Below are 72089 nucleotides of genomic sequence, written 5' to 3' on the forward strand. Positions count from 1 at the left end.
AGCCGTCATATCGCTCAGGAAGAGATGAACGTACTTTGGTGCGAAAAGTGCAAATGAATCCCAGAACAACAGCAAAGGACCTTGTGGAAATGATGGAGGAAGCAGGTACAAAAGTATCTATATCCACAGTAAAACAAGTCCGATAATCGACATAACCTGAAAGGCCACTCAGCAAGTTATAAGCCACTGCTCCAAAACCGACATAAAAAAGCTAGACTACGGTTTGCAACTGCACATGGGGACAAAGATCATACTTTTTGGAGAAGTACCCTCTGGTATGATGATACAAAAATATAACTTTTAGGCCATAATGACCATCATTATGTTTGGAGAAAAAAGGAGGAGGCTTGAAAGCCGAAGAACACCATCCCAACCATGATGCACGGGGGTGTCAGCATCATGTTGTGAGAATGCTTTGCTGCAGGAGGGACTGGTGCACTTCACAAAATAGATGGCATCATGAAGGAGAAAAATGATGTGGATATATTGACGCAACATCTCAAGACATCAGTCAGGAAGTTAAAGCTTGGTCACAAATGGGTCTTCCAAATGGTCAATGACCCCAAGCATACTTCCAAAGTTGTGCCAAAATGGCTTAAGGACAACAAAGTCAAGGCATTGGAGTGGCCATCACAAAGCCCTGACCTCAATCCTATAGAAAATGTGTGGGCAGAACTGAAAAAGCGTGTGCGAGCAAGGAGGCCTACAAACCGGACTCAGTTACACCAGCTCTGTCAGAAGGAATGGGCCAAAATTCACCCAACTTATTGTGGGAAGCTTGTAGAAAGCTACCTGAAACGTTTGACCCAAGTTAAACAATTTAAAGGCAATGCTACCAAATTCTAATTGAGTGTATGTAAACTTCTGATCCACTGGGAATGTGATGAAAGAAATAAAAGCTGAAATAAATAATTCTCTCTACTATTATTCTGACATTTCACATTTCACATTTCACTAACTGACCTAAGACAGGGAATTTTTACTGGGATTAAATGTCAGGAATTGTGACAAACTGAGTTTAAATGGAGTTGGCTAAGGTGTATGTAAACTTCCGACTTCAACTATATATATATAGTCTGAGCAACACATGACATCACACAAACCCTTGAAAGAGTAGGTGTGTCCAAACTTTTGACTGGTACTGTTATATAGTGACCAACTAAGAGAAAATGCATGTGGTGAACATACAAAGGGATTTGAAAGTAAGGCGAAGTGCAGGGAGGCACTTTCTGAAAGATGGGGATAGTCTGGTTGTTGAAAGGTGTTCCCTTTTCTGTCCAATGATGTACAATTGTGGGTACCCTTTTTTACTCATGAGTGCCCCTAGAGCAAAATTATGCAAAGTGCACTTTTAAAAAGCCTCATTATCTCAATTAACATAATTCATAATAAACTAGACCCTAAGATGTCCTGGGTTGAACCCTAGTCCATAAATGTGTATTCCTTAGCATAGTAAATCGTCTATCCCACTCAGACCGAAGGTAGACGGGATATTTCAGGATCTGTTTGGAGAGTATGAAAGGCATTTTTTAATATTAACAATAGATGTCAACCAGCATCACTAAGGTCTCAAAGCAAATGAAGTAAGAGATTACTTGCAGCTGCTTTTAATTTGATTTGTTATATATTTTTAGACCATTGACTGTGCCCTCCAGTTTGATCTGTGTGGGGCTTTAGAGTATCTAAATACCTAAGTCAGGAACTGTAGCCCTCATGTTATCGTTCCCTTCCGCATTCTCAGTCTCATGAAGCCCACTGAATGCCTGTAATGAAGGATAAGACTTCAGATAGCATGTTTCAGGAGGATGTGTCACACTAGGGCTCACTACTGAACTAGCCTGTTCGGCTTGTGAACAACATTTTATGTTACAGCTTTGGTGTTTGTGAGTTTAAAAAAAAAGTATTGTTGACAACACGACCAACATCAAGAGGTGTCTGTGTAGTAGACCGACAACTCCAGACTATGATCTCTCTATCTCTGATTCAGTCCTAAGTGTGATATTTTTGGGACCGAATTGGTGATATTACAGGAGGAGTGGATGTGGATCGGCGTTTGGTTTAAATCACAAGTGTAACTCAGCCCTCTCGTCAACACCATCCTTCATATTGGCCAACACTGTTATTATTGTTCATCACGTGCAACTTTGCCAGGGTAGAGCTAGAAGGTCAGTCTTTTCAATTACAGATTGCGTTGCTGATATCCGGTATCAGATTTTTGATCATGACATCATTTGGGTCTGTGGGTAGAGTTAACCTCATGAAGGCCACACACAGACATAAAAAATGAATAGTGTTACTATCACTGTCAGATGGAAAGAGGATGGATCGATGTGGTCACTCACATGATTATCCATCAGACATAGCCTAGTGCTCCCCTTTCAGTGGGTGATTGTATTTCAGGCACCATCTTTTCTAGATAAGTCATTTTGTGAATGTAATCTTTAGATTTGATTTTGTCAGTCACAGATGGTTGTAATTCTTAAAAATAGCATAATCTTCTCATGGGACAAGCACATCCTTCTTTCCCAACAGTTGTTTTTCAATATATTATTATATTTATAACTATGTTATCGTGTTAGGAGACCTTTTTTCATGTGAACATAGGCCTAGTTTTGATTATTCAAGGCAAGCTACATCATTTTTCTCACAGAGAAGTTGAGAGAGTGTATAAGCCTATTAGGCTTATGGTGTTACAGTAAAATGTAGAAATACAGTATATTAGTTGAGTTTCCTTGTATTTAAAAAAAATATATATAAATGTGACTGCTGAAGTTATTTAGCCTAAACTAAAATGGTGATGTTCAAGTTTTCTAGAATTTGAACAAGTCAACGAAGACCCATCTTTACTAGCAACCTGCTACCCATAAACCTGTATTGCTCTCTGTTCAATATGATCTGCGGCATATCAGAAACGTTGATGTTGTACCTTACTTGTGTTCTTAGAATAGGCTAATACAATATGTTCTATCCAATGTAAATGCCATTGGTGACTAGCGGTCTTATACCATAATGCCAAAAACACTCTATTGGCAGATGTAATGTTGAAAGCATTTCTATTGTGAATGAGCAGACTATTTTAGCATTGTATATCATCTGTAAGAAAGACTTTAATGTGTTCCTCCCTTGTTTTTCTCCTTCAAAATGCATTTCCACTAAAACCTCTTTCTACTCCAACATTCAATACTTTTTCTTTTTGCTATGCTTTTCTCTCTCTTTTTCTGTCTCCCCTCCTTCTCTCTGTCCTTCTTTTCTTTCTTTCTCTTTGGCTTCCTTTCATTCCTATTTTCTTTCATTGTTTTTCTTTTTCCCCTCGCCTTGGGACCCCATTTTTTCTCTTCCTCTATTCAGGTTTTCTTTATTCTCTTTTCTGAATAGTTGTGGTACTTTGAGGGGAAGGAGAGGGAGAGGGGAGGGAGGTTAGTTTCAGTCAAAGCTGCAGCACAAAACTTCCTCCCACACCACATGCAGTGTCTCTTGGAATGAGTTTGTCACTGACTAGCAGGCAGCACACTCCCCCTCTTATGTATACCACCATGACTGACAGACCTCCAGTATGGTTCCATGGCACTTATCCCTACACAGTTTCAGCTATTTGTATATACGAAATGTATTGGTGAGTGTTCTCTCCAGCATCAACATAGCATGTTGCAAAGAGCCATTGTGTTCCATTCCCTGGCCCTGGCTGAATGGTGTGTTGGGTTCAGTGTCACCTGGTGACCTTGATGGGGTGGTGTGTTAAACTGACACAGCTATGTGTGAATGTTTTTATCTCGCAACAGAGCAATGGACAGGGAGGGAGGCATTTGTGCTACACAAGAACATCTTCATCACTGCAGAGAGATGACAGGCTACATACAGGAGGCGCTGCCATGTAGAGTAGCATGACTTACTCTCAGGCCTCAGTCTCAATGGGGATATACTCAGATAAGCACATTGGGCTGCACTACTACATAAATGTGTTCCTTAAAGGAGGTCAGGTGGATCGAGCAACCTCAGTCAATGATTATTACTCAGAATAAATCATTTCAAAACAACCAGTTAATCACAGGATATCTGGATAGAAATCATTGTTTTTTTATGATAAAATAGTAGTCTAAGCACCTGTGGTCACTATCTTAGTCACGCATTCTTTCTTGGACAATAATTGAAAGCATTAAAAAACCTAATGGCAATGGAAAGTGGGTTGGATAAATTGGAAATGATTACAAATGCAGAATTGACAGGGAAACCGATAAAACTTTCTCTCCATAAGTAAGAACCAAAAGCATGGATGATGGAATGGCAGGCTTGAAGGGGAGAAAAAGGTGAAAGACAGATGAAAGTGAAAAGAGATAAAAGTCGGAGAGAGGAGGGTGTGGGATAAAGCAGGAGGAAGGGAGGCAGAGATGAAAGCAAAATGAGAAAGATAAGAACAGAGTGAGAGAGACAGAGAGGGAAACGGAGGAAGAGATAGATAGTGTACAGAGCAGAGAGAGGGGTAACCATGGAAACAGGAGGAAGGTACAAAGAAGAGATAGACAAAGGGTTTTGAATTAAAAGAATGAAACTTGGATGAAGGAAAAGTAATTCGGACTGAAATTTGTTTCCAGGGGGTGAAGGAATAATACAAAACAGTAAGTAAACAATAGAGGGACAACAACAGCTCTGTCCTGCTGTCTGTTTATGAGTCCATGTGAATGAGGTGGGCTCTGCCCAAAACTAGGCACTCCAGAGACCTCTAGTGTTAATAGGTTTCACTGGCTCATTGTGGGCCTCACCTTGAGTAAATCTGGAGACATTTGAGTAGTGTAGGACACTGGCATCATGCTACCTCTGTGAATGGTGTGCAAAGTGTCAGGGCCTGTCCACACATAATGACTGGATGGAACTTGATGAGCCTTTACCTCGGTTGAGCGAAACCTTTACATGTGCTGCATGGCGTAAAGCATCTTGGGGCTCAAAGTCCTTGGGATGAGATATCTGGGTAGATCTATCACAAAACTCATCTTAAAATGAAGAGGTAGGCTATATTTGATAGGAAAATATGTCTCTTTCCTCCATGGTGCCACTTTGTGTTTAGTGACTGATTCAATTAATTTGAGGTCTGTGATATATACTGTACTGTGTTCTTCTACTCTGTCATAGATACATACAGAGAATATCTATATATTCATATTTGTATATCTATATAGAGTTACAGGCAAACATAGGCTTTTTATTCTGTGGTTTTTGAGTCTCTTGTGGCTCTCTTTCTTTCTCCCTTCCCCCTCTCTGTTTTTCTCTTCTCTCTGTCTTTCTCTCTCGTCCTCTGTCTCTGCTTCTCTCTCACTCACTCCCCCTCCCTCCCCCCTCTCTCTCTCTTGATCTCTCTCTCTCCTCACTCACTCTCCACTCCTGCTCTCTCTCGCTCTCCCATGCCCCCCTCTTTTCTCTCACTCTCTTATGCTCTCTCTCTTTCACTCTCCTTTTTCTCTCTTCCCTTCCATAGCTCTCTGTCTCACTCCCTCGCCCCCTCTCTGCTCCTTTTATATCCTCCTTGCTGAATGCTCTTCTCCTCTCCTCCCTCAACTCTGTCTTTTCTCTTTTATATTCAGTCTTTTTTCTCCAGCTCTCCCACACTCCTTTCTCCAATGTTGTCTCCTAGCAGAGCTATTTCATTCCTAATATTCTGTCTTTCCATTCAGTAGCCCTGTGCAGAATGAGGGGAGTAATCTTTTATTTAGGATTTTGTCTGCCCATCTCTGCATCCTGTCTCTGTGTCTGTGAAAATGATTTGTGAGAAGAATCTAACAGTAGCAACGGTTATCAAAATTAAGGTTTTAAAAACAATTCTAATAGATGCAACAGTTGGGCAATAGAAGAAGATACTCCAAACTTTTAGAATTTAAAAAATCCATCAGGTATTGACACATGAAACATTTTACTGGCACAGACAAATATGAATGGAATTCAGGGAAATTCAGGTATTCAATTTATTGTCAAAGTTATTTTTTTATGCGCTCATCTATGCATTTTCTAATGGTATCAGGTATTTTTTATATTTTGTGTTCAAATAAAGGAAATGATATGTGCCTAATTTGTATAAAGACACTGGTGTATTTGTATATATGAACATAAATGGGTGGAACAGGGCTACAACCAGCACAACGTCCTATCTACCCTACCTGCACTCACCTGAGTTGTCTAGACTGACTCATTAATTACCTTCTCTTTCTTGTGATGTAAGTGTCGAGATGATATGTTAAATCCCAGACAAAGCTTTAGCGTTGAAGTGTCGAGACGATATGTTAAATCCCAGACAAAGCTTTAGCGTTGAAGTGTCGAGATGATATGTTAAATCCCAGACAAAGCTTTAGCTTTCTTATAGATGCAACGGAAAGACAATGTATTCCATTGAGCCCATTTCAGACATTACTGTGGTGTGTTTGACAGGTCATTACAAACATTTCTGCAGTCGTAAAGTTAACTGGAAAAAACGACCGGCACAAGCAAGAGTATGAAAGGGTCGCAGGAGTAAAATGAAAGCTATCAATCCAGCAAGAATTTGAGTGACAAGTGGATTTTGTGGCCCTCAAACACAGGAAATAGATGACTGAAAAAGCCAGATCCTCAGGTGGGCGGGGCATGCTAGTTACTTAAAGTGGGGGGAAAAGTACTTCAGAAACCTGTATTGTTCAATTAGTAATGCTGCAGATGTGTGTTTGTTTGCTTCAGTAAGTGTTGTCTGTAAAAGTCATTTACAAGCCAACTTAGCAGAGAGCTGGACAGATGCAGGCAGGGTGGGGCAGCTTTTATACCCATTGCAATATTCCATCTGCGACACTCACATTCAAATTGAGCAATTGTCTGTGCTTATGAAAAAGCCTGCTGTTTTTGGGGGAGAAGCTTAATTACACTTGCTAATCATGCTTGAGGCACATTATTATATCAATGTGCCATGCAGAGGCTGGTGAGGCTGGTGAGGCTTTGACTCTGGGCCTGGCTGCCTCCTGATACAGGTCTGAGATGGGAGGTCAGATAGGCTACTAGGCCACAAACAACATCAACCCACAGGACTGATCACAAGCCCAGGTTCAAAACCAGAGAGGGAAGTGATTTCTTTGTAAGTTTCTTTTCACATCGTTGTTTCCCAGGGTGTAGAGAATGTGAGGGGGTTAACTGGAAAGACACTGGTCAGAGACACTCTTTCTCTACCCCACTTGAAATGTGAATATACATTAAGTGTACAAAACATGCTGCTCGTTCCATGACAGACTGACCAGGTGAATCCAGAGGAAAGTTATGATCCCTTATTGGTGTCACTTAAATCCACTTCAATCAGTGTAGATGAAGGGGAGGAGACAGGTTAAAGAAGGATTTTCAAGCCTTGAGACAATTGAGACATGGATTGTGTATGTGTGCCGTTCAGAGGGTGAATGGGCAAGACATGCGATTTAAGTGCCTTTGAATGGTGTATGGTAGTAGGTGCCAGGCCCACCGGTTTGAGTGTGTCAAGAACTACAACACTGCTGGGTTTTTCACGCTCAACAGTTTCCCGTGTGCATCAATAATGGTTCACCACCCAAAGGACATCCAGCCAACTTGACACAACTGTGGGAAGCCAACATGGACCAGCATCCCTGTGGATGCTTTCGACACCTTGTGGAGTCCATGCCTTGACGAATTGAGGCTGTTATGAGGGCAAAAGGGGGTGCAACTCAATATTATGACGTTCCTAATGTTTTGTACACTCAGTGTATGTCTTGAAGTCTTTAGCTGTTTTTTTGCAGATGGTTACTAGTAGGTCTAATGGAGGTGCAGACTCAATGTCCAAAGCTTAGCGTTACCCTGAGCTACCATAAGATCTGATGCCATTCTCCCCACTCTGTCACTATGATGAATGAAGATGTCTCTGAAGCACTGGCTATGTGAGCTCAATACACAAGGGTGTCAGGGGAACATATGGAGAAGGAGGGTGGGTGTGTGTGTGTGTTTGTTTGTGTGTTTTAACAAAGACACACAGTAAGATATTTTGTACGTACAATCAATACGTGTCCCACAGCATAATTCCATGTCACTATTAGTAGAAGTCCCTCTTCACAGGGTAAGGCTGACCTCTGGCAGCTGAGTGTCTCTCTCTCTCTCTCTCTCTCTGAGGAAATGTTATCAAATCTGACTCACTGAGATATGATGCTGTTGGATATATTATGGTTCCTCTCTTCCAGATCATAGCATGTAAAGAACCAGTCTGTGAGGAAATGTAAAGAGAAACTTATTACAGTAACTCACACAGACACCCATTTCATAAGTGTGTTGTTTTAGAGCTCCAGGGCGGTGGAGGGAACTGAAAGTGTGTGTTGGTGTCAGTGTGTGCCTGTTCCACTTCCCAGGCATACACATACACACACAGTGGAAACACTATTAGTAGCTACACTAGTGAGAGCTGGGCCACGGCTCACTTCCCTCTGTTTCTCTCAGTACGGATGCATGTGGAAACCTGTGGAAACACACAGAGCGGTGACATGAGTAGGCTCTCATTATTCATTGTATGTTTCTCTCTCTCTCTCTGTCATATTAGTGCTGGTTTCCAGCAGCAGCCCCAGATGTATAGGCAGATGGGCAACTGGACAGGTTCTGTGTTGTGAAGATGTGGGCCTGGAACGAAGCCAGTGTGTTCCTTCCCCAAACTTTTGTTGTCTCAGTATTTTTCATTTTCCCCAAAGGCTCGTTCTGTGTTGTTTAATGTACGTGGCCCTTGTTGTTCCCTCCATGTGGTTTCTTTGTCTTTCAGCCTCTTATCTCTTTGTTTCTTCCCTTGCTCTCCTTCTATTTTCTTTCCCATTCTCTCGACTTCCTGCTATCTCTCCCCCTCACACACACCCTCACTCAATCTCTCTCTCCCTCGCTCTCACTCCCTATCTTCTTCTCCCCTCGTCTCTCTATCTCTCTCTCATTCTCACAGCATTCCCAACTGCTGATGATTGTTCAAGGTTTTCAAGGTTTGCCCATTCCTGTTATTTAGGGGAGAATATTATGCTCTATACAATTAGGATTGGCATGTGTTCATATAGTGTGTGTGTGTGTGTGTGTGTGTGTGTGTGTGTGTGTGTGTGTGTGTGTGTGTGTGTGTGTAACAAAGACACACAGTAAGATACAGTATGTTGTATGTACAGTCAGTACATGTCCTGCAGCATAATTCCATGTCACTGCTAGTAGATGTCCGTCCTCACGAGGTAAAGTTGACCCCTGGTAGCTGAGTCTCTCACTGAGGGAATGTTATCAAATCAGACTATCACTGATCTATCACTAGTGTGTGTTGTGACAGTAGTACTCTGTCAGGGATATTGATCTGTTGTTTCTGACTTAAAGAGAAGCATGGTCATATAAGCGTACCTGGCTCATTACTAAGATCATCCGGAGTCGGACCACTGACTACCTAAGCACACACTGACTACCTAAGCTCAGCCCGCAGGTACTTTGCCGCACTGTTTCTGAATACAGCCTGAAATAAATCTGGAAGTTCAATAGTTAATGTCTTCCCTTGCTGTTTTTCCTTTTCCTCTCTCGCTCCCTCCCTCTCTCTCCCTATCTTCTTTCCTTTCTCTTCATTCCCCTCGCTCTCACCCCCTCGCTCTCCTTCATTCTGCACTCCCCCTCTCTCTCTCTCTCCCCCCCCCCCCTCTCTCTCTCTCTTGCTGATGGACTCTTCTTTTTATTTTCACACTCCACCATCCCCCCTTTTTCTTATTTTTCTCTTCTTCTTTCCTCTAGCCCTCCCTCCCCCTTCTCTTTCTTTCACTGCATTTTCTTTCAGCCCTCCCTCTCTCTATCTCTCTTCCCCATCCCCACCCCCTCTCGAACAATCCCCCTCCCTCCTCTATTTTCTTTTCTCTTTCATTCTTTCTTTCTCTTTCTTTTACCACATCCTTTCTTATGCTTTGCTCTCCCTCCCCCAGTCTCTCCTATCCCTTCTTCCTCCTTTTTTGCTGCATTCTGTTCTTCCCTCCCCCTCCCCCATCTCTCTTTCCTCTCTCTCTTTTTCTTTCTGTCTCTCTAACCCCCCTTCCTCCCTCCTCTCTGTCTCACTCCCTCTCCCTCTTTCTTCCTTATTCTCTCTCCACCATGTCTGTCTCACTCCCTCCCTCTCTTTCCTGACTGCTTTTCTCTCCTTTCTCCTCTTTCGTTTTTGTCACTCATTTTTCTACTGAATGTCAGACATGGTACACTTAAATCTGTCTCACTTTTAATACATTTAATTTAAGAAATAAAGCCAACAAGCTACATGTTCTCTAGAAAGTAAATATTTTTGCATATCTCAGTCACTATTTTTGTGACAGTTAGCCACTGACAGACACACCTACACCCATACTGTGTCTGTGTGTGTGTGTCTGTGCGCGCGCACACACAGAGGAGCAACTGATTAGATGTTATAATTGTTTGTGTGTCGGAGTATGCTTGCAAAAGGAAATGCAAAGTATGAGTGTGATAAGAGAAGCTAGGGTTTCTGTGTGCCTTAAAGACAAATGTGTGTTGAAGGGTCATGCTGAATTGTGTGTGGTGAGAAAGAGAGAGAAAATGTGTGTGCTGTATGTATGTGTGTTTGTTGGTGTGTGTGTGTGTGCTGTATGCATGTATGTATGTATGTATGTGTGTGTGTGTGTGTGTGTGAGTGAGTGAGTGAGTGAGTGAGTGAGTGAGTGAGTGAGGGGGAAAGAGAGAGAATGAAAAAGGAGAGGGGGAGAAAGAAAGAGAAGTGAGATGTAGGAAGGAAGGAGTAGGGAGGGAGAGAGAGAAAGAAAGAAATGGGGTGATTGTGTGTGTGTGTGTGTGTGTGTGTGTGTGTGTGTGTGTGTGTGTGTGTGTGTGTGTGTGTGTGTGTGTGTGTGTGTGTGTGTGTGTGTGTGTGTGTGTGTGTGTGTGTGTGTGTGTGTGTGTGTGTGTGTGTGTGTGTGTGTGTGTGTGTGTGTGTGTGTGTGTGTGTGTGTGTGGAGGGGGCAGGGGAGGGGGCAGGGGAGGCGGGGCCGGCACAGTCAGTTCTGATAACAGCAACAGTAGGAGGAGGATGAGTCGTGGGACCGCCCCACTCTCCCACAGATATAAATAGGAGCTGGATTTTTTTACTCCACTCAGTTCTCCTGAAGGATGAGATCCCTGAAACACCTCAAACATCACACCAGGAACAATGTGGTGAGTTGTTAGCCTATCCTCTGAGACCGTGATTACAATACTAGTTCAGATAGTGGGGTTGTTTTAAAGGTGGTTACACTGTGTATGTCTAAGTCAAAGGAGATTACTTTTCTACATAGAGTACTGCAGCAATAACATATTTTACAGATAAGACTAGACTACTAACTATTCTCTGTCTCTCACACATTTGCTAGGCTATTGTTAATAATTTGGTTCTCATTGTTTGACATTTTGTCTTGAACCTTACATACAACTTAAAATGAATAACTATGGATTCTTGCAATTACTATCTTGCCTTTCTGTTTCTCTGTTATTTGTCTTTCATTTCTCCTGCCTTTCATTTTGTCGTGTTTTTCTCCTTCCTTCCCCCTCTCTACCTCCCCTCCTTTCTCTCTTTCTCTCACTCACTCACTCTGTCTCTATCTGTCTCTTTCACTCCCCCCACACCCCTCCCTCTCCTTTTCCTTTCTCTCCCTCTTCCCTTCTCTCTCACATGCTCACTCAATCTCTCCCTTCACCTCCCTCCTCTTCCCTCCCTCCCTTCTCTTTCTTTATCTTTCAGCCCCTCCATCTCATTTCTCTCCCTCCCTCCCACCACTCCTCCCCCGCCCACATCTCCCTCTCTCTTCCTCCCTCTCCTTCTTTCTCTCTCACACACAGACACAGAAACACAAACACACACATAGAGAGAGAGATAGATACACACCTCACTCACTCTGTTCCTCTCTCACAAACACACAGTTTGTCCTTGTCTGACTACTTTAAAAGCAGTAATTATAAATGACGTGGTTATCAGGGCATCCAGGTCTACTCAACTCTTTCCTTCTCTCTGTCTCTGTGTTTCTCTGTTTCTCTGTCTCTCTCTCTCTCTGTCTCTCTCTCTCTCTCTCTCTCTCTCTCTCCTTTTTCCCATCTCTCCATCCTCTGTCTCTTTCTTCAGTATTGTATTATGAAAAGTAGCAGCTCATGATGTGTGGTATTGTATGACCTAGACTAAGGTGTAGGCCTATAAAGAGACAGGTTTTTCTCATTCATTTTTCCCTTCACTTCACCAGGTTTGTAGGAAACAACTGAAAGTATCGGGGTGTCTAGTGACTTGTCATGTATCATAGAGCTGAGGCTTGGTCATGCCAGCATTCAGCTTTCTTGTAGTTCCACTCTGTTTTACCTTTTCAAACATCTAGAGGGCAAACGCAATCATTTGTAGCATGTCATGCTGCATTTCAGTTTACACCACAACATTACTCTTATGTATAAGTCTTGAATCTCGAAAGATTTGAGAGTTCTCCTCTCAATCATATTTCTATCATGGTTATAACTGAGTCTGTCAGGTGTGCAAGGCAGACAGCTAGGCTTGCTCCTCATGAATGGGACTGGTAGATAGCCCCAACCTTCAACCCAGTGATGATGAATCCAGCATGTTCAGCCTGGCCAGGGCCACTCTGGACTCCACAGGAAGCTCTGTGGACATGCCACGGAAGTCCACTTCCTGGTTGGACCTGCATCCCATTTCTGTTCCTTATTATTTTAAAGGATGTCAAGGAAGGAAGCGGGGCTCAGGCACAGATCGGCCTTATCTCCTCCATCTAATGTGCTCTACTGGATTCAGAGCAAAGAAGCCCGGTGTTGTCAGAATGCGGCTGACTGTCTCTAGCAGGCTAACACTGTCTGAAAAACATTCTTGTAACAGTGGAGTTGTAGGGAAGGAGTGTTGCATAACAAACAAATGTCAGACCACTTCAGGGATCTTAAGGGCTATCCTTAATCATTATTCCCACCACACACACCTACCATTGATTTCTTAGGAATCCATATCACTTAGAGAGATCTGTTGGTCAGTCCTTGTAGTTAAGCAATATGTGTAAGCAACGTGTCTTATGTTATAAAGCAATCTCACAATGCTGAATACATGTCCTTGTGTGATGTGGGCTGCTGCTGTGTGCTGACCTGATCAGTGCTGTGTGTGTGTTCTGTCAGGAGGAGGAGAGTGGCCGTCTGGTGCGGTGCTACCCCAAGGTGATGGAAGGCCAGGTGGATGCAGGAACACAGACAGATCCCGTGGTGGTGCTCTCTCTAGCCCAGGCTGCTGTCCTAGGCCTCATCTCCCAGAATGAGATCTTTGGAGCCACCATCGCTCCCAATGGCTTCTACATGGGCGAGCCCAGGGAGTATGGCAGGACCCCTCCTCCTCCAGAGGGCATGGAGTATGAGTACGCTGACCAGCTGATTGGGGCCAACGGGGACTACCTGGTTGAGCCTGTAGGGGAGTCGGAGCCCCACAGGAATGAGAGGAGGCGCCCCGGGCCCAGAGGGAGAACCAGGGGGCCCAGGAATGAAGGAGGAGCGCCAGGGGAGCATCACAAAGTCCCCAGCGTACAGACTCAGGTCAAAGGGGAGAGGGGAGAGTCTGAATCCCCTCCGTCCTGCATCCATATGGCAAAGAGCCCTAGCAGCCCAGGCAAGATGGAGGAGCCAGCCACTCACAGAGGGCCGCTGAAGGAGGAGCAGAGCTGTGGTAACTGTGCTGTGTGTGTGAGAGAGACGTCCAGTCAGACCAAGACAGACACTCGGCCAGAGGAGAGGAGAGGGAGAGGAGGAGAGGGGCAAGAAGAGGAGTTAGCTGAGGAGGACGGAGTGTTGAACCTCAAGACTGGAGGAGATAGGGGAGACAGTCCCAATCCCATCATGAACCACTACTTTGAGTCCAGCGAGGTGGCCTATGAGTCTGCTGACGTGGCCGTGGGGGACTATGACGAGAGCAGCCAGGGCATGCTGTGGGCTGCAGACGCCGAGGGGATAGCCAGGCGCATGCAGATCGACCGGCTGGACATCAACGTCCAGATAGATGAGTCCTACTGCGTGGATGTGGGAGAGGGCCTGAAGAGATGGAAGTGCCGCATGTGTGAGAAGTCTTATACCTCCAAGTACAACCTGGTCACGCACATCCTGGGCCACAACGGCATCAAGCCCCATGAGTGCCTGCACTGTGGCAAGCTGTTCAAGCAGCCCAGCCACCTCCAGACCCACCTGCTCACCCACCAGGGCACCCGGCCACACAAGTGCACCGTGTGTAAGAAGGCCTTCACCCAGACCAGCCACCTGAAGAGGCACATGCTGCAGCACTCCGACATCAAGCCTTACAGTTGCCGCTTCTGTGGGCGAGGCTTCGCCTACCCCAGTGAGCTCCGGTCCCACGAGAACAAGCACGAGAACGGCCACTGCCACTTGTGTTCCCAGTGTGGTATGGAGTTCCCCACCCACGCCCACCTGAAGCGCCACCAGACCAGCCACCAGGGCCCCACCACTTACCAGTGTACCGAGTGCAACAAGTCCTTTGCCTACCGCAGCCAGCTGCAGAACCACCTCATGAAGCACCAGAACGTAAGGCCCTACGTCTGCCCCGAGTGTGGCATGGAGTTTGTCCAGATCCATCACCTCAAGCAGCATGCCCTCACTCATAAGGTACTAATACCGCAAGCCCTCGCTGACCAGGTACTGAAACTCCACTGACTTTTGATGGTCCATATATTCCACTATGCTCTAGGTCATCAAGTAGTCTGCTTCTAATGAATCACATACCCCTTGATTAATGTGATAAACACTAAGATAAGGGCAGTAGTGTGTTGCTCAATATTCCCATAAATCTGAACTTTAAGAGGCAGAGGCAAATGGGGTGAACTCAGAGGTATATATCAAAATATCTAAAGGCTATTATTCCTATTGCCCCAACCAGTTGCAGTGTAAACATAGCCTTCAAAGTGCTTGGTTCATTGTATTTGGCCTGACCTCTTCCTGTATGTGCTTTGTGCTGTGAGGTGTGTCATACCAACTCATACCTTTTTTTATGCTCTGATCTCTACCATGATTCATCCTAGACCTAGAGCCTCGCTCTTAGTAATTATGGTGTCACATTAACAAAGTATTTACTCAAATATTGGCTTACAAATACTGTTAAGAATAATTACACTTATTTTAGTGTTCATCAAAATCTAGGCGTATCCAAACATTCATGTTAATGTTTTAATGCGCTTTCCAATACTAAACATGCACCTTTCAATATTGTGAGAGCATCACAGGCTCAGAGCCAACACTTGGTGGAGCTAATGTGTATGCATCAAGTTGCGGCCATTAAGCAAGGATTTCACATCTACCATACAGCAATTACACATCCTGCTCTGACCTATGATTTCTCTGTGTTTGTGTGTATGCTTCTCTATAATAACAACCAATATTTGTTAATTTCAATGTCTCTGTGAAACCATAGCTTGCTGTTTATCAACAAGAAAATGATCTAATTAATTAAATTGCCAACCCTCGTTATTTTCCCAGGGTATGAAAGAATTCAAATGTGAGGTGTGTGCCCGGGAGTTCACCCTCTCTGCGAATCTCAAGAGACACATGCTGATCCACGCCAGCATCAGGCCATTCCAGTGTCACGTCTGCTTCAAGACCTTCATCCAGAAACAGACCCTCAAAACACACATGATCGTCCACCTGCCTGTCAAACCTTTCAAGTGCAAGGTAAGAGGAGTAGGTCTCAATAGACAGCATGGGTTGAGTTCCACAGTTCCAAGAGTGCTGAGACTATTGTTATTCTCTTGTGTTCCAGGTGTGTGGCAAATCTTTCAACAGAATGTACAACCTCCTGGGCCACATGCACCTCCACGCTGGCAGCAAGCCCTTCAAGTGTCCTTACTGCTCCAGCAAGTTCAACCTGAAGGGCAATCTGAGCCGACACATGAAGGTCAAACACGGTGTGCTGGATGCTTCACCAGACGGACGAGGTGATTAACATCAGTACCATCCATCAGTTTGTACCTTATGTCAGTTATGCACCTGATGGCAGTTATGATTTGGTCATGAATTAATGCAATACCATGTAAAAAAATAAAATAAAATGTTTACATAATGTTAATTTCTCAGATACACTTGAAATTTCAATGGGCGTCATGTTGCGTTGTTGTCAGTCAGTCTGCCCTTAATGCCTAATGCACTTTGACTCCGTATGTACTGTAATCTACTGGCCAAGTGTTATGGTGCTTTTCTGCCGCTCTTCTCCCTCTGTGTTTTGTAAATATAGAAGTTCTTATATTAGACATTCCTGTCTCTATCAGTGGAGAATGATAGGGAGGCTGTGAGTTGCTGTGTGTGTGAGAGAGAGAGGACAAGATGGGCTCATGAGTGTGTCTGTGCATTTCCTTCCTCAGAAGCCCCCCCTGACATAGAGAACCAGGAGGACTACGATGAAGAGAACCTTGAATTCAGCGAACGAGAGAACCTGGCCAGTATCAACACACCAGACATCGCTAAACTGTCTGAATTGGAGTATTATAGCAGCTACACCAAGGGTGCAGGGCGCTACAACACAGCATGAATGATGACAAAAGACCCCATATTGAGTTGAAGTGTAAACTAAAAGGGAGGTAGTGCCACTAGCAGTTTAAAGTGGTGGAATCTGCCCATTCATATGCACTGGAATCTTGGTTTTCTTGCTGATATTCATTAGGAGTGAGAGACAGGTAATTTGGGATTGTACATTTCTCATCGGCATCTTGTTTTGTATTGAAACGTGACTTCACCTCTAGGTGCCACAACATTGTGATTGATGTGTTCACGTGAAAAAGGTCATATCTGAAAATAAATCATCTAACCTCCTGGGAGAGTCCTACTCAACATACATCCCCAGGGGTGGCCTAACTCTGTAAGCACACGTTTTTAGGGAAACAAATATGTGATAGTGAAATGCACTTACTCAGACAATCCCCAGCAAGTGTGCAGATAAATCAGAATACAGCTGAGTATTATTGCTTTTACTAACATGTCTAGAAATGCATACAGGCCTGTCAAATGTGTCCTCTGTCCATGTCCCTTACCAAAGCTGAGACCGTTCAAGCAGTTCATGTGAACCAACCATTTTCTTTTTTACTTCCCAGGTTAACATTTTATACTGTGAGTAGTTTCAACTACAGTTCTAGGATTTTAATTTCATTGTTATATTTGCAATGTGCAGAAATAAATTGTTCGCCCAAGTGTCAGACTCCGCTAACATTGCTCATGCCATCAATTTATAGCCCCATGTGACCAGCTTGATTTGAAGTTCTTGCATTGTCACTTTTGTCCCCAGTCAAATAATTGTATTGATGCACACCACATCTTATCTTAGTGTGCTAAAAGAAAAATAAATTATATTGCCCCTCCGATGTAGTCACCATTTACCAAAGAATGACCAATTCTGGGCCATATTGCTAAACACAATAGCAGTCTAGTGACACCCTTTCTCTGCGTTGTAGAGCTTGATTTCATGTTGCCCAATAGACTTTGGGCTTTATCCTCCCCAAAGTATATTTAAAAAGATTACCATGAAGACACTAGTGCAGTTTCATTTTTCATGATACGTCACAATTTATGCCCCATGCAAGCCTTTATGGGACAGATCTCAAAAGCCAATGCAGCCCCTGCATACGCATGGTGGTTTTGGTTCAGGGTGGAGTCTCAACAGGAATGGTCCTAAAACTTTGGACAGAAATGAAGTGCCCTGGAGTGTGCTATCCATCATGCTACACACTGGTCTAAAGTGATGAACGACAACTTCCAACATGACAGGGCCACAGACCCAGCTGAAAATTTGGGAAATTCACTATATTTTATTCCCTGCCTAATTTTACAGACGTCACCTGCATCACCTTAAACAAAATGCAAATTTGAGAGAACTATTTAGAGGGGGAAAAAAATATCTGAAACTTGAATGGCTTTCTGTGTTACACATTGGTGTGGAAATATCCTGTTGCTAGAACTATGTAAAATGTGTGCCAGACAATACTGTAAAATAATAAATTTATTTACCTTAACTCAGTGTGCTCCTTTTATCATAGAATATTAAAATGAGGCAGAACACAAGCATAGGATCAAACAAGATGTATTAGCAAATATTCTTGACATGGCCTTCATGTTGCTCTGAAGGCATAATACAGTATCGGAATATAGTACTTCATTACAAAAATAGAACCCTGGAAATAGGGACAGGAGTGCTAGATGGAACAGATCAACAGTACAATCTGACACACTACATATTACTTCCTTCTTCAGACAATATGCATGTGGCTATCTGACTGAAGTTAACAATTAGGTACAAAAACAGGACAATGTCACTTTCAAGCGAGCTGCACTCTTCAGTCCTTCACTTGCCCAGGGCTCTGTCCAGATTATTCTTGATGGCGTCCAGGAAGTCCTCAGTGTTGACGTAGTGTTCATTCAGCTTGCATCTGCAACGAAAGAACACAAGTTACTCAGTCAAGGCCCTGTCCCTGAGAGAGTCATGCACACTTCAATAACAGGTAAAAATCAAATGATTTTCTCCCCCCTGATTATAATACAAAAACATGACAATGAAGCATGCATTAATTAACATGTTAGTCAGATCAAAAATTTAGTAAATGCAATAGTAATGAGCTAACTTGGAAAGGCCGTGAATGCAGCCAGCGAGGTCCTTAGTCATAACGCCACTCTCAACGGTCTCCACACACACCCGCTCCAGAGTCAGAGCAAACCTGCAGGTCAAACAGACAAGATTTCAGTAAGTCACAACAGCTGACCTGTGAATCTAAAACACTGCCATTTGGCCTGGCAAACACTAATGGAATAGGACAGTGGGACTTTTACAGCACAACTGCTTGTTGTATGATAATTAATTCCCTTCATGGTACAGTATATGAAGACTTAAGTTAAAACCAAATGTGATCATTAAATGATCATATCTAGTGACAATCTGTTAAAAATAATAATTTAAAAGACTAGCTCAATTAATTTCTTACTTGATCAGGTCAGGGTTGCCATCAAGTTTACCCCGGTGCTCAAGCCCTCTGGTCCAAGCAAAGATGCTGGCAATGGGGTTGGTGCTTGTTGGGTTTCCCTAAAGGTGGACAAAGGTCACAGTTTAACCATGGAAACACCAATACTTTACTGAGAATGTAAAAGCAGGTACAAAATAGGGCTACAACAATCCCATGGTGATGGATCATTTCTTTCAGCCTATGAAGTCATTTTGGCAGCATATTTCCCACCACAAGACGGCACTGTTCATACACAAATCAACCAGGCAGACATTAAAACAGAGACACTAATGTGACTCCTCCCATACCACTGTTGCATGCGCCATGATTTATACTTCAATATGGACCTAGGGTTGTAACGGAGGCGGTTAGTACTAGACTGACTAACCTTTTGGTGCTCGCGGTAGTGCCTGGTCACTGTGCCATGGGCTGCCTCTGCCTCAATGGTCTTGCCATCGGGACACACCAGCACTGACGTCATCAGACCCAGAGAGCCGAAACCTGTGGAGAACCCATACAGTATGTCAGTCACCCATAGTCAAACCTGTTACAAGGACTATTTTCATCCAAACTCATTTCATTTGAAGTGAGGTGTACATTTCCTAATCCCTCACCCTGAGCCAGGATGTCAGACTGTACGTCTCCATCGTAGTTCTTGCAGGCCCACACGAAGGCACCATCAGACTTCAGCACCTGGGCAACCATGTCATCAATGAGCCTGTGCTCGTACCAGATCTTCAGCTTGTCAAACTCTGGTTTGTAATTCCTATGGACACAAACAATATGGTAGTGAGTGCAGCAGGGGTGTGAAAGTTTATACAACATTGGGATCAATAACATTTAGAACAATCCCTAACTGAAAAAAAAATACAAAATAAATGTTTTATTATAGTCACAGTGCAGTTATCACAAAACTACCACTAACAGACCCCAAAATATATATATATATATTTTTTTTTTTACAAATACCTTATGCAACAATGCTGTAACGTTAGGAGATATGAATCTTTCAAATTATTTGACACGGATATAAAGTGAAGTGACAGGAGCAAAGTCCTGTATGGCAATATTTTGAGACGTTAAGAGGTGATGAAATGCAAACTTTGTGATGCGGAACTGAGCTACAGTTGCAGTACAGGTGCAGTGCTGAAAGGGACAACGCAACCAGTTCCTGGTAGCAGTGCGATAAGAGACAGCGAGAAAAATCACAGTGCGGATTACAGAAATTATTGCAGCTGATATGCAGCCATTGTCAATGGTAGAGGATGTCGACTTCAATACTCTTAACGGCATATCTAAAACAAGACTACAAATGCCATGTCTAAAAACCGTGATGGCCCAGATGGAGAAATTGTACAATGATTGCTCTGCAAGTACAAATAGGGTTTTCACTCATTACCACTGCCACAAAATCAAAACTCTCCATTGTAAAAATTTATGAAAAATTTCTCTCTTTTTGGCCTTAATTTAAAGGTTAGGCATAAGGTTAGCAGTGTAGTTGAGGTTAGGATTAAAATCAAGTTAAAAAGAGAAATAGATCGGCTTTATGACTTTGGTACCTAGGGGCGACCAGTATGTAGGTAGCCAGGACTGCGGTAGAGTGAAGTGCATTGCCCCCCCCCCAGCGGTCATACACAGAACCATATCTGAATTGTGAATTCGATTCATTTTATGATTTAACAAGGTTTAAAACTATTTTTAAAAAGTGCAGTATAAACATGAAGAGAAATGGTACATTTCTCACAAACCGAGAGTGCAGTGCATTACACAATATAAACTATGCGAGGAACCCCATGAACCAGGAAGAAACAACCAATATTTTACTCCATAACCGGTTAAGGCTAAAGAGGTCATAAAAAGAAATACTAACGCCTGGTAGATTTCCTCAAAGATGTCCTTGAATCTACCATCGTAGGCTTTGAGAATGGTGTTCTTGGTACTCAGGTAGAGGGGCCACTTCTTGCCAATGGCGTACTGAAAGCAGCTGTGTGCAAAGCCTGAAATAGACTGTGGTAGAATAGAAGTGAACATGAGTCACCCCAAGTGTAGGTCATAAGCAGCAGTACAGAGGTTAACATCCTTCTGGCTATTAACCCCCCGATTTGTCCGCACTTCACACTTCTATTTCCACTAGACAAGTTGAAAGTCTACCACATGACTTCTGATATTGTCAAATCAAACACTCCTCCTCATGATGGTAAACAAACATGGTAAGGCAGGTTTACAGGAGGTGAACTCACTCTATCCACTACCACTTGAATCTCATAGGAAAAAAAACCTAGGACAAAATAATGTCAGTATTTATTTATATTATAAAGAAATAAAGTAAAGTAATCTTAAGAAGTGAATGACGTGCTGAACTCGCCTCATCTGTGTTGTACATGCCCATTCCACAGCCACCTCCAGGAAACTTGTAGACTTCCCACTCCTGGCCTTTGCTCCCATCAGTAGGGGAGAAGACCATCTTGAATGTGCCTGGCTGGCTGATAACAAAGTCTGTAGCTCTGTACTGTAAAAACAATGGATAGGTTACAATCACATATACTGAAGACAAAAATAATACAATTTCTTTCATTTAGAAGGAACTTACCTGGTCACCAAAGGCATGTCTGCCAATGGTGATGGGCTGTGTCCAACCTGGAACAAGCCTGGGAATGTTCTTGCAGATGATTGGCTCACGGAAGACTGTGCCACCTAGGATGTTCCTGATGGTTCCGTTGGGGCTCTTCCACATCTTCTTCAGTTTGAACTCTGATGGAAAACCACAGTTCTCATATAACAGCAATATGGCAACATTTAAACCATCAACCGTAGGTTTCCATGAGTGAAAAATAAATAAATATGTAACGCATTGTGTGAAGTTGAGTGACCCTTGGGGGAAGGGTGGGGGGGGGGGGCATTTGGAGAAGGGATGCTCAATGCTATTCAAATACCTTCTACTCTTTGTTCATCGGGAGTGATTGTGGCACATTTAACAGCGACATGGTACTTCTGGGTGGCGATGGCAGAGTCGATGGTGACCTGGTCATCAGTCTGATCACGGTATGGCAGACCCAGGTCGTAGTACTTCAGCTCCACATCCACGTTGGAGAGGATAAGCTGGAGGAGTAGAACACATTGACAGAGGAATCAGAACTCAAACTATTTCCAGCTGCAGGCTGTCACAGACAAAGAAAGTTGTCCTTACGTATAAACAGAAAGAAGCAAAGCGAAAGGATTTACAGCGCCCATAATCTGTCCAGGTGAGAGTGCGAGGTTTGTGAAAAAGTGCTGAATTATGTGAAGCATATCTGATAAAATAGAAGTTTTGTCATGTTTAGGCTGTTACAAATGTACGGATCCAAGTGGATGCACGTGGCATTCCGGCAACTGAGAAAAACAACTTAGTTGTGCCAGTCACGCATATCTGGCCTCATTGCTAGAATGGTCCCATCGGACATGGAGGAAATTTATTTCCACTGTTGGAGCAGTCACTTGACCATCTTGTCAATATAATAGATCTTTGGTATAATCTATTCAGAGGACAAGAGGATTCCAGACATTGTCTCAACAGTGAGCTATGATTGATGGTATGGATGTGCTTTAATCAAATGTCCACAACACAGTCCAAGCATATAAGGATCAAAATAACAGTAAGATTGTCAATTCAATACTGACATGAAATCTTTAAAAAACACAATGAATGCCATTTAGATACCACTCATTGTTTTATTTTATTTAACTAGGCAATTCAGTTAAGAAAAAAATTCTTACTTACAATGACTGCCTACCAAAAGGCCTCCTGCGGGGGCTTGGATAAAAATAAATACAAAATATAGGACAAAAACACACATCACGACAAGAGACACCGCAACACTACATAAAGAGAGACCTAAGACAACATAGCATGGAAGCAACATAAAAATCCCAGCATGGTAGCAACACAACATAACAACATGGTAGATATAATAATTGTATCCTCATTCATGTGGTGTGATCCCATATTGTTTTACATGGAACAATACGCATTAAACATGTTTAGTCAGAAAACGGGTCATGTTTTTCTTCCATTAATATTTATGTTCAGACTAATCCAACACACCATCTGCTATCTCCAGGAGACGAGCAGCCAATGCAAGAGAGAAACCTTACAACAACAACAAAAAACACAGCATACAGGCAATCTCCCAGCACTCAGACACATAAACACTCTCAATCTGTGGGTCAGTCAGTTGTGTAAAAATAGACTAGTCAGAGAGCAATCCTCCCCTGGGTCTGACAGACACCACCATGTCATCCCTCTACCCTCCTCCAATGGTCCCAGTTCAGCACCTTCTCTTTGATGAACTCCCAGATGATCCTGGTCATCTCATCTCCGTCCATTTCCACCACAGGCTGGGACACCTTGATACGTTTGTCCCCATCTGTCCAAAATAGAAGAGTGCATTAATGGAAACTGGCAGCCTTTGTCCCAATCTTGACCTACACCTAGTAGTGAGGAGCACCAATGTTGGCCTAGTTTAAATACAAAAACTGCACAGCAACCAGTCGGTCATTATAGCTCATTACCATACACACACAAAATGTATTATAATATATATTTTTTATGATAACTTCATTTGACTGCAACATGCCCACCCAAAAACCAATGACAACCAATATTACAATATGCACTGGAATATTACAATATGCACTGGAATATTACAATATGCACTGGAATATTTTCTTTGAAAGTCTGAATATTCTAAAAGTCTCAGAAAAGATTTCATGAACAGGCTCATGTTGCTTGGGAGGGTTCTAGAAACAGTTGGTTCTCAATTAGGAGAGTTGTGAGATCAAAGTCACCTCATCCTACAAGACACTGCAGTGTCATTTGCACTTCATGGTTTCATATCTCCATGAACAGTTAGATATTCAGCTCTCTTAATGCCCATAACTAAAGAATGTTGACAGCAAGACATTTCTATTTTCCTTCATCTGTAGCTGCAATGCATCATGCCCTCTGATTCACCCAGACAAGTAGTCCAATTAACTATTAGAAAACAAGGCTCTGCTCCCACACGACTCTGCCTTTTAAAAGGCCCTGGCAGAAGGCAGGCCCTCCTCACCCACTCTTCCAGATAGACCATGTAGTGGAGAGGGAGTGGAAAGGGGGAGGTGCAGGGAATCAAGTGACTTTCTGATGTTCCTGCCAAGTCTATGTTTCTACTGCTCCCCAGGACATCCAAGAAGTGTAAAGAAACAAAATGGCGGTATTCAGTAGAATGATCAAATAAGACCGCCACATGGACCTATGCTGTACGACAACCTTTATATTATGTATACACAACATGTGACCTTTAGTGCAACTATGCACCTCTCAAAACAGCCTACCGGTACTCCAGGAGCTTTGTTGGACATTCACAAACCCTCTCAACAAGGAGTAAAATAAGGCCCATAAGTTCGCTTACTCATCTCTGCCGCAAGTCTTCATTTAGGTCTCCATTCCTTGGCCATGACCCAATAAAGATGTTGGCCAGTAGTGGGATACAGTGAAAGGGAGATTGGGTTTACTGCATGCAATCAATGGAAGACTCATTCAGTCATACAGGACTTAATCCTTTGAGAGTCAATAGTTGACTTTGGTTGACGTGCCATCACAACTGGCAATAATTAGGCCATCCTTCACTTTTGAATACTGTAGAGAACATTTAGCAGAAATCAGATGTGTTTTGAGCAAAAATGTTGCCAGGTGTAAAAAGCTTACGGACACTGGGGTGATCTCTGAATGAAAGATTCATCACCCCCCCCCCGCCAAACATTTGTAAAAAAAAAGAAAAAAAGAAAAAGCTAAATCTGCAATACTCTGGTAATATAAGATGTGCAAGGAAAAGTTGAAAACGTGATCCGCAATGACAACTTGCCAGAGAAGAAGCAGGTGAGATGAAATTGTTTACCCAGAATGTGTACTCGCACAGGAGCGATGACTACTATACTGAACAAAAATATAAAAAAGAAATTGTAAAGTGTTGGTCATGTTTCATGACCTGAATAAAAGATCCAATATTTTCCATAGGCAAAAAAAGCTTCTCATTTTGCACACAAATTTCTTTACATCCCTGTTAGTGACCATTTCTCCTTCGCCAAGATAATCCATCCACATGACAGGTTTGGCATATCAAGAAGCGGATTAAACAGCTTGATCATTACACAGGTCCTGGGTCAATAAAAGGCCACTAAAATGTGCAGTTGTCGCATCTCAAGTTGAGGGAGTGTGCAATTGGAATGCTGACTGCAGGAATGGCCACCAGAGCTGTTGAAAGATGTTCATGTTCATTTCTCTACCATAAGCCACCTCCGTTTTAGAGAATTTGACAGTATGTCCACCAGCCTCACAACCGTAGACAACGTGTAGCCACGCCAGCCTAGGACCTCCACATCCAGCTTTTATGCTTTCACAAAACATGTTTATACATTAGTCATTAACATATGCAAAATATCAGTAGGAGGCCAACAGGGACACATGAGCAAACAGGAGGGCTTATCTGAAAGATAAGCCTGTATCACACAAGACAAGCTTTCATATCCATATGACATACACCTATTTGAGTAGTCAAGGACAATGCAAACCAAAATATCTACATGCGCTTAAATCTTGAAGGTCAGATCATGGCTATGCTTATTCTGCTAACTAAAACCTCAGTCGTGTGTTTAAGGTTATTTTTTTAAACATACATAAGGTCTAGGCTACATTTCAGGTCAGCAATTTAAAACAGAACATGAGATGAGCAAATTAAAGTAGTAATTTGTTTCTGCATATGCATTGAACGAAGTGTATGGTACAAACAGACGACCAAAACATTTGTTGGTTATAACGTGGATTTAGATAACTCCATTTTCTGTATAGCACTACCTTTTATGTTATACCAAATAAAATGACAAGAGTAGACCACTAAATTTACCATACCCATTCATGCCTGTATTTAAAAATTATTCCACTCAGCAAAATTTAAAGCTCCAGCTACACACAATAAAATGCTTAACTGACTTGCCTAGTAAAATAAAGGTTAAAAAAAAAAAAAAAAAAACTGAACAGATTGCCAATACCTTTATGAACATGTCAATTGAATCAAAGCAATACTCAGACTAACGATGTTTTTGGTTAAGAAAAGGTCAAATGTCACATCAAAACCATCCACCATAGTTTGAAAGTTTCCATCCATGATCATTGTAATACTTTAACAGAAGTGTTGCCTGCGATTGCTTTAAAATCAGCCTGATCTTTTTACGTCTGTCCTTACAACCACAGCAAGGGTATGACTGGATGGATAGTGGGTTGTTTTAACAGGACCAAGGCCTTTAATCTATCTAGAGCCCCTTCGTTGGAGTCAATCCTCACAAAACCCCATTCTAGACAAACATCACTGGCAGCAAGCTAGGTCACTTCTTCCAACACATAAATATCAGGATTAGGATTCAGAGACAACAGAGTGTAAAGCCTACATGAGTGCAGATAGAGGGGGAAACAAGCTACCCTTCAACTGACCTGCTACTTTATACCGTGCTTCAAAGTCAAAGAATAAAAGTGGCAGGGCATTACAGCTAACTACTAACAAAATAATACTATCTTAAATACCATCCATATTTTGGACTTTCTAATTTGAAAGTAAATCTGGAAGGTTATAGGGCACCTGTAAAGGTATTAGGGAGGTCAAGATAATAAAAAAAAGTATCAGTGCCCGTTAAACACATTTCTTGATAGACTCCACAGTTGCGACATGGTTCAGTTATGCTGCTGGTTGGACGTAACACTTGGCAACCATCTCTCTGTTGCAGAGCCTTGTCCCACAATAGGCTAACCTTGGTAAAGGTTTCTTAGCCCCAAAAAAGTGGCTAGAGCCAAACAATGGAGGTGTAAACATTGACAGTTATTAAAAATAATTGTATTAATGTATATTCCGTATTTCATACTGACACTATACCTTTTTCCCACACCTAAAATAAATTAATTCACAAAACGTTGCTCGCATGGTAAATGGTAATGGTCAGATTTGATATTTCAATATTTAGAATATTCTAATATCGAGAACTTCATTTAGCGTAATTTGTTGTGATGCACTCTACTTTAGGCCAAAGGTGCATTGCATTTTTAATTTTATAGACAACAAAGTGACAGACAAATCTCCCTCGACCCTCTTCCCCTCGTTACCGGTTTCTAGGTCAGGCAGATGACTCGCCTTGTAAACAAGTCAATTTTATGCACTGACAGCTAACGTTAGTACAACATTTGCTCGGTTAATGGCTATGTGCATTCGTGGAATAAATTGGCTAATTGAAGAATGCTTCATAGTAGTAACAGTTACTTACCCATCAACCAAAATAAACAAACATCTAAAACTGGCCAAATGGGGCGCAAGAGACAGCTTCCATAGCGAGCAAGTAACGGCGAGAAAGCTACACTGGATAGGCTAATGTTACTTTGCCGGGCTTTGCGGTGTGCCTTATAAAAGTATTTTCTGTATGATTCTGTAAAATATCATGTAACTATGACAAATGGCCACTATTTGGCTCAAAACTCACAATTCCTCTGTTGCAAACTCTGGGAGGTTGCAGCTGGCGCGAGCACAGCGGGGTTTTTGGAGAGAGTGGTCGCCGACCTAGAGAGAGAGCGGAGGACCTTCAAGTATCCAGCCATGATTTGCCCAAATTACTTGCAGCTAATAACAGTGAAACTCCGAGCAAAGAAGGGCCGAAATGAACCCTCGCTCACAGCAATATAGTCAGCACCTCCCCACCCACGCTTGACGTTACGTCACACAGTCAAAGACAATAGAGGAGGGAGGGACTTCTAACTAACCGTCCCAATCCGCATTGGGTATTTATGATTTTCATTCTGCGCCAACCCAATCTGAGAGGAGAGGTATAGTCTGGGAGACTGAGTTGTCTGCACAGCCATCCGTTCTGCTGTCTAGACTCTAGACAAGAGCCAGTTCGCTTTCAGTTTTATTCATGACCGCGGGAAGTAGGGGTGCACCCTCTGAAAAATCTGACGAGATTTTAATTTTAAATACAATAAAAATAAAAATATATATATTTTTTTTAAATCACAAATTGTGCACTGGGCCTTTACCAGTCCTGCATTAGCCTTTGATATAAAAAGTACACTGAAAGCATTACAATCCCGATTAAAATGCTATAGCTCCATTTGTAAATTCTGTCTCTAGGACCATGCAAAGCATTGCTCGGAGAGCAGATGCCAGCCTTTTCTGTCTCTTTTAGAAAGCAGATGGCAGACTGCCAGTTGCTTTACCAGTCAGCTGTTAAGGCAGTGCCCTGATTGCTTTGAATTTGAATTTGTAAACAATGTTCCCTCACATTTTTGGGGTGCACTGAATACATTTTAGGTCTTGTGAAAGGAAACTTGTACACTGAGGCTGTACTCTTACAGTTTTTGACAGTAGCCAATAGGGTTGTGTGGGTATTTGAGCCTAATGCAGGCCTACCAACGAAACCAATAGAGCGTATCCCATGACATTTTCATATGTAGATAGCTTTTGATTTCTATGATATAGCCTACAGTAGCATATATGTGTTCAATATGCAGGCCTACATTGCGTTAGCGTTTTAAAAATGTTTTTACATTATGAAAGGCTGACATTAGTTCATTATTTTTTACTTGGTCTGTAACATCATGGGCCAAATAGCTGACTGTAAAGTGCATTGTATTATGTTGTATGATGCAAGAAACCACTTTATAAATAAAATGTATTATTATTACCACACAGAGAATTAGACAATGTAGGCTACCCCTCTGACTGTTGGCTAATTTGCATATTCAAGCCTGTCTCAAAACACAACACTGCCCCTTTAATGAAGACAAGCTTTTTACTTGACTCCTTTCAACGACAGCTTGAAAGTAGCCTACATGTTTTGTGCTCTTGTACGAAGCAGTAACTCCCCATTGCTGACCTATACTTATAACTGGGCTAATAATGTTCTAACTAGCAAAGGATATCAACAAATGTTCACACTTGTGGCTCTGATCTGAAACGCGCATTCATTCACTCTTGGGTGATTGAAAGACCCCTCCTGGGCTACCTAGCAATAGAAATCTACACTGTTGCGCTCTGGCTCTGTCTACAACAAAATTACAGATTCAATAATGCAAAACTAGATTTGTTTTGGTTTGTTGCATTGAAAAGGGGCTGATACACTGTAATGTTGATTCGATCACAGAAAAACGTTGATCTATATAGTGAAAACTAATGGGGTGAACTCAGTGAAGTTCAGTCTCTTGCGTCTCTATGTGGCAGTGCTGGAGGAGCTGTGCAGCTTACATCTTGAACACACCAATAGGGTTATTATGCAAAATGATACACAACATCATCTGGATAAGCGTGCAACAAAAGTTCAACATTTACCTTCCGCTACCATTTCTGTCAAGCCGTCTACACATACCCTACAGTTTGCTCCCGTGTGGTGCAGCGGTCTAAGGCACTACATCTCAGTGCTAGAGGTATCACTACAGACCCTCGTTCAATCCTGGGCTGTATCACAACTGGTCGTGATCGGGGAGTCCCATAGTGCGGCGCACTTTTGTCTCAGCGTTGTCCGGGGTGGGGAGAGTTTGGCCAAGGTAGGGGTAGGCTGTCATTGTAAATAAGAATTTGTTCTTAACTGACTTGCCTAATTAAATAAAGGTCAAAAAAGAAGAAGAAATTCCAATGTACGCACCACACAGAACGCACTGCAACTGCCTCAACAACGCAATGCTGCAAGGCAAACGCAGCGTTCCATTGGAAAATAATGTACTTCTGGTGTATAAATGCACTGTTGGTGTGATCGAGGCGTTAGAGAGAACATTGCTTGTTAACGTTGTTGTAGTCTGATAGCCAAGGGTGAATTTAATTGGGAGGTGGGGATCCCTGCTTTTCGGTGACCATTCAAAACCAAAAGCTATTTTTTCGCTATTAAAATATAGGTTGTGATAGCTGTAGGCCTAATTGTTACTTTCATTTATTCGCCCAGTAGACTGGTGCAATTTTGATTTCATGTAGACCTATTGGTATGAATATAAACAACTTAACAACTTGATATTTAGAGCATTCCCCAAAAGACATGTCTTGTTTTTGGCTTCAAAGATAAAAAGCAATTGTAGACTATAACAAATGTGCATTGTCATGCAATGACATAATGATAATTGAGATAATGCAAATAATTCATGATTACCTAGTTGGGCTAATTTTTGTAACTTCTTGCTTTAGGCCTACATCATTATTCTCTGCCTGCATCCCTACCTGTAGCCTACCTGCCTCTTTCATCTCTTACTCTATCAGTCTTGCTTGTCCATCTTCCTGAATTAAAATGAGATATTCTAACAGATAAATATTGATGGAAAAACTTAATGAAATATTACTAAGTTATTTAGCTATAGTGTGGATGTAGGGCTGTTATTTTGTATATAACGAGCAAACAGATGCTGCATAGGCAACACAATGATTTTAGATAGAGACAAACTGTTTTTCAGGGCAGCCCCCTCATCGGCTACTATTTTGCAATATGAATATTCTCTGAGTAGTCTTGCTGATGATACAAAATGTTTCACACAAGGATGGTTTCATATAGCCTATAGCAGGGCGTCTGCAACCCTTTTTATATGAGTGACAATTTACAATTGATCCTGCAGTTTAAAAAAATCTGTGTGCCAGTTATGACTTTCATATAAGCATTGTAGGCTACTCAACTGTCCCCAGAAAATGTCTAACTGCCCACAAACTGAACAGCTTAATTCTAGCTGGCTACTAGACAGAGACACGGTCCATTCAGCAACACCACACAGAGCTCAACTATGCCTACCTGTACCAGGCGGGCAGCGGTGCTAAATCATGGGTGCGGACTTAATGTGTAGATTGTTTTTCATTCCTTGGTCAAGTTTGTTTATCTTTATGTATTCTTGTCGATTGTGGCCTTAAGCGATTCCTTTGAAGTATTCCTTTTATTTCAATGCACGTGTAGGATTTATCTGGCATAGTTCACATTCGCAGTCAGCTGATTCATGTTCCGGATACTTTCACTTTGATGTGGGTATTTGAAGTTGGCCTTGATAGTGTGCATTATGCATCTATTTCATGTTGCACTGTATGCACTGTTCCACAAGTAGCCTAAATAAGTCAATGTAGCCTATGTATGAGGTTGAGTAGTACATTGTACACACCATTCTACATACCTGTAAACCTAATAAACCTAATATTGGGGTGATAATGTCTGGGCAACATTTTTATCCTCCCACCCCAGTCAGCGAAAAAAAAACTCAGCATGCCCACTTCCAAACTACTTCCCGATGCTATGATGATATACACAGAATGAGACGCAGCCATGATTCCTTTGAATATAACGTTTTAGGTAGGCATAATTGACTCTCAGCAGCAGTTAGATTAAGACATTCTATGCTGGTTGTCCAAATTCACAGCGTAGTTAATATATTCTATGGTTTGATAGGCCCAGATGGGTTGTGTATGGACTGGGACATGGAGCCAACACAATCCTCTCACACTCCGTCTCCTCTGTGAAGGGCTCTAATATTAGCTGTGGAGGGTTACCATACTGGGAGAAAGAATGGGAAGTGCAGTCATGTGAGAGTCAAAGCTTGGAGGTGAGCCAGTCCCTCAGTTAAGACCAGGAAGGTCACCTCCCAAGTTCATAAAGTCAGAGGAGGGAAGGCATTAAAGGACAAAAACACTCAGAGGACATTTTAATCAAATGTGTTTGAACACGTTTTACACACATGCCACAAATTAACTACTTATGTTCCTCCACATTTTTTTTTGATTCTTCCGTTTATATGACATTAGTAATTCTTTGGAATTCAGAACACAAATATATGCATTTGTTATCTTTTTTTCCTAGATAACCAACCACAAGCCTGTCTATCCTCTAGATCCCTGGACAATATGTTATCAAATTTATTTTCACTCCTACAGTGATCTAGATGAAAGGTCAATCAGAGGAGAGACAGTGCGATGACATATGACTTGAGTGAGAATCTACTCTTTTGAACCTTAGAATGGATTTTTTTCTTCCAGGCAGTCTGGAATGCAGTTCAACCTATTAGTAGCATATCAAATATTACCCAACAAACTGAAAAGGCCCTAAGGTACAAATGTTATGTACATATATTCAGGGCACCTTCCATTCTGGATGTCACACACAGTAGTATATCGTCTTGTGACAGATTGCCAGTCCATGCAAGATTAGGTTCTGGTTTCAGAGAACAATGTCCAGTTTACTCACATCTCTTTACTACACCTTACCCTAGTGATGATCTAAATCTGGCATAACATACTGTATCTATCATGACACAAGGTGAGACCCAGAAGCAGACACAGGAGGCAGATGGTTGGAGTCTTACAATATTTATTCATCCAATAGGGTAAGGCAAGAGAATGGTCATGGACAGGCAAAAGGCTCAAAAGGCTCAAAACCAGTTCAGAATCCAAAAGGTACCGAAGGGCAGGATAGTAGTCCAGTGTCAGACGGGTCAAATCCAGGAAGACCATCAAAAAGAGGATAGCAAAAAAAAAAAAAGGCATATTGGGACACCACGCTGGTTGACTTGACTCACATACAAGACAAACCGGCACAGAGAGACAGGAAACACAGGGATAAATACACTGGGTAAAATAAGCAACACCGGGAGGGGGAGGAGACAATCACAGGAACAGGTGAAACAGATCAGGGTGTGACAGTATCACTTAGAAACCAGTGAGAGAGAACAAATCTGGACATTTTACACATAGAGGATCCGTTTCGCCATATCAAAGAGGTATAATTCATTCAATAGGCATTATATAATTAATTGCATTTATTTTTAAATTTGATTTATTTTACCAGGTAAGTTGACTGAGAACACGTTCTCATTCACAGCAACGACCTGTGGAATAGTTACAGGGGAGGGGAGGGGAGGGGAGGGGGGGATGAATCAACACATTGTAAACTGGGGATGATTAGGTGGCCATGATGGTACAGTATGAAGACCAGATTGGAAATTTAGCCAGGACACCGGGGTTAACACCCCGACTCTTACGATAAGTGCCATGGGATCTTTAGTGACCACAGAGAGTCAGGACACCCGTTTAACGTCCCATCTGAATGACATCACACTACACAGGGCAATGTCCCCAATCACTGACATTGGCATTGCCTAAATGTGGCCCAAGAAAGATGTTATCTTCTCAGTGGTGTTTTGTATACAGTCTATGTTTTGATCAATCACGTTTATGGGTTTGATTGACTTCCTGCACTGATTGTCGGCCTATGAACAATAACTTGACACTGCTTGTTCTATCAGCTTCACCTGATGGAATAATATTAATGATTTTGTTTATTGTAAGTGGACGTGGAGCGACCTCTGCTGGAGGAATATTGTAGATGAAACAATGGGCAACCCAGCATATGATTGGTCCAATGGATGGACCAATAGGATTCCCCGTTCTGTAACACGTTGTTTATTTGACCTTCCAGTACTTCCTGATTCCACATTACGTCACATTGATAAACAGTTTTATTTCGACAAAGTTGAAATGTATGAGATTGATCTGAGTTGAATTAACTAGAGGTTCTCCTGGTTCTTTTCGCTGAATAGCAATATTGAAGAGAGGTTACTTCTACAGTCAGTAGCAGTTAAAGAACTGATAACATGCAGAACTACGGTAAAGCAATAAATACTTTTTTTGGACAATATCCGACGGGGATCGCTCTTATCACAGTCACAGGTAAAAAAATATATTAAAAAACATTATTGTTTTAATTATCACAGGTCCTTTATGAAATGTAACAACAACGTAAGTAGTGTAGCAAAGTCGTTCCACCTAATTTTAACATTCTGTCAAAAAGCACATGTTCAACATAATAAAAAACTATTTTACATGTCTCAAGAGGTATATATAATTTCATATGATATATATATATTGACGATTTCATCTTTAAATAAGCCATAAATCAGCTTGTGACGGGGAAATGAAGCTAATTGTGTGCAACAGGGAGAGGCAATTGAATGCAAGTTTCACAAAACATTTGTTATTGTTAAAACATTTGTAGCCTGTCTATCTATAGGTAACAACAGGGTTATGCTCGAACTGCTCAGTTTTCCACAACAAAACACCAGAAAATGGCCAAAAAGAGTTAAAACAGTTAACCTGCTTTTACACTATGATTGACTATTAGTTCTTTTGTGGATAAAAATATATATAAATTAATAGTTTCACCATTTTAAAACAATGAATATAACATACTTTGAAAATGCAATATTGGTCCAAAATGTATAAATGTAAAGGGATGCAAAGGCACTCTTTTCATGGAACTGTAAGGACTGACGCTGGAGAAGAGAAGCAGGTACGGGGAGTCAACATTTAATTGGAACGGACATGAAAACAGGACAGAAACAGCGTCAGAATCGTGTAATACACAGTTAACAATTACTGCAGAAGTGGGGAACGGAGCTGGAGAACAGACACATGTAGGGGAGGTAATAAACAGGTGATCAAATGTATTTATATAGCCCTTCTTAGATCAGCTGATATCTCAAAGTGCTGTACAGAAACCCAGATTGAGTCCAGTTGAGTCCAATGAATCGCTGATGTGCATGACGAAGGAAGGCAGGTTTGCGTAATCATGGTGGCAGTAGTGCATAATGCAGGGCAGTCTGGCACCCTCTTTCCCTATTGCGATGTCATCATATCGGATTCTATCTTGCCCTATTCTGATGTTATCACATCAGATTCCACAGAAATAAGAATGTCAGAATCTGTCTGGCACTATTGTAATGTAATCAAATCAGATTCTGACTGGCCCTATTCTGATGTCATCACATCAGATTTCTGTCTCACCTTATTCTGATGTCATCCCATCAGAATCCATCTGGCCTTGTTGTGATGTCATCAAATCAGAGTCTGTCTGGCCTTGTTGTGATGTCATCACATCAGAGGATTTAACTTAGAGGTCCTATGAAACTGGGTTTAAAATTATACCCCTAGAAATGATGTCTAGCGTTATTGTGTTGTGATGTCATCACATCATATTCCCTCTGGCCCTGTGATGTCAACGTTTCGTCTGACTAGATACTGGATGTATTTTGTTCACCTGGTGTGCTAAGAGGGCGGATCTTGCATCTTTAGAATGGGACTTCTGAAACCTAACATCAAGATCACCAATTATGTCAGATTGAGCTTTTAAAGCTTAATTTCATATGAAAAATGAATTTAAAATCTTGGATTAAAATTTGATATGCTACCTATTTCTTTGAATAATTGTTTGACCAAATTAATCGGATTTACTTGTAAAGTTACTAAATGATGATTAATCATAAAAATGTATTACTTTAACTATCAAAAATCTACTTTAAAATACGTATAAATCATTTACAAATAAATTATAAAGTGTACCTCAATGTAAAGTGTTACCGTAATATTGTGACAGGAGTGGGGCTCTTTGCTCTGCGTAAATGGCTGGCTGGAGGGGTGTGTACGAGCAAAACCCGGCTGGACGGGAAGACTGTCCTTATCACCGGAGCCAACACTGGGATTGGGAAAGAGACTGCAGTTGACATGGCTAGCAGGGGTGAGCAACAAGTATTCAACTTCTTCTCTGTTCATTGGAGTTGGGCAGTTGATTTGAGGAGCTCACAGTGTAATGTCTGTTCTGTGTTTGGCCACAGGGGCGAGGGTTATTCTGGCCTGCAGGGACATGACAAGAGCCAATCAAGCTGCAGAGGGCATCAGGAGGAGGAGTGGCAATGAGAATGTGATTGTCAAAAAGTTGGACTTGGCATCCCTACAGTCTGTGCGACAACTAGCCAAAGAGATCCTGGAAAGTGAAGAGAGACTGGACATCCTTATTAATAATGCAGGTAGAGGGACACTTTTCAGCTAGCACATAACGTTATGAGCACCATATGTTTATTATATCTTGGTGAGAGCGTGGTTGTCCTATAGTTATTTTGCATACAACCTTCCCACAACTTTCTGGGAAAGGTGTAGAATAGTTGCTTAAACCTCTACAGGATTGGTGGGTCCCTTGCGGGATGGTCGAGCTAACGATTATTTCTGTTGGAAGTATTTAATAATTTCCAATTATGTCTACTTATGATAAGGTAAAAGGTTCATGTTTCTCTCTCCATATGATATGGTAAATACAGTGGGGTAAAAAAGTATTTCGTTAGCCACCAATTGTGCAAGTTCTCCCACTTAAAAAGATGAGAGGCCTGTAATTTTCATCATAGGTACACTTCAACTATGACAGACAAAATTAGAAGAACAAAAATCCAGAAAATCACATTGTAGGATTTTTAATTAATTAATTTGCAAATTATGGTGGAAAATAAGTATTTGGTCAATAACAAAAGTTTATCTCAATACTTTGTTATATACCCTTTGTTGGCAATGACAGAGGTCAAACGTTTTCTGTAAGTCTTCACAAGGTTTTCACACACTGTTGCTGGTATTTTGGCCCATTCCTCCATGCAGATCTCCTCTAGAGCAGTGATGTTTTGGGGCTGTTGCTGGGCAACACAGACTTTCAACTCCCTCCAAAGATTTTCTATGGGGTTGAGATCTGGAGACTGGCTAGGCCACTCCAGGACCTTGAAATGCTTCTTACGAAGCCACTCCTTCGTTGCCCGGGCGGTGTGTTTGTGATCATTGTCATGCTGAATGACCCAGCTACGTTTCATCTTCAATGCACTTGCTGATGGAAGGAGGTTTTCACTCAAAATCTCACGATACATGGCCCCATTCATTCTTTCCTTTGCAGAAAAACAGCCCCAAAGCATGATGTTTCAACCACCATGCTTCACAGTAGGTATGGTGTTCTTTGGATGTAACTCAGCATTCTTTGTCCTCCAAACACGACGAGTTGAGTTTTTACCAAAAAGTTATATTTTGGTTTCATCTGACATTCTCCCAATCTTCTTCTGTATCATCCAAATATTCTCTAGCAAACTTCAGACGGGCCTGGACATGTACTGGCTTAAGCAGGGGGACACGTCTGGCACTGCAGGATTTGAGTCCCTAGCGGCGTAGTGTGTTACTGATGGTAGGCTTTGTTACTTTGGTCCCAGCTCTCTGCAGGTAATTCACTCGGTCCCCCCGTGTGATTCTGGGAATTTTGCTCACCGTTCTTGTGATCATTTTTACCCCATGGGGTGAGATCTTGCGTGGAGCCCCAGATCGAGGGAGATTATCAGTGGTCTTGTATGTCTTCCATTTCCTAATTATTGCTCCCACAGTTGATTTCTTCAAACCAAGCTGCTTCCCTATTGCAGATTCAGTCTTCCCAGCCTGGTGCAGGTCTACAATTTTGTTTCTGGTGTCCTTTGACAGCTCTTTGGCCTTGGCCATAGTGGAGTTTGGAGTGTGACTGTTCGAGGTTGTGGACAGGTGTCTTTTATACTGATAACAAGTTCAAACAGGTGCCATTAATAAAGTTAGCGAGTGGAGGACAGAGGAGCCTCTTAAAGAAGAAGTTACAGGTCTGTGAGAGCCAGAAATCTTGCTTGTTTGTAGATGACCAAATACTTATTTTCCACCATAATTTGCAAATCAATTAAAAATCCTACAATGTGATTTTCTGGATTTTCTTTTCTCATTTTGTCTTTCATAGTTGAAGTGTACATATGATGAAAATTACAGGCCTCTCATCTTTTTATGTGGGAGAACTTGCACAATTGGTGGCTGACTAAATACTCTACATTTAAATGGTATTAATATTAATTTGGATATATTTCCATTAATTCCCATATATTCCTGTTAATTCCCATATATTCCTGTTAATTCCCACTGAAAGTTTCCACCTCTAAATATTCCCCAGAATGTGCAACCCTAGTTCCCAGCAAAGCACCATCACACCTACTCCTCCATGCTTCACGGTGGGACCCACACATGCGCATATCATCCGTTCACCTACTCTGCGTCTCACAAAGTCACGCCGGTTGGATCCAAAAATCTCAAATTTGGACTCATCAGACCAAAGGACAGATTTCCACCGGTCTAATGTTCATTGCTTGTGTTTCTTGGCTCAAGCAAGTCTCTTCTTCTTATTGGTGTCCATTAGTAGTGGTTTCTTTGTAGTAATTCGACCATGAAGGCCTGATTTACTCAGTCTCCTCTGAACAGTTGATGTTGAGATGTGTGCGATACTTGAACTCTGTGAAGCATTTATTTGGGCTGCAATTTGAGGTGCAGTTAACTCTAATGAACTTATCCTCTGCAGCAGAAGTAACTCTGGGTCTTCCTTTCCTGTGGTGGTCCTCATGAGAGCCAGTTTCTTCATAGCGCTCAATGGATATGCGACTGCACTTGAAGAAACTTTACCAAAGTTCTTTACATTTTCCAGATTGACTGACCTTCATGTCTTAAAGTAATCTTTGGTTATTTGAGTTGTTCTTTCCATAATATGGACTTGGTCTTTTAACAAATAGGGCTATCTTCTGTATCCGCCCCCTACCTTGTCACAACACAATTGATTGGCTCAAACGCATTTAGAAGGAAAAATTATCCACAAATGAACTTTTAACAATGCACACCTGTTAATTAAAATGCTTTCCAAGCAACTAACCTAATGAAGCTGGTTGAGAGAATGCCAGAGTGTGCAAAGCTGTCATCAAGGCAAAGGGTGGCTACTTTGAAGAATCTCAAATATAAAATATATTTTGATTTGTTTAAAACTTGTTATGGCTTTAATCCCGATATCGGGATAAGTGTCATCAACAACCGCTGAATAGCATAGTGCTACATTCAAAAATTACTACAAATATTTCAATTCATGAAATCACAAGTGCAATATCGGAAAACACAGTTTATCCTTTTGTTAATCCACCTGTCGTGTTAGATTTTGAAATTATGCTTTTCAGCGAAAGCAATCCAAGCATTTGTGTAAATTTAAGTACACTTAGCATCAGGAAGCTTGGTCACAAAAATCAGAAAAGCAATCAAATTAATTGTTTACCTTTGATGATGATGTTCGGATGTTTTCACTCACGAGACTCCCAGTTACACAACAAATGTTCTGTTTGTTCCATAAAGATGATTTTTATATCCAAAATACCTCCGTTTGTTTGTTGCGTTATGTTCAGAAATCCACAGGAAAGAGCGGTCATGACAGCGCAGACGAAAATTCCAAATAGTTTCCATAATGTCCACAGAAACATGTCAAACGTTTTTTATAATCAATCCTCAGGTTGTTTTTAAAATATATAATCAATAATATATCAACCGCAAATGTCTTTCACAGTAGGAGAGGGAAAAGCAATACCTATCCAAATTCTGTTGTGCGAGCAAAACTCATGTGACCACTTGATGCGATGTTATCGTTCTGGCTCATTTTTCAAAATAAAAGCCTGAAACTATGCTTGAAGACTGTTGACACCTTGAGGAAGCGATAGGAAAAGGAATCTGGTTCATATCCCTTTAAATCCAGCAAAGGGAGGCTATGGAACATGGAGTTTTCAAAATAGAAGCCACTTCCTGTTTTGATTTTCCGCAGTGTTTTGCCTGCAATATCAGTTCTGTTATACTCAGACAATATTTTGACAGTTTAGGAAACTTTAGAGTGTTTTCTATCCAATACTAATAATACTATGCATATATTAGCAACTGAGACTGAGGAGCTGGCTGTTTACAATGAGCACCTTTTCATCCAAGCTACTCAATACTGCCCCTGCAGCCATAAAAAGTTAACACTTCTGGTTGCTACATGATTCCAAATATTTTATTTAATAGTTTTGATGTCTTCACTATTATTCTACAATGTAGAAAATAGTAAAAATAAAGAAAAACGCTTGAATGAGTACGTGTGTCCAAACTTTTCATGGTACTGTATATGCAACAAATTTTCAACCAACAGGTTTCTGTGCCAAATCACCACACAACAATAAACAAAACATACCGACATGTTTTGCGTTTTCAACACCACAATAAATAGACTGTCAATCTCGACAGAAAACACATCCCTCCCTACCTTGTAGGCTTACCCAGTATAAAATGCACTTGTTGCAGAGTAAATTCTGCATAAATACATAGCACACATAAAAATACCTTCTGAGGTTAAATTCCCATGTGCCGAATAAAACATTTAAGTTAAATGGGTTTCCATTTTCAACTATGGACATACTGATGGTTTTGTCACAAAAAAATGTTGCGTAGGTACAGGTATAGCGAATGTGCCCACTATGGTTTTGGCACGTGAGCTCTAGCCAACAGATACAGTGCAGGTATAGCTTACTACATGATGAGATTATTTTGGACAATAGTATGCGATTATTATTATTATTTGTCAAATGGCAAGCATCGATCATCATGTCACCAGAATAAGATCCTCAATTTTTTTTGGAAGGAGCATCGACCTCATCACTGCGTTTTTTTACACCGCCCTGTGAAATTCATCATAATTTATTTAATCTGTAGGCTAATAAACTGCATGCTTTCCCAGGATGTGGAGAAATGTTTTATCAAACATTTAGGCTACTTTACTCCCATATAAAGGTTGGATGGAAACCTGGTTAATGTCAAGGATGCTGGAATTATATTTTGGATGATGCCCATGCCTACAGGATAATTTTTTGAAGTAGCATAATCAGATTAAAACATTGTGCCACATATAAAAAGTAATACATTAAACGTGTTAGCTTTTAGGTGCGTGAGGAATAGCCACTCGGATTGGAGAGGAGGCAGAGCATGTGTTAAGCTTTCCTGAATAACTGGGCCTGCTGGTAGTGTATGTGTTCACATTATTATAGGATGACTTGGGAGCATGATGATTAAAAACAGACAGTGTGTTCAGTATCAAAAGTAGATATACAGCCAGACTGGCCTACTTCTGTGCCGTTCTGTGTCTTTCTATTGACTGTTGAGAGTACTGATCCAAATCAAATGAAACATTAAAATCCCTGGGCTTTTGCGCCATTATTTTATTTACAAAGGACATTTTCACCTGCAGCCTAGAGTAGTATCGAATGTTGTACTCACTTGATAATAATAATGCAATTATTCAGCTAGGCTCGTCTAGGTAGGATCATTGTATTGTCCATTAACAAGATCATGAGAGGAGATTTTTTTTTATCTGTGTGTGTCATGTCTTCACTGTTCATTCATTAATTCTTCCTATTTGTTCTGGTTGATTCATAAAAAATGTTGATGCAGCTTTGAATGTTTTTATATGCGGTATGATTGCTAGTTAGCCTATTGCAGACCTGGACAAACAATCCCCTTACCACTGTTGTCACTATGAATGGTGGATCGAGGGCAGGATAGAAGGTTAGACTGGTAGACTATACTGATCCGTGAAATAGTAAAGTTAGCACCCAGAACAGCGTAGAGCATACGGGAAATACCAAAACACCTTGATATAAGGAAGGAGCATGTGAGCAGATAAGGAAATTTGGCTAGGATGGAAGAAATTATATAGTAAAACCTGCAACTAGTGGATGTAAACCACGGGGGAATTTATATATATATATATATATATATATATATATATATATATATATATATATATATATAAAAATATATATATAAAAATATATTTAAAAAAATAATAATAAATCGCACAGCCCTTCCATGTGCACAATAAAAAAAACACGTTTTTACCCTCCCCAAAGCAACAAATACAAGTTTAACAACCCTCTCCTATTTTGGACCACCCCTCCCCCAGTAAATTACGATCTGTCCCTTAGCAAGCGTGGTAAAGTTGCACTAATCAGCTGTGCTCATTGGCAATAGTGTAATACGGGACTGACATTCTGCACGTGGCTTATTTATAGTAAAGTAGGAGGAGTGTCATGATGCTGTGCTGTTGATGAGAAGATTGTAAACATTAGATATAAATTCCTTCTGTGCCCATAGAAGAGAAAATAATGTGAATTATATTGTGCTTACTAAATTAAGTGAGCAATCCATTCAGACCAGCCTTACTGATTGAACCTATGTTATCAACTACATTTCAGGGAGAAGACTAACTTTTCTTCTCTATGTCTGTTGATAGGTATCATGAGCTGTCCAAAATGGCAGACTGAAGATGGCTTTGAGATGCAGTTTGGTACCAACCACTTAGGCCACTTTTTATTGACAAATTGCCTTTTGAATCTCCTTAAGAAATCAGTCCCAAGCCGTATTGTCAACGTCTCCAGTTTAGCTCATGAAAAAGGTATCATTTTGTGTTGGTCATTTACGATATAAAACAATGATTCAGTGTTTATAGGATTTATGATTGATTGCCCAAACAAAATCCATGATTTAGCCTGTAATTATTATTTTCATGTACATGTACCTTCAGAAATATTCAAACCCCTTGACTTATTCCACATTTTGTTGTGTAACAGCCTGAATTCAAAATGGATTAAATAGATTTTTCTCACCCATTTACACACAATACCCCAAATTACAAATTGAAAACATGTTTTAAGTTTAGCAAATGTATTGAAAATGAAATAGAGAAATATCTCATTTACAAAAGTATTCACACCCCTGAGTCAATACCTTGTAGAAGCACCTTTGGCAGCGATTACAGCTGTGAGTCTTTCTGGGTACGTCTCTAAGAGCTTTTCACTCCAGGATTGTGAAACATTTGCCCATTATTCTTTTCAAAATGCTTCAAGCTCTGTCAAATATTATATTATTTTAAATTTTATCCCCTTTTTCTCCCCAATTTCGTGGTATCCAATTGTTAGTAGCTACTATCTTGTCTCATCGCTACAACTCCCGTACGGGCTCAGGAGAGACGAAGGTTGAAAGTCATGCGTCCTCACAACCCAACCAAGCCGCACTGCTTCTTAACACAGCGCGCATCCAACCCGGAAGCCAGCCGCACGCAGGAGACACCGTGCACCTGGCAACCTTGGTTAGCGTGCACTGCGCCCGGCCCGCCACAGGAGACGCTGGTGTGCGATGAGACAAGGATATCCCTACCGGCCAAACCCTCCCTAACCCGGACGACGCTATGCCAATTGTGCGTCTTACCATAGATTTTTAAGTAGATTTAAGTAAAAACTGTAACTTGGCCACTCAGAAACATTCACTGTCTTCTCGGTAAGCAACTCCAGTGTAGATTTGGCCTTGTGTGTTAGGTTATTGTCCTGCTGCAAGGTGAATTCATCTCCCAGTGTCTAGTGGAAAACAGACTGAACCAGGTTTTCCTCTAGCATTTTGCCTGTGCTTAGCTCCATTCCGTTACATTTCTATCCTGAAAACCTCCCCAGTCCTTAATGATTACAATCACTCCTGAATTTATTTAGGCTTGCAATAACAAAGGGTTGGAATACTTATTGACTCATTTCAGCCTTTTCTTTTTAATTAATTTCTAATAATTTTGATAAACATATTTCCACTTTGACATTATGGGGTATTTTGTGTAGACCAGTGACACCAAATCTAAATGTAAACCATTTAAAATTCAGGCTGTAACACAACAACATTTGGAAAAAGTCAAGTGGTATGAATACTTCCTAAAGGCACTGTTTGCTTAGTGTTAGACCATGTTTTGACATTATATCCATATGTGACTTGCTATGTTCCACTGAATAATTATACTTTTTTTCAACAGGCAAGATCTATTTTGATGACATAAACTTAGATAAAGATTACAGTCCATGGAAAAGCTACCGGCAAAGTAAGCTAGCTAATGTGCTCTTTACTAGGGAGCTGGCAACACGACTACAAGGTGATTCAACTCCGCTGCACAGCATCTTTTCATTTTACAGCATGCATTTGGAAGTATGTTCGTAACACTGTTTGGCATAACAAAGGCACGAAGTGCATGGTGTGTTGCATCTCTCTTCAATAGAGTCTCTGCAGACTCACTGCATTGAATTAGGCTGATAGATGACATTACCTGTGTTTGTGTGTGTTTCTCTGTGACTGTAGGAACTGGAGTAACTACATACAGCCTCCATCCTGGAGTCATCCGGACTGAGCTTGGTCGGCACTTCTGGCCCACCATGCCCCTGTGGAAAAGAGCCATCTTCAAGACTCTTAGTTTTTGGCTCAAGTCCCCTAGAGAGGGAGCCCAGACCACCATCCACTGTGCCGTAGAAGAAAGCCTGGCAGATGTCAGTGGACTCTACTACAGGTCAGATGCCATTAGAGCTTGTTTTTGTCTAACCTTAACTTCTTTTCACAGTGGGTGTTACATTGCATGCTTACAGAATATGGATCTAGATAAGATTAATACTAGGATATGTTCGATTTGTGTCATTAACTGTGTGTGTGTGTTTGGAATCTTTTTTTCTGTCCTGGCTACAGTGACTGCACCCCAAAAACTGTGGCCCCTCAGGGCCAGGATGATGCAGCTGCCAAGAAACTGTGGGACCTGAGTGCCTCCATGGTTGGTCTGGCATGATGGACCTGGTTACCACTAGGACTGGCCTAGCCTTTAGAATGTTGACATACAGTTGAAGTCAGAGGTTTACATACACTTAGGTTGGAGTCATTAAAACATGTTTCTCAACCACTCCACAAATTTCTTGTTAACAAACTATAGTTTTGGCAAGTCGGTTAGGACATCTACTTTGTGCACGACACAAGTAATTTTCCCAACAATTGTTTACAGACAGATTATTTCACTTATAATTCACTGTATCACAATTTCAGTGGGTCAGAAGTTTACATACACTAAGTTGACTGTGCCTTTAAACAGCTTGGAAAATTCCAGAAAATTATGTCATATCTTTAGAAGCTTCTGACAGGCTAATTGACATAAGTTGAGTCAATTGGAGGTGTACCTGTGGATGTATTTCAAGGCCTACCTTCAAACTCAGTGCCACTTTGCTTAACATCATGGGAAAATCGAAAGAAATCAGCCAAGACGTCAGAAAATAAATTGTAGACCTCCACAAGTCTGGGAGCAATTTCCAAACTGCTGAAGGTACCACGTTCATCTGTACAAACAATAGTATGCAAGTATAAACACCATGGGACCATGCAGCCGACATACCCCTCAGAAAGGAGACGCGTTCTGTCTTCTAGAGATGAACGTACTTTGGTGAGAAAAGTGCAAATCAATCCCAGAACAACAGCAAAGGACCTTGTGAAGATGCTGGAGGAAACAGGTACAAAAATATCTATATCCACAGTAAAACGAGTCCTATATCGACATAACCTGAAAGGCCTCTCAGCAAGTAAGGAGCCACTGCTCCAAAACCGCCATAAAAAGACCAGACTACGGTTTGCAACTGCACATGGGGACAAAGATCATACCTTTTGGAGAAATGTCCTCTTTTCTGATGAAACAAAAATAGAACTGTTTGGCCATAATGACCATTGCTATGTTTGGAGGAAAAAGGAGGAGGCTTGCAAGCCGACGAACACTATCCCAACCGCGAAGCATGGGTGTGGCATCATCATGTTGTGGGGGTGCTTTGTTGCAGGAGGGACTGGTGCACTTCACAAAATAGATGGCATCATGAGGGAGAAAAATTAGTTAGATTTATTGAAGCAACATCTCAAGACATCAGTCAGGAAGTTAAAGCTTGGTCGCAAATGGGTCTTCCAAATGACCCCAAGCATACTTCCAAAGTTGTGGCAAAATGGTTTAAGGACAACAAAGTCAAGGTATTGGAGTGACCATCACAAAGCCCTGACCTCAATCCTATACAAAATGTGTGGGCAGAACTGAAAAAGCGTGTGCGAGCAAGGAGGCCTACAAACCTGACTCAGTTACTCCAGCACTGTCAGGAGGAATGGGCCAAATTTCACCCAACTTATTGTGGGAAGTTTGTGGAAGGCTACCCGAAATGTTTGACCCAAGTTAAACAATTTAAAGGCAATGCTACCAAATACTAATTGAGTGTATGTAAACTTCTGCTTTAAATGTGATTAAAGCTGAAATTAAAGCTGAAATAAATCCTTCTCTCTACTATTATTCTGATATGTCACATTCTTAAAATAAAGTGGTGATCCTAACTGACAGGGAATTTTTACTGGGATTAAATGTCAGGAATTGTGAAAAACTGAGTTTAAATGTATTTGGCTGAGGTGTATGTAAACCGACTTCAGCTGTATTACCATCTGATGATGATGAACTGTGAAATGCATCCAAACCTCATTGCATTCAGTAAGAAACTGTTGAATAACATTTGCTTTAGAGACATTTATTTAGAATACACAGCAAACTACATACAAAAATACTATGCATCGAAATATGTTAACGTGAGCCTTTTAAACAGAATGAATGTCTCATAGTTAAGTTACATGGAAGCTGTATGAACTTTTACTTTGCCATAAGTGTAAATTCTATTCTAGGGGAACAAGGTTCACCAAGTCTGTATTTACGTACGTTTGTAGTATACACATATTATGTTGTCTTGTCATGGAACTGATGTATGAAAATACATGTGCTATATCTACAAAACATTTAGAGAAACAACATACATTTTTCTCTTGGGTAATTTAAAACCTACCATAATAAAGTGCTGATTTACGTAATCTCTTAAATTGTATTTAGCTAAGGCATATAAGTCATACATGGTTTGTTTATACTCTGAGCCTTTCATATTGGGCATTAAACCAACGGCACGAAAACAAAACATCTTGTGGTTGCATTATGAACGATAAATTACTTTTTGATCCACCCTCTTTTCCGATAATTTGTCTGGAAGGCACTGTGTACAAGTTTGCTACAAAACAATCAACCTCAATTTAACACTAAAGCTACAACATACCCCCATCTGCATGTTGCACTAATAACAACATTCTATACAACCAGATGACTTGTTGGCTACACATGTACCTCCTACTGTATGTGTTCTTAGGATTGCACATCTAAAGGATTTGAGGTGCCGACGAGGATTATTTTTCATATACTTATGGTCAAATAATTTGTATGATTTTCAAATACTTTTTTTTTTTATATATATATATATCTCAGCCAACCCTGTTCCTGGAGAGCTACCATCCTTTTTGCTCTAACTCTAATTTAGCGCACCTGATTCTAATAATTAGCTGGTTGATACAAGGAATCAGTTTCGCGAAATTCTACAGGAGGGTAGCTCTTCAAGAACACGGTTAGAGGAGCCATGCGTTAGATGTTGCTAGTGTCTAACCTGTAACGTTTAATAGGTGGTGCTAATATTCTAAGAGAATCCATAACATTTACAACTTTATACTGGTAAGCAAGTTATATCCATGTTCCACTGGTTTTCTAAGAGGAAATGTTGAAATTCCAATCAACAAAATTTCCTTTAGAAATGTTAGCCTTATTTTATGTTAACAGTGGTACATCTACAAACAATGAGTCCACTACAGCTCCTCAAAAGCAGAGAGCTGCTTCATTTGCTCCACTTGCATAGAGTGCCTCCTTACAAGTTTTTTTTTTGACTTGAGCTGGCCTCTCTTTGGTGAGTTTGGTGCTACTGGAGCTATTGACATGAAACCTGAGGCAAGAGGGGATGAGGGCTTGCTGCTGGCTCCGATGTCTGGGATCGGAGGGTTGGGGTTGACGTTCAGTGGGGGTAGATGGCCAGGCCGGGTATGGGAAATGTAGTCCATCAGCAGAGTCCCCGAACCTCGCCTCTCCAAGAGGCCTGGTGCACGGCGACGTGCTGTGCTAGGTGATGATGTGCTGGCATTGCTGTCTAGGGACTCCCTGGAGCTGGTCAGCATGGCTAATGGAGATGTGTTGAGTTTCCTCCTCTCTAGAGGAACCTTAGGAGAGTCCAGCATTCCAGAGTCTGAGTACAGCTGGGAGTCTGAGTCATAGTGGTCAGTGCCCAGCCGTCTCCTGTAGACCGGGTCTCTCAAGCTAGCTGGCACACTGTTGCTGCTACTATCCTGGTCTGCAGGGACGGTGCTACGCCGGGCCAGGGGCTGGTGCTGACACAAAGACCTCTCATAGGCCGATTTGGAAGTTAGAGGGACAGACAATGAGGATGACATTTGTGGGAACAACACATCCTTGCCATCCACACTGTTTTGTCGAGACATAGTCAATCTCTTGGACAGGGCAAGTCCATTGACGCCTGTGACAACCTCCTCAGAGGTGGCTCTCTTACTCTCCTCGTGGGCCGCAGCTGCAGCCAGGACGGAGGGAGCGATCAGCCCCCACGGCTCTGACTGCAGACGCTTCAGCTGGGGTAAACGAGCACGCTTGGGGTTGGCTGGTCGCCGTGTGGGAGAGGTTGGCCCATTGGGAAGCTTTGCTGCTGTGCTGGATGATGTTTTCAACTTTGTCTGGAAACTGAAGATAGTGTTGTGCTGCTCGGCTGAGTTAGGTGAGGGGGAGGTGTTGAGCTGAATGTCAGAGGGAGTGGTGCAGAATGCAGGGGAGCACCTATCCTCTAGCTCTGGGGAAGGGGGGACATTAAGGTACTGCTTGGTGGTTTTGGTGCCAGAGGGTGACTTGTCTGTGGTGATAATGATTACTTCTTTGCCCTTGGCCTTACATGCATCTAGGAGAACCTTTAGGGTCTCCTTATCATCGACATTGACTGCATAGACCAAAGCAGAAGCCCCACTCCTGTCTTCGAGACTTGGGTCAGCCCCATTGGTCAACAGGTGGGACACCACCTCATGTCCCGCCCTCTGGCTACAGGCGTGCATCAGGGCTGTCCGGCCTGCTTTGTCCTGGATGTTAGGGTCAGCCTTATTATCCAGCAGGTACTTGACCAGCTTTGCCTTGCTGACACTCTGCAGGTCGCTGTGTTTGGACATGCAGGCCACCATGAGCGGTGTCTCTCCTCGCTCGTTGCTCTCATTAATATAGGCACCCCCCTCAAGCAGGAGCCTGGTGAGCCGCAGGCGTCGGAGCCATACCGCTTTCAGAAGCGAATTCCCGTCTGTCCGCAGCTCCAGTATGTCTGCCATCATCTCCAAGACAACCACAGATACCGCCCTCCCTCAGTGGTGAAAGGCAGTCACAACCTGCAGCCCTTCAAACAAAGTATTGATTTATTTCATTATATTTTGTTCAATCCATAGGTCTGCTCAATGATTCATCTAGTATTATCACACATGGAGTCATCACAATGGATAATTTCCAAGCTTCTCAAGACTACCACCAGGAGGCAGTCTGTGTTCAGTAAAAATCACTTTTGAAGACATGGACAGGTATGTCAATTATGGACGAAACTGTATACCTATTTAGGTGGCGTTATTGTCAAAACATGAAACTGATTGTAGCAATGAAAAACATATAACCTTTATATACCCTGATGAAGACGGCGTGGCTGTCAGGAACGTTGGTTATACAATTATTGCATCTGAGCTCCTAGAGTGCGACTTTCCTTTTCTTTTTCTAGGGGCCTAATCTTGTCACATGTATCTTCTGTAAGTTTCGATCTCCCTGTGTAAAACAAGTTAGATGGAAGAATGTGCGTTTTAGGCTATATGTAGGCTAAACGTTCTGTATTTAAATCAAGCCATTTATCTTGAATGTATTGCTTGCTAGATGGAGATGGATAACCTTAGCCTAGTATTTTAACTTTTTTTTGTTGTTGCTCTGTAATTGACCAATTAATCCCAGATCCAAGACTATAAATTCATTAGTTCGAGCTTTTAGATAATAAAATACCAAAAATACAGAACATGACATATGGAGATAATCATATGGTTGTAGAAGAAAACAGCCTCACCATGAGCGTTAACATCCTGTGCATAGCATAAGAGTGCCTACAGCAAAACCATCTACTTTGCTATTTTTTCTTACAAGACTCGATGACAAGTAAGATCTGTCTTGGTGTAGGCTACCTAATGTGCATGATCGAGTAAATAAGTATTACCATCATCCTCGCGCTATCGCGTAGAATAGTCTATAGCGCGTCGCTGTCCATGGTCCTCATTGTGAATAACTTGTTAGACGCGCGTCTGGTAGAAAACGTTTTAACTACACAATTCATAATATGTTGCACAATGTAAGCTACATTTGTTTATACACTTGTACTATACTATGATCCCTGTGTCATTAAAATAAAGTATTAGCAACAGAAGTCGCCTAAAAAGGACTTCAATTTAAGGTGTTGGCTATATGCTCCTAACGTTTCATATTCTCATTAGCTAAACTATCTTAAATGATCGAATCATAGTAGGCTTCTCAAAAAGTGTGTGTTCTATACAATGTTAGTATGAAATTACATGAGTGGTATATTAATGTTGATTATGTATGTTTTCAGCAAGAAAAAAATCTGCATTCATCCACATGGTTTTATACAAAATATCAAGAAGGTTTAACTGTCATTCAACCATGTATCTTACCTGATCCAGGCTTGTCATATTCAAAGGTGCACCCAGTGTTTTGTCATTACCTATCCTGAAACATAATGAAAATAAAAGTTTTCAAATGGTTCTTCGTTATAGTCCCTGAATTTAATCGGAGGTTCTCAAATACTGTCCTAGTTTAGGTTAAGAGCTTTTGCACCATAGCGCATCATGTTGGTCGCTTTTGTTATGGAAACGCAATAGATCAGTCCAATAGGCGGCATTCCTTTCACTGCGCAAGAATCACAACCTCAATCTACTGGAGGTATAAATAACTTTGTTTTGCCTGGTGAATGAAACGTGCATTTTCTTGACGTCAGAGTCGACAAAAATAAAGATTGCTTCTGGTGAGAACCTGTCACATTTTTCATGTCTACAGCACACAAACAAACCTACCTTCCAATAAAATGTTCACAGTTTCATAACACATTTATAATTACATTTTTTTAATGGCTTAGGCTATATTCCACTCCCACGAGATAGGAAGAATCAAGATTTCAGTGTTTAAATAAAGGTCATCAAAGTATAATTTAATATTTTTGTACACTGGAAGTTTATAGCCTACAGTTTAAAATGATCATTCACATGAACTTGCCAGATGTTGTTCCAGAGAGGTGGCGGTCACCTGTTTCTGTCCTACTTTTCTTTATATTCTCAGGTGCCCCAAAAACGTCTTTGTACACTTACAACTACAGTGCATTTTAAAACACTGTTTCAAGAACATGTCTTAGCTATACCTTTCCAAATGGACAGAAGTAGAAATCGTGTGCTGATGTTGGGTTCAGTACACACACACAAATGAGGGTTCCACAAGGGTTCTTTGGGAAGGGTGTTGGTTCTGTGGAACCATACTGATCCAAAGGTCCCTTTGATCACTTCAATGGTTCTTTGCAGTTCAATAAAGGGTTCTCTCCTCTTTTAGTGATAATTAAAATGTAGGGCCAGTGGCTCATTCAAATATTTGGGGGCGTGGTTTGTTCACAGCTCTTTTTTGTGCAACCATGCAGTGAGTGTTATTCCAGTTTTTCGAATGTTATGTTATCTGTTATATGTCTATGGTCAGTGATGGTGTCTTGTGTAAGTCTCACGAATGGCCTTGTCAATTGTGAACTATTGACTAAGTCTGTAGTTCTCAACTCTCCCCTCAGGGACCCCCAGCCATTCCAGACGTAGAAAACCTGATTCAACTTGTTAATAAACACAATCATAAATCCTATGGAATTTTAACAAAATAATATGGCTATTAAAAACCCTGTATGGTTCTTCAAAGAACCTTTTGAGATAAAGGTTCTTTATAGATCCATTCACCATAAAGGGTTCTATATAGCCCCAAAAAGTAACCATAGCGTAACCCTTTTTTGGTGCTATATACACTATATAACAAAAGTATGTGGACACCTGCTTGTCAAACATCTCCTTCAAAAATCATGGGCATTCATATGGAGTTGGTCCTCCCCCCTTTGCTGCTATAACAGCCTCCACTTTTCCACAAGATGTTGGAATTTTGCTGTGCGAACTCTCTTCCATTCAGCCATGAGCATTCGTGAGGTCGGGGAAGGATGTTGGGCAATTAGGCCCACAGTCATCGTTCCAATTCATCCCAAAGGTATGCAATGGGGTTGAGGTAAGGGCTCTGTGCAGGCCAGTCAAGTTCTTCCACATCGATCTCGACAAACCATTTCTGTATGGACCTCGCTTTGTGCACGGGGGCATTGTCATGCTGAAACAAAAAATATAGCACCACCTAAAAGAGTTCCTCTATGGTTATAAGCCAAAGAACCCTTATTTGGCACTATATAGAACCATTTGTTTTAGTGTGTAGCCTAATCATATGAGGGTGCCCGTATGCCCAAGACATCAAAATTGTCAATTGGTTGCCCTCCTGAACTCGAGAACAAATGCACTGGATATTTCTTGGATGTATTCTATTGCAAGATCTTGAAAACAGGACATGTTTACAGCACAATTAAAGAAGCCAAAACTTGTTCCAGCCATCACAGCCATACCACCAAATAGGGACATTTCTATTTTTAGGTTGCTATGAGACAGCAGAGAGCGATGAAGATCTCAGCTTTGCAAGGAACAGGTAATCAGAACAATAACATTGCACCAAGAAACAAGAGGGCTCTTCAGTCATTTAACAACATGTATTTGTTGATGTTTTCCATTTGCACAAAGAATCCCAAAGCCCATTGATCATTAGCCCGTATGACCCCAGCAGCTCTCCTCGAAGGAGATGGACTAATCACTTTAATACCCACCCAAACACTACTCTGCTGTTGCAGGACTTCAACAGTCAAGGACGCCAGTGACACCCCCCCCCAGCTAGTGATTGTTTGGCAGACTCCTGTGGAATGTTGTTATTTACCAGGAAGGCACAAGGGAGAGGTGGCTTATGGAACAGCAGGGAGTCCCCTACTTCCATGTTTTGTGTTCATCCCAGGAACTAACAGAGAGTCATTATGACTGTCTGGCTTTTCTGTAAAGGACCATTCCACATAGTTTTTGGTACATACACCACTTAAACAGAGAGAGGTAATCCAAGGGAAGGGCATTGTCTCGATGTAGGTCTCTGAGAAGTAAACATTTGGTAAAATATAATGGATTGCACCCCTGTGTTGTCAAGCAACAAGAAATGATAAGGTGTTATCTCAGTTTACTTGAGCAAGTGGCCTGGGATATGATATTGTGCAACATACTGTATTTCAATTATAAATTGTTGTTATATTTACAATTATTGGATGGATTGCAGTTACACGGAATGCTTCAGTTTGATTAAGAATAGGCATATGACATGCCATGATGGTAGATGCTGAAATCACAGGAGGCTGCTGAGGGGAGAACGGAAGGAAACCATGTGTTTGATGTAGTTATTTGATTCCATTCAACTGATTCCGCTCTAGTCATTAACGCAAGTCCGCTCTACCGAATGAAGGTGCCACTAACCTCCTGTGGCTGAAATAAGACAGTCTGTATCATTGTGAGGCTAGTCCAGGGGTAGACAACCCTGGTCCGGGAGTGCCGAAGACCAGATGTGTTGATTTTAAGCAGTCACTGAACTGATCAATTAGCTCATTTGGTCAGGTGCCTAGTTTGAACAAATCATGTAGTACCTGGTGCCACTCCAGGAACGGGGTCGCCAACCCCTGGGCTAGTCTATCCACACTGGTGCCACTCCAGGAACAGGGTCGCCAACCCCTGGGCTTGTCTATCCACACTGGTGCCACTCCAGGAACAGGGTCGCAAACCCCTGGGCTAGTCTATCCACACTGGTGCCACTCCAGGAACGGGGTCGCCAACCCCTGGGCTAGTCTATCCACACTGGTGCCACTCCAGGAACAGGGTCGCCAACCCCTGGGCTAGTCTATCCACACTGGTGCCACTCCAGGAACAGGGTCGCAAACCCCTGGGCTAGTCTATCCACACTGGTGCCACTCCAGGAACGGGGTCGCCAACCCCTGGGCTAGTCTATCCACACTGGTGCCACTCCAGGAAGAGAGATTATGGAGTGGGGATCAGAACACAGGGCAAAGCCATATTCCCCAAGCTTACCGGTCGATGCACGTTCATTAACATGGGAACTACAGGGACATAAGCAGTCTCCATATGATCTTTGCCCCAACGCTGCTGTCGTCAGCAGAATATTAAAGGGGAAATAAATAATAAAAGCAGAGAGAATAAGCGCTGTGCCCCATGGGAGCAGTTTCCATTTTCAGATATCTTACACCGCACCTGCTGCTCTACCTCCTTCTAAATATAACCTTTTTTTCTCTCGTCTCTGACACTGTGCGATGCTTCACGGTGGGCTAAAATAATAGGGGGTCTATTAATGGATGATATCTTTGAAAAGTTCGAGCTGGATATAAATGGAACAGCATTTTTCAAAATGAAGACATTTGAGAGTTTATTTTGTTTTAATTAGACAAGACAAAACATGCAGTATGAAATCCCAAGAGATATGGAGGGTCCCTGAAGATGCAGTCTTATGGAGTGGAATCTCATCTAATGCTAGGAGACAGTGAGGCTTATCCCAAAGTCAAAATGTACAGGTTAGATCTCTCTACTAGTTTAGCTTGGTCCTTTTCATAATAAACCAAGATCAACATGAGTGAAACTGAGTGAGACCGTTGAAATTGTAATTCTGCTCAGATGCCATCTATTGACATAGATACAGATCTTTCTATTTAAGTAAATGTGCTGACCTGCCTCTAAACAGAGGGGGGCTTGATACAGGAGATTGGTGGCTCCTTCATTGGGGAGAATGGGCTCATGGTAATGACTGGAACGGAATCAGTGTAATTGTGTCAAATATATCAACCACATGGTTTCCAGGTGTTTGATGCCATTTCATTTGCTATTTTCTGGACATTATTATGTGCCGTTCTCCCTGCAGCAGCCTCCTATGGGCTTGAAAGGTTTACAGAACGTCTTTTGAAGAAGGAGATGTTTATATGCAACTCATTATGAACTCAGCAAAAAAAGAAACGTCCTCTCACTGTCAACTGCATTTATTTTCAGCAAACGTAACGTGTACATATTTGTCTTAACTTAATTAACAACATTCAACAACTGAGACTTTAACTGAAGAAGTTCCACAGACATGTGACTAACAGTCTGTCCCTGAATAAAGGGGGGGTCAGTAACAGTAACAAAAGTAACAGTCAGTGTTTGGTGTGGCCACCAGCTGCATTAACTATTGCAGTGCATCTCCTCCTCGTGGACTGCACCAGATTTGTCAGTTCTTGCTGTGAGATGTTACCCCACTCTTCGACCAAGGCACCTGCAAGTTCCCGGACATTTCTGGGGGGGAATGGACCTAACCCTCACCCTCCAACCCAACAGGTCCCAGACATGCTCAATGGGATTGACGAGCAGTATGGCTGGTGGCATTGTCATGCTGGAGGGTCATGCCAGGATGAGCCTGCAGGAAGGGTACCACATGAGGGAGGAGGATGTCTTCCCTGTAACACACAGCCTTGAGATTGCCTTCAATGACAACAAGCTCAGTTCGATGATGCTGTGACACACCGCCCAAGATCATGACGGACCCTCCAACTCCAAATCGATCCCGCGGTGTAACGCTCATTCCTTCAACGATAAACGTGAATCCGACCATCACCCCTGGTGAGACAAAACCATGACAGTGAAGAGCACTTTTTGTCAGTCCTGTCTGGTCCAGCGACGGTGGATTTGTGCCCATAGGCGACGTCGTTGCCGGTGATGTCTGGTGAGGAACTGCCTTACAACAGGCCTTTAAGCCCTCAGTCCAGCCTCTCTCACCCTTTTGCGGACAGTCTGAGCGCTGATGGAGGGATTGTACATTCCTGGTGTAACTCGGGAAGTTGTTTTTGCCATCCTGTATCTGTCCCACAGGTGTGATGTTCGGATGTACCGATCCTGTGCAGGTGTTGTTACACATGGTCTGCCACTGCGTAAACGATCAGCTGTCCATCCTGTCTCCCTGTAGTGCTGTCTTAGGCGTCTCACAGTACGCATATTGCAATTTATTGCCCTGGCCACATCTGCAGTCCTCAGGCCTCCTTGCAGCGTGCCTAAGGCACGTTCACGCAGATGGGCATCTTTCTTTTGGTGTTTTTCAGAGTCAGTAGAAAAGCCTCTTTAGTGTCCTAAGTTTTCATAACTGTGACCTTAATTGCCTACTGTCTGTAAGCTGTTAGTGTCTTAATGACCATCCCACAGGTGCATGTTCATTAATTGTTTATGGTCATGGGAAACAGTTTTTAAACCCTTTACAATGAATATCTGTGAAGTTATTTGGATTTTTACGAATTATCTTTGAAAGACAGGGTCCTGTAAAAGGGACGTTTCTTATTTTGCTGAGTTTAGTATATGGCAAGCTGCCAGGTTGTTTACAAACACTACAAGACTACACTACAATCATCCACATGTATTGATCACTTTTTTACTAATACCGTTGAGCTTTCTTCTAATAATGTATCCGTACCCATTGGATGCAGTGATCACAATATAGTGGCTATATCCAGGAAAGCCAAAGTTCCAAAAGCTGGCCCTTAAATAGTGTATAAGAGATCATACAAAATATTTTGCTGTGACTCTTATTTGGATGATGTTACAAATATTTGTTGATCTGGTTTGATTTAAAAGAGGATCATTCAGACACTGCACTTTATGAATTTATGAAATCGCTTGTTCCAATTATTTATAAACATGCACCTGTTAAGAAATTCACTGTTAGAACTGTTATAAGGCTCTGTGGATTGATGAGGAATTGAAAAACAGTATGGTTGAAAGAGATGGGCAAAAGGATTGGCTAATATGTCTGGCTGCACATCTGACTGGCTGATTTACTGCAAATTAAGAAATTATGTGGCTAAATTCAACAAAAATAATAAACTGTATTATGAAGCCAAGACCAATGATATCTTTGGAGTACTTTAAGTAAAATTATGGGCAGAAAGACATTCAACTCCATCTTTCATCGAATCAGTTGGGTTATTCATCACAAAACCATTTTATGTTGCCAATTATTTTAATCATTACTTCATCATCAAAGTGGGCAAACGTAGGCAGGAAATGGCAACAATGAACAGTGAGCCATCGTATTCAAGCATTAAAAAAATATGAAAGAAAATAATTGTAAGTTTGAATTTTGGTAAGTAAGTGTGGTAGAAGAGAAAAAAATATTGTTGAAGATCAATAATGACAGACCTCCTGGCATTGATAACTTAGATGGAAGGCTACTGAGGACGGTAGCTGACTCTATTGCATCTCCTATCTGTCATATCTTTAATCTGAGACTAGAGGAAAGTTTTTCTCCTCAGGCCTGGAGGGTAGCCAAAGTATTTCCGTTACCCAAGAGTGGTAAAGCGGCCTTTACAGGTTATAACAGCAGACCTATCAGCTTGCTGCCAGCTCTTAGCAAAATGTTGGAAAAAGCTGTGTTGGCCAAATACAATGCTATTTCTCTGTAAACAAATTAACAACATACTTTCAGCATGCTTACAAAGAAGGGCCCTCAACATGTACTGCATTGACACAAATGACTGATGATTGGTTGAAAAAAATAAAAAAAATAAGAAGATTATGGTAGCTGTACTGTTAGATTTTTGTTCAGCCTTTGATCTTATTGACCATAACCTGTTGTTGAGAACTTCTGTGTTATGGCTTTTCAACCTCAGCCCTGAATCCATGATATGGCAATCTATATGATATAACTCAGAGGGTTTTCTTTAATGGAAGCTTCTCTAATATCAAAACATGTCAAGTGTGGCATACCACAGGGAAGCTCTGGGCCCTCTACTTTTTTTTACCATTAACCTGCCACTGGCATTGAACAAAGCATGTGTATGCATGTATAGTGATTATTCAGCCATATATGCATCAGCAACCACAGCTAATGAAGTCACTGAAACCCTTAAAGAGTTGCAGTCAATTTTGGAATGGGTGGCCACTAATAAATTGGTCCTGAACATCTCTAAAACAAAGAGCATTGTATTCGGTACAAATCATTCCCTGAGTTCTACACCTCAGCAAAATCTTGTAATGAACATGTTGAGGGAACTAAATTACCTTGGGTTACCTTAGATTGTAAAAGTTCATGGGGAAAACATATACAGTACCAGTCAAAAGTTTGGATACACCTACTCATTCAAGGGTTTTTCTGTATTTTTACTATTTCTGACATTGTAGAATAATAGTGAGGATATCAAAACTATGACATAACACATATGGAATCATGTATTAACCAAAAAAGTGTTATAAAAATCAAAATATATTTTATATTTGAGATTCTTCAAGGTGGAAGAATTCACCAAGCGTTGGATTGTTCACCCACTAATAGGGAATGTGAGCTCCGATTAGACTGACGTGAGACAGGTTTGTTTTACCCCCTTTCGCCTTGATGACAGCTTTTCACACTCTTGGCATTCTCTCAACCAGCTTCACGAGTTAGTCATCTGGAATGCATTTCAATTAACAGGTGTGCCTTGTTAAAAGTTAATTTGTGGAATTTCTTTCCTTCTTAATTAATGCATTGGAGCCAATCAGTTGTGTTGTGACAAGGTAGGGTTGGTATACAGAAGACAGCCTTATTTGGTAAAAGACGAAGTCCATATTATGGCAAGAACAGCTCAAATAAGCAAAGAGAAACGACAGTCCATAATTACTTTAAGACATGGTCAGTCAATGTAGAAAATATCAAGAACTTTGAGAGTTTCTTATAGTGCAGTCGCAAAAACCATTAAGTGCTATGATGAAACTGTCTCTCATGAGGATCACCACAGGAAAGGAAGGCCCAGAGTTCATAAGAGTTACCAGCCTCAGAAATTGCAGCCCAAATAAATGCTTCACGGAGTTCAAGTAACAGACACATCTCAACATCAACTGTTCAGAGGAGACCATGTGAATCAGGCCTTCATGGTCTAATTGCTGCAAAGAAACCACTACCAAAAAACACCAATATGAAGAAGAGACTTGCTTTGGCCAAGAAATAGGAGCAATGGACATTAGACCGGTGGAGAGTCCAAATTTTAGATTTTTGGTTCCAACCGCTGTGTCTTTGTGAGACACAGAGTAGGTGAATGGATGATCTCCGCATGTGTGGATCCCAAGCATGGAGGAGAAGGTGTGATGGTGTGGGGGTGCTTTGCTGGTGACACTAGCTGTTATTTAGTAGATTTCAAGGCACACTTAACTAGCATGTCTACCACAGCATTCTGCAGCGAAATGCCATCTGGTTTGCGCTTAGTGGGAGTATCATTTTTTCTTTCAACAGGACAATGACCCAATACACCTCCAGGCTGTGTAAGGGCTATTTGACCAAGATGGAGTGCTGCTTCAAATGACCTGGCCTCCACAATCACCTGACCTCAACCCAATTGAGATGGTTTGGGAGGAATTGTGTCAGGATTTGGCCAGGGTTGTTCCGGTTTTTGGTCACTAGATGCCCCCATTGTGCTTTTTGACCTTTTGCTTTCCCTTGATCCCCATTATTATTTGCACCTGTGCCTCGTTTCCCCTGATTGTATTTAAACCCTTAGTTTCCCTCAGTTCTTTGCTCTGTGTTTGTATGTTAGCACCCAGCAACTAGTATTCTGTGAGCTCTTGTTGATCCCGGTGGACGCTCTTGTGGAATTCTGTTTTTTGTTCTTGTTTGTTTGTTTTTGAGTATCTTTTGAGCCTTTTTGTGCTATACCTACCACCTTGTGGATTTGCCTTTCTGTCTTGGAGGATTACCTTGTGGATTACCTTGTTCTTGTGGAATTCCTTTTGAGGTTGTGGAGTTACATGTTTTCCTGAAGGACTTCACCTTTTACTTTATTAAATACACCATCTCAAGTACTGCTGTGTCTGCCTCATCTTCTGGGTTCTGCCGACTATTCGTGGCTCAGTTGGTAACCGGGTCCTGACAAATTGGACCACAGAGTGAAGGAAAAGCAGCCAACAAGTGCTCAGCATATGTGGGAACTCCTTCAAGACTGTTGGAAAAGCATTCCTGATGAAGCTGGTTGAGAGAATGCCAAGAGTGTGCAAAGCTGTCATCAAGGCAAAGGGTGGCTATTTGAATCTCAAAATTAAAATATATTTAGATTTGTTTAACACTTTTTGGTTACTACATGATTCCATATGTGTTATTTCATAGTTTGTATGTCTTTACTATTATTCTACAATGTTGAAAATAGTGAAAATACAGAAAAACCCTTGAATGAGTAGGTGTGTCCAAACTTTTGAGTGGTACTGTAGATTCAATGGTTGTAAAGATTCGGAGAGGTCTGTCTGTAATAAAGAGATATTCTGCTTTTTTTGACACCACACTCTACAAAGCAAGTCCTTCAGTCTCTAGTTTTATCTTACCTTGATTATTGTCCAGTCGTATGGTCAAGTGCTGCAAAGAAATAAATAGTTAAGCTGCAGCTGGCGCAGAACAGAGCAGCACGTCTTCCTCTTTATTGTAATCAGAAGACTAATATTAATACTATGCATGCCAATCTCTCTTGGTTGAGAGTCTTGTTTTTAAGAAACATTAATGTGTTGGAAATTCCAAATTGTTTGCATAGTCAACTTACACACAGCACTGACTCAAACACTTACCCCACAAGACATGCCACCAGGGGTCTTTTCATAGTCCCTAGTTCCAGAACAAATTCAAGGAAGAAATTCAAGCAAGTGAACAGCAAACCTGGTTTCAAAAAATAAATAAAGCAACACCTCACACCACAACTCCTTTCCCCCATGCGACCTACTTGTTGTGTGTATGTACTGACATGTATGTGAACTGATAGATGCACACACACACACTACAGTCTTTTTTTTTGTCTGTAATGTATTTTTGGTTCTGTGTTGGACCCCAGTAAGACTCGCTGTACCATTGGTGTCGGCAAATGGAGATCCTAATAAATCACATCAAACTTATCAATAGAGCCTACTATTTTGTTTCTCTTGATGCATTCTCTCTAATACTGGTCTTTCTCTATACCTCGCCAGCATTTATGAATGTATTTTCCCGTAATAGGTAGAGATATCCCATATTTTATGTGCTGTTGCAGAGATGGATGTTGGTTGTGGCTCTGAGCCAGTTGTCTCTTTAAAAAGTGAGTCTGACATTCTCATGGCATTTGGTGTCTCAGCGATTGTATCAACTGAATGTGTGGGTTGTGACAGCAATAAACTGGCACGAACTCTGCTGCTTGGTCCTGGCTCTACATATCCCCGGTTTTGGGAAACATTTCCTGTATAATTTACAAATCTGTTATCCTCTGCTTATGTTATTGGGATATAAACAGAGGATAATATTGGGATTTCTGCTTCCATTTATTAGATGATGTATCTTGAAGTGTGAGCCATTTACAGTCATCTTCCCTATTGTATTTTGACGTTGATATGTGCTGTGCTCTACTGTCACACCGGAAGCCTAGAAATGGTTCCACTCTTCCTTCACTCTGCCGGTGTCCTCTCACAGCGCAGGCCAACACTTGCCCTACTCCTGGCTAGCAGTAATTTTGTAAGAAGAGCATTATTCAAGAGCGTTATACAAGCAATAATTTAGCTGGGTTGTTATTGTGTGTGTCGGCTGTATCCTAGGAGATTGGTGAATATCTAATAAGGAGTTTGTTACTCATTTTGCAGAGTGGGTGCTTTGATGTCCTCTGTGTTGAATTTTCAGTTTCTCTTCAATATCCCTCTTCAGCAGCAGGCCTGAAGGTTTAACATCGGCTGCTTGTTAACAGTAAATTCCACCTATCGGGAGGTGCTGTTGAGTCTTTAATTGAATATTGGAATGGATAACCTCTCACTGGCCTGCATTAATCAAACAGTCATATGCTAAAACTAGGACCAATGCCATAGATTACAACGATACCAGGCAGCAATGGCCAACAATACTGTCCAGCAAAACCATCCTCCATAAGGCATAGGGTTTTTTGGTATTCTACCCTCAGATTGTTATGCTGTGTCTTTATGGTTGGACCACATTTTTTCTGTTTCTCTTGGCATCAGATTCTCCGATGTAGCACAATTAACTGCAGTTTTAGTACACCCTGTCATTCCCCTGTTCACACTACCAAATCACTGCCTTTCAACCTGTCTGCACCCTGTTGAGTGGAATAGCCCTTAGACTCTGAGGATTTTCCTCTCATGCTTTTCAACCGCTGGTTTCTTTATTCACATCAAAACAGGATCTAGTTGCACTGCATGAAGAGAACCAGAGATCATGTTAAATTCTAAATACTGTGTATGGATACTCATGAAAAACTTCATTAGCATACTGTTAGACAGTTCAATTATTAAACTTGATGAATAAGGTGAGATCTAGGTAATCATGGTAAAACATAGTTTATTTAATTGATTGATCAATTTTCTGTAACATGATCTCACAACAAGTATAATATTTAGGCATGCTAGTGAGTGGTTAGGGTAAGGTCAGGGCTAGGGTTAACTTAAGTAAGGACAACGTTAGAAAACAAAAACACACCCAAAACACGCCTGAATTCGTACTGTTGCCAGCGTCACCAAACTACCACAAAATCACCACCAATCAATCATTCTATTGTTAAGAATCTCGCAATAGAACAGGCAGATATTTGGAATGAAAGATAACACATGAAAGCATTATACAGCACTTATTTCCAATGTGGCCCTCAACGGTAACCACAGACAAGACTAATAAAAACATGAAATAAACAAATACAATTATATTACATTATAATACATTTAATTGAAATAAATACACACTGGGAACTAGAATTAACATGAATCTTTTGGGGATGGAGAGACAAATGGTTGGTTAAAGGGGGCTCTATCACAACCCTTAGGAAATACCTGAATTATGTATTGAATCTTTCTTTGTACATAATTATTTTGCTATTTAGTTTTTTATTGTTTTGTATTGGGGGGGAACCCATTCAAAGGCATTGATAATGACATAGCATTGAAAGCTAAAACAAAGCACAAATTACTACGGGTAAAATGCAGGTTGGAGCGGATGTCTTACGTTGGTGTTGATTTAGAAGCTTTCTGGTGGGTGGAGATCATTTCTTCCAAAATTACACAATTGATTCTGTTCCAACTTCTGCCCTCAGTACCCTTTATGCAGATGTTTTGGAAAGAATATATTGCGTTTCTCATGATATTGCCTATAATCATCTAGGTCTAAAATACAGATTTGAAACATTACTGACATTAAGCAAATCAATCATAGCACTGTAGTTTTATGTTGCTTGGCATGATCAAAGCGGTTGATCAGAGCAGTTGAGAAGCTGTGTCTGTCTGAAGCGTTAGAACGTGTGTGTGTCCGTGTGTTTTTCTGACAGCTAGTCAGAGAGCTTATCTCTGCCTGCTGTTCACACCCCTGGGACCGTGACGTCTTCAACACCATGAGGCACTCTGACCAAAATACACCTCCTCTGCAGATAAGTGGGAAATTAGAGTATTTTTTCTGATTCAGTTGTTGCTGGTGATGTCGGGTCGATCAGTCACGTCTGTCCTTGTGAATGTCAGGGCTCGTCTGCAGAATAGGACAAGACAGGACCAGGCACAGGGGGGCTCTGCAGAGTGAACCCTCTGGAGGTATTGGCAACAGACAATAGATCCAAAGACCAACCCGGCAGTACCTGAATGTCATTGTAGGTTAGGACTGAGGAAAGTACATTACATCACAAACTAAACCCCATTTGATATCAACCCAGATGCCATCTTCTACTGCTCATATATGTTTTAAGTTTCTTCAGGTAGTATATAATCAGTCTTTATTCCTGTTCAGACAATTGTGGACCATTGAATGGGTATTTTGTGGTGTGAGATGATTGTTCATTGGGTTCCAGAGATAAGAGGGTGTGGAAGTAGAGTGGAGGAAAGCAGCGTACTGCAGCTGTGTCTAATCAGCTGTGTTAGGGGGTGGGATGCGCTGGCAGGTACCAGAGGGGAATGAAAAGTCAGTAATTATTGCTCTGTGCTGTAAGAAAGAGGCCGTGGGGCGATACAATGAAAGCCACCAAACTGCATAGGCCTACAACTCCTGTAGGAGGATCCCCATCTCACACGCACCTTGTAGTTTGCCCTCATTCAATAGAAGGGATTGTCATGCCAAAGGAGGGGACTATGACAACTGAAACATTTCTGAATGAATGGTATGAAATGACAAATCAATCAGCCCCCTCACTCCTCCCACTGAGAAAGCATGAATCTCCATGATGTTTTCAAATGATTTTACACAGCCAAACCTGGGGTGATGCCCAGTACTGGGAAATGGGAATTCTGTAAAATTGTCTTTGTGGTTTTGGTTGTTATTGAAAACATAGCATGGCACCTCTTTTAATCTGAGGGATTGGAGCAAATTGATTGGTTGAGCTGTTTGTGTCCTGCTGTGCCCCCCAGCAGACATAAACTTGCCTGTCAGAGATTGCTCTCTCTGCTTGAACATAAAAACTCCCAGTTTTGATCCATCTAAGTTTAACTGTGGTAACAAAATAAATGGGAGATTTATCCACCACCAAGGCCATTGATTACTGACTTGTTTGACAAGAGACCAGCATACTAATTGAATCATAGTTAATTTCCTAAAATGGAAGGAATAATCAGACTTCCAGGTTTGCCACGAATTCACCTTGTGACAAGGGGAGTTAAATCTCTGGGAGCGTTGACTTGAGCTAGGAGCATGTCTACCTGGCTGAGTAGATAGAGATAATAACAGGTTCTCCTCCCAGTATTCTACACCCCAGAGGAAGAACAATACCATTAAGGAGACACTATGTGGATGGCACTGCTAAAATCATAGAGTTGTCACTTTATTTGGTGTATTATTTTATTGGGAGAACCATAAATGCACAAAAGTATTCGGTAGTATTCCATTCATTTAAACTCTTCTAGCATTTATATTGCAATTTGAAAGGGAAATTAACTTAATTTTCTTCTCAGTTTATGGCACATTCAAATCCTATTTTTATGTCATAAGCTCTTTTATATGTATCACAAGAACAGTCTATGGGCTCTCTTTCATCTGCACATAATGACCACATGCAAAGACAATCCCCTATTGGATCACAGGAACATCATCACACATATTGTGTTCGCTCATTTATAATGGAAAGCTTTCCAAAGAGGTGAGGACATGCCGGGTAAACACAGCCCAGGAATATTTTGTGTGGCACGATTGTTGTATCACAAAGAGATGAGTCACCATCATTGCCATAATGTCCCTTGTGATGCCCCTTCTAAATATGGGCTTTGAAAAACATCTCTATAGCTAAATAAGCTTCACCATCTCACTTATACGTTTGTGGGATTTTGATTCATAGACTTTTGTTTGAACTCAAGGGATTGTGTCATGCATGATGATGTGTGACGTGTGTTGGTGCAGATGTAGGATGGTGATTCCTTGGCTGAAGGAAATGGAACCACCAACAACCATCTTTAAAAAAACAACAAACCTTTATTTTGTCATTTTATTAGACCTGAGATCAACACATTCCTGAGATCAACACAGACAAATATAAAATACATATTTTGGGCATTATACTGTAAAAAGTGTTGTTATTTTATAATAAAGGGCTCTTTTGATCCAGGAAATGTTTCCTAGATTAGTTTATTTATGCTAGCTTGGTTGTTAGTGTCTTTGATGTGCTCAGCGTTTCGATCCCTGATGAAGTGTGCTCTATTGAATAGGATTTATGCTCTGGAGACGGATGCTGATTTCATTAGCACTAATCAAAGGTTTTACCATGCAAGAGCTGGTCCAAGTGCTCCTTGATTCAATGATGGCAAAACATGATCTGTGGTGGTTGTACAACTAGAAATTAGTACAGGACGTTTGTGACTTCCTTCTATAATAGTATGATTATGAAGGAGGTATTGAATATAGCTAAGGCGGCACATTTATCGTTTACCAATGATTTAGTTAGCCACCTGTTACCTTTATCTCCCCTCAATGTCATTTTATGTCTGCAGATTTTATTGAGCCTCAGGGTCTGATGCTACACACACATACACACTCACAAGCCCCTTCTCCATGCCCCCATCAGCTCTCCATGCTGAATGGATGTCATAAATATTCATATTAATTCATGGTTATTTGGCTGAACTTGGTGCTTTGACACTGATGTCGGTGCATGGTTGAAACTTTTGACAGCTACTGTACTGACAATTCAATGATCATCAAATCCATCTGAAACAGTTTCACATTACTGCAGTTTGTCTGTTTATACCCCACTCCAGACCAAACACACCCCAGAATTCTCTGTGATAGACAGAGACCCAAGGGGGAGAGGGTTTGTTTTGTGAACAAACCTTTAATCACCTGGGTAGGATCACTGTCAAATCAATAGGTTGTACATGTATGGTAAAGTCCTCACATTAATGCATTGCGTCATTATTTGTCAATCATCATGGATTATATTCATGATGATGTCCTTGGTGTCATAGCTGATTTGTACTCAGCAGTAAGGATAACGCTTCTGTACGAGGCGGGCGGGATGATGCGTGTGTGCCTGTTTCAGTGCCCCCCTCGTGGCAGCCCAGATGGAGGGGATGTGTCCTGGTTGTGTCCTAAATAAATAAACTGTCCATGATGAGCTCCGGTGCTCCTGCTGCTCCTCCTGATGTTGGGGATTTTATTGCTCTTTTAAAGCCCAGTTGCTTCGTGGGAAAGTGTCCTGTTTAAGCTACACAGGAGAAGCAGCAGGTTACTGTTTCCAATAACTTCTGTCAACGGCTGATGCCTCACCCATTGGAATATTCAGATTCACAGTTCTAATGTTCAACCATTCTTCCAGTTGCTTACCATATTTGCCAATGTCTATCGACCAGTGATGCTTTGTTCTTGCCATTGTAAAGAAAGATTACTGTGTGATTCCCCAAATCAGGACAACACACTAGAGAGCAGCTTCAATGGTGGACTGTTGATTTTTCAAGTGTCATAGAATGAGGTCATATTTAAAAAAGGAATTTGGAATTGCTGAACCTGCAGAAAATATGCAGATGGCCGGTTTAGCCTTTATGTTAGTTCTCACTACAGTATGTCACCTCCTTTGAACTTCTAAATGATTTCTCTTTTCACTGTTTTTCATCTTAGTTGAATGGCGCCTTGTTGGTTTAGTATATCGTACACTATGGCTGGCTCAATGATGTATTGAGATTTCCATATTTGTCATTTAAACATAACATAAAGAAAAAGTATCATTGAATACTGATTTATTGGTTGTTTTTTGGTGTTATTGTTAAGTTTGTATACTGGTGAATGTTTGTGGTCTAGTCAGGCTCAATTGTTGTTATGCGTCCAACCTGCACATCGAGTGTGTAGGAAAGCTCATTGAGGCACAGGGACAGGATTTATAAATAGACCAAAGGAAGGAAGGTGTCATCACTGACCCTTGAGATGTAGCTTTAGAGGGACAGAGTCGAAAAGGCAGACGTTTATCCTGAAGAAACTAATGAAGCTCTGTCTGTCAGCCTTGGGGGTGAGTTAGCTAAGAGCAGCATCATTAGAGACAGCCAGCGCTCTGATCATCTGGGTGGCCAACCAGGAAACAACCATTACACAACCACACCTGTGATGTCACTACAATCACTGGACAAACAGTAAGCTCGAGGAAGAGCTGCAGACAAAATGGAAAAGCAAACCAGGACTTTGGTTCATTGTCATGGTGATTTATCTTTCTGTGTATGATTAACAGCTGAACATAATCACCCTTCTCACCAGTTAAACCATCTTTGGCTGGACAATTGTGTTATGTTCTGAAGCTCTTAGTCTTTGTTGTTTACAGACAAAAATCCTACAGATAACAATATCCATCAACGTTTCAGATGAGACAGTTGATAGACATGTAGGCTATGACGGTACATGTTAACTTACAAATATCTCTCAGACATGCAGACAGCACAAACCTCCCATGTAGTCTTTTATATCACCAGCAGGACTACTTACTGTATGTTCATTGATGACACCTTGTCTCAGCTCATTCTTGCTGCAATGTTCACTATTTTGTCTATATGTTCATGTTACTGTCTACATGTTCCCTTCTCTGCACAAAAAAAATCTACGATATGCCAAGTCTCAGTTCATTTTCCTTTCAAAATAAAATGTAGAAGTAGTCCTCTGAGCTGAAGAGTGTCTGCAACCCCAGGCATAACCAGAAGTGAATGATGACACATACTGCCTTGTTCATTGCACCTCTAACATCTTACAGAGGAGCTGTTTACTGAGATCATGATTCTAATTTCAATTACATGGACGTCATCTAAGCATTCTTGATAAAACCCATCAGACTTGTTTCATTGAAGAAGATGCGTCAGTTCCTTAATACAAGATGAAAATAATTGCGATCATCAGCACTGTCTATATTTATAGCCAGTTAATGTGAAGGGGGAAGAGAGAGGGAGGTGATCCAACCCTCCATCCATCCATCCTCATGTTTACACTCCTCCCACAGAGCTACTCAACACCTCTGATCTGCAATTTACAAAATGACCTCAGACTTCAAACATTTTCATCTCAAAACTTAGTAGTCAGGGAGAGTTTGTTTGCAACCTCATGTATCCTCTTCAACCCACACTGCAGTGTGGAACATGGAACAGCAACACAAGACATGGCATAAAATATTCCTATCCCCTGTTCAAAATGTCCCATAATGGTAGGATCCAGCAGCCTTAAGACGTAATATAAGGATCATATATACAGATTGCTCTGACTTGTCTGACATTCTGATACAATCTATATGGGAACATGTGGTACTGTACTGACATTCTGATACAATCTATATGGGAACATGTGGTACTGTACTGACATTCTGATACAATCTATATGGGAACATGTGGTACTGTACTGACATTCTGATACAATCTATATGGGAACATGTGGTACTGTACTGACATTCTGATACAATCTATATGGGAACATGTGGTACTGTACTGACATTCTGATACAATCTATATGGGAACATGTGGTACTGTACTGACATTCTGATACAATCTATATGGGAACATGTGGTACTGTACTGACATTCTGATACAATCTATATGGGAACATGCAATACTGTAAAAAGCTTGACATTTTTAAGCTGACAGATGATTACCATTTCAATGGGGATAACAGAATGCTTAGAATACAGTAATTGTACTGCATGGTTTATTGAATTTGACTCAAAGCAATTTCTCCTGTTTCTCCTGCCTCTCGTGCCTGTTGCGCTGCCTTACCTCAAATCTCCGCCGCTCAGCTCTTCCTTGGGGCGGTGATATTCCCCAGCCTGTGCCTAGGATCCCTTGCCTTCCAGTATCTCCTCCCAAGTCCAGGAGTCCAGAACTCTCTGCTCCAGGTTACCACGCTGCTTGGTCCTTTTTTGGTGGGTGGTTCTGTAACGATTCTTCTCCTCTTCCTGAATGAATCGGGAATAATGATGAGTAAGAAAGTTACACCGGGTCAAAAATCATACCCCAAGACATGCTAACCTCCCCTGCTATTGGTAATGACCCTCTGAAGGACCCCCTTTCTCACTCATCATTATTCACGATTCATTCAGGATTATCCGTCATCATTGTAGCATCCATGTAATGATTCGTAGGAAATATCGGACCAATGCGCAGCGTGGTAAGTGTCCATGTTGTTTATTATAACCGGAGCACTGAAACAAAAACAAAAGTAGACCAAAACACAACAGTTCTGTCATATACTCACACAAAACAGAAAACAATCAGCCACAACTCAAAATGGGAAAACAGGCTACCGAAGTATGGTTCTCAATCTGAGACAACAATTACCAGCTGCCTCTGATTGGCAACCATACCAGGCCAAACACATAGAGATAGAAAACTTAGAACACAAAACATAGAATGCCAACCCCAACTCACGCCCGGACCAAACTAAAATAGAGACATAAAAAAGGAACTAAGATCAGGATGTTATAATCCACATTCATGTAGAAGTGTTTAAAAACACATTATTTATAATAAAATGACACTATAAATGACACTATACATTATTTACCATTAATTTCTATTGGGCACAACATAATTTGAAACACTAACAAGGTATTGTAAGGTATTGAAAACAGGGCTGCCGATAATTATGACCCCTATCTTTATGATTTTTATTATTACTTAGATTAGTGTTTGTTTTATTTATTTTATACAGTCTTTTTTGCTCATCTTTATCAAGGGTGCCAATAATTTTGGACCTGACTGTATATATTATAACTTCCTATGTAACTATGCATTTAATGATGGACGAATGGCAAGATAGTATACAGGCACTCTGTGGGAAGAAGATATATGCCTGTCTTGCTTGAAAGAGAAAACATTTGATGTGAAAAGGTTTATACAGAGATGAACCTGTCCCTTTCCCTCGCCACCTGCCTTGTTTAGCTTATCTGGTTTGGGACAGATTAACATAAGGAGCTAGGAAGTTTAGCGAGGAAATCAGCGTGGCAGAACATCTCTCATTAGCATGTGTGCTTTGCCAGGCTTCCTGTCTGCGTGGAAAAATAGAAGCATGAAGATGTCACCAGCAGACTACTCATGATCCGATTCCGAGTGCTTGTCAGCACCCTTTGCAGTACAGAGAGGGAACATACACACTGTCATAAAAACAGCTGGAGACAAGAGACCGACCACACTCAAAAAAATTGTAATTAGAGGAGAGAAAACAAGCCCTGGAATGAAGATTTATGACAGTTGCATGGTAATTGTGTAAGCACCGTGTAGTGTAATTATTCATCAATTGAGGACCCTTTATTTTGTGTGTTCTCCTGAAATATAATGAAGTAAAGAAAGCATGCATTTCTTCCGTTATTTTCCTCCTCTCTACACTGGCAGTGCTGGCCTCTTGTCATTTGTGTGATTGAGTCTGACGTTAGAGCATGAAGTAATTAGAGCCACCAGTGGCCCAATTATGTGACAAATCATAGTAACTGTTAGCTAGGCACCACAAAAACTTTGATAGAGCCAGCCCCAACAAATCACATCAAATCAAACTTTATTTATACAGCACATTTCAGAAATGGTGCTTTACCGAAGAAATTAAAATAAAAAACAATGAAAATAAAAACTGGAATATTTACTACACAACAAACATAAGAGGATAAAAAACTAAATAATAACAAGAACTGAACGACTAAAAAGCACCCTAAAAAGGCGTTTTAAGATCTCTTTTAAATATGTCCACAGTTCCGGCCCCCCTCAGGTTCTCTGGCAGGCTATTGCAGAGGCTGGGGGCATAATAACTAAAGGCTGCCTCTCCATGCCTCTTGGTCCTAGGCTTTGGGATAGTTAAATGACCAGTGCCAGAGGACCTGAGGGACTTACTGGGTACATCACTTAAAATCATGTCTGACATGTATTGGGCTGCACAATTGTGGATTAGAAGAATCTTAAAATGTATTCTAAAACTTACATGCAGCCAGTGCAGAGACCTGAAAACCGGTGTAGTGTGTGCTCTCCTTCAAATCAAATCAAATTTTATTTGTCACATACACATGGTTAGCAGATGTTAATGCGAGTGTAGCGAAATGCTTGTGCTTCCAGTTCCGACAATGCAGTAATAACCAACAAGTAATCTAACTAACAATTCCAAAACTACTTCTGGTCATGCTCAGTACTCATGTTGCAACATTCTGAATGTTTTACAGTTGACCAATGACTTGCTAGGGTAGATCAGACAGGAAAGCATTAGAGTAGTCAAGCTTATTTGTAATAAAAGCATGGCTGAGTCTCTCTGTATCAGCCTGAAAGTGAAATGGCCGCACCTTGGCTATGTTCCTCATGTGGTAAAAGCTATTTTGGTCACATTTCTAATGTGTGATTTAGAATTGACTTCAGATTCTAAAATAACACCTAGGTTTTTACCTGGTGTTTTATCTTTATTGCCCGTGAATTAAAATGTGCGGCCAGATTCTCTTTCTGTGCTTTGGCTCCAACAATAAATATCTCGGGCTTGCTTTGATTTAGCTGGAGAAAGTTGGGAGCCATCCAAGTATTTAAGTAAATCACTAAAACACTAATACTAATAATTTATCCATTGACCTAAAATCCTCCGGTGACATAAGTAAAGTTGTGTATCGTCTGCATAGCAGTGAAAATGAATGCTGTGCTTTCTGATAACGCTGCCAAGTGGGAACATATATCAACTGAACAGTACCGGACCCAAAATCAAACCTTATGGAATGCCACATGTGATATGCATTTTCTCTGAGTTATGTTCACCAAGAGTGACAAACTCTAGACTTTTTAAATACACTGCTCAAAAAATAAAGGGAACACTTAAACAACACAATGTAACTCCAAGTCAATCACACTTCTGTGAAATCAAACTGTCCACTTAGGAAGCAACACTGATTGACAATAAATTTTACATGCTGTTGTGCAAATGGAATAGACAACAGGTGGAAATTATAGGCAATTAGCAAGACACCCCCAATAAAGGAGTGGCTCTGCAGGTGGTAACCACAGACCACTTCTCAGTTCC

At 41.3% G+C, this 72089-nt stretch overlaps 4 protein-coding genes across 5 annotated transcripts; 2 read left to right on the forward strand and 2 right to left on the reverse strand.

The window, feature by feature from the left end:
- Positions 1–11073: 11073 nt before the first annotated feature.
- LOC135509325 (zinc finger protein 710-like) lies at positions 11074–17993 on the forward strand. Of its 2 annotated transcripts, none has more exons than XM_064929876.1 (5): positions 11074–11145; positions 13123–14637; positions 15475–15666; positions 15755–15929; positions 16353–17993. In XM_064929876.1, exons 1-5 carry the CDS (start codon positions 11101–11103, stop codon positions 16517–16519), a joined length of 2094 nt encoding a protein of 697 aa, XP_064785948.1. In that variant the 5' UTR covers positions 11074–11100; the 3' UTR covers positions 16520–17993. The 2 variants fall into 2 exon arrangements, with proteins under 2 accessions (XP_064785948.1, XP_064785949.1); XM_064929877.1 differs by having other exon boundaries at positions 13123–14607.
- Positions 17994–18045: 52 nt separating this feature from the next.
- Positions 18046–27726, reverse strand: LOC135509326 (isocitrate dehydrogenase [NADP], mitochondrial-like). Its single transcript, XM_064929878.1, is given in 13 exon segments — positions 18046–18407; positions 18600–18692; positions 18957–19054; positions 19363–19475; positions 19589–19740; positions 20845–20981; positions 21340–21483; positions 21565–21725; positions 21908–22073; positions 23286–23377; positions 27513–27534; positions 27537–27599; positions 27601–27726. Coding segments are annotated over 13 exon segments (1353 nt in total). The 5' UTR covers positions 27628–27726; the 3' UTR covers positions 18046–18322.
- A 5729-nt stretch (positions 27727–33455) lies between these two features.
- On the forward strand, positions 33456–46544 carry si:ch211-107o10.3 (uncharacterized protein LOC407663 homolog). The gene is made up of 7 exons (XM_064929880.1): positions 33456–33703; positions 35406–35546; positions 35644–35835; positions 41964–42125; positions 43521–43637; positions 43841–44045; positions 44219–46544. Exons 1-7 carry the CDS (start codon positions 33628–33630, stop codon positions 44313–44315), a joined length of 990 nt encoding a protein of 329 aa, XP_064785952.1. The 5' UTR covers positions 33456–33627; the 3' UTR covers positions 44316–46544.
- Positions 46545–47212: 668 nt separating this feature from the next.
- On the reverse strand, positions 47213–48778 carry ankrd34c (ankyrin repeat domain 34C). Its single transcript, XM_064929879.1, has one exon. The coding sequence runs from the start codon at positions 48776–48778 to the stop codon at positions 47213–47215; it is 1566 nt and encodes a 521-aa protein (XP_064785951.1).
- Positions 48779–72089: the final 23311 nt, after the last annotated feature.

The sequence above is a fragment of the Oncorhynchus masou genome, chromosome 22 (genome assembly GCF_036934945.1).
Source record: "Oncorhynchus masou masou isolate Uvic2021 chromosome 22, UVic_Omas_1.1, whole genome shotgun sequence".
NCBI lineage: Eukaryota > Metazoa > Chordata > Actinopteri > Salmoniformes > Salmonidae > Oncorhynchus > Oncorhynchus masou.

Excerpts from the sequence above, each read along its gene's own strand:
- LOC135509325 (XM_064929876.1), top strand. The coding sequence starts at position 11,101 with ATGAGATCCCTGAAACACCTCAAACATCACACCAGGAACAATGTG. Across the intron at positions 15,667-15,754 it reads TCAAACCTTTCAAGTGCAAG|GTGTGTGGCAAATCTTTCAA; the intron begins GTAAGAGGAGTA and ends CTTGTGTTCCAG. Across the intron at positions 15,930-16,352 it reads TGCTTCACCAGACGGACGAG|AAGCCCCCCCTGACATAGAG; the intron begins GTGATTAACATC and ends TTCCTTCCTCAG.
- si:ch211-107o10.3 (XM_064929880.1), top strand. The coding sequence starts at position 33,628 with ATGCAGAACTACGGTAAAGCAATAAATACTTTTTTTGGACAATATCCG. Across the intron at positions 33,704-35,405 it reads CGCTCTTATCACAGTCACAG|GAGTGGGGCTCTTTGCTCTG; the intron begins GTAAAAAAATAT and ends ATATTGTGACAG. Across the intron at positions 35,547-35,643 it reads AGTTGACATGGCTAGCAGGG|GGGCGAGGGTTATTCTGGCC; the intron begins GTGAGCAACAAG and ends GTTTGGCCACAG.
- ankrd34c (XM_064929879.1), bottom strand. The coding sequence starts at position 48,778 with ATGATGGCAGACATACTGGAGCTGCGGACAGACGGGAATTCGCTTCTG.